Source organism: Urocitellus parryii, unplaced genomic scaffold (genome assembly GCF_045843805.1).
Source record: "Urocitellus parryii isolate mUroPar1 unplaced genomic scaffold, mUroPar1.hap1 Scaffold_59, whole genome shotgun sequence".
Lineage (NCBI taxonomy): Eukaryota > Metazoa > Chordata > Mammalia > Rodentia > Sciuridae > Urocitellus > Urocitellus parryii.
This window is the reverse complement of record NW_027554094.1, coordinates 1,248,587-1,320,675: the sequence shown is the minus strand read 5'-3', so window position 1 is coordinate 1,320,675 and position 72,089 is coordinate 1,248,587. Positions and strand designations below refer to the sequence as shown.

The window sequence follows — 72,089 nt, the reverse complement described above, 5'->3', positions numbered from 1 at the left end:
GCTGGGCTAGCAATATTCTAAATAGGATTGCTTCAGAAAATTAACATCTTGATTTTTATTATTATAAGTAAACAAGTTACTTACAATGAAATTTTAGTTACAAGTATAAATAGTATAATTTAAATAGTAATACCATCCAATTTATAAGAAAAGACATGTTTTTTAAAAATAGGAAAATTTTGATCACCTCCTTGGCTAATGATATGTGGGAGATCTAACATTCTCTTGACACCAGGCAGTGGTAGCCATCTGCAGCTCCAGGTCAGGCACTGGATCATGAGGCTAACCAACACTTGGGAGTGTCCTGTTGCCAGTATTGTTTGGTTCAGGTATTCAATAAATCACATGAGATATTCAGAAATTTATGATAAAATAGGCCCTTTGTTCATTGATTTTTCCCTAACTATAAACTAATGAAAGGTGTTCTGAGTAGGTCTAGGGTAAGCCAGGCTAAATTATGATGCTAGGAGTTCAAGTGTATAAAATGCATTTTTAGCTACTGTAGTTCCAGCTTATAATGATTTTATAAGGACATATCATCTAAGATTGAGGAACATCTGTATATCAGTGAAATTGTATTTTGATGTAACATAAAAGTACCCTGTTTCTCAGTTTTGAAATGATGTTTATTTTAGATAATACCATAAGTTAATTGTAACATAGAAATGAAAATATCATAAACCTCCTTCCTATCTATCATAAAGCCATGTGCTTATCTATGTATATATGTAACATTTAATTAGGCAAGCAGTAATATATTTGTAGTAAATAATTAATGTAATGAAAATGAGAACCTTGATTCTAAAATGAGAAAATTACATATTTGCTTACCTTATCTGATAATTTAAAAAATCTATATTGAAAAGTTATGAGATTAGAGTAGAAAATGCAACTTAAATTTCATCCCTTAGGATTTAAATATTAAAGGGGGAAGTATCCTGAAAACGCTGAGTAGGACTCTAGTTTGTAGATTTGGGTGTAGAGTGTCATAGAATCTTTCATAGACTTAAATCATTACCTTCTCTCTTTGAAGGGTTCATTTCTCGAAGTATTACAAGACTCCATATGAATGTGAATTCATCTTTTCTTCATATTTCCTAACATTCTTCGTATAGTCAACTTTTATTGTTTTGAGGAAAATCTTTGAGTGTCCAGTACTCTTTCGTTCAAAGTTTTCAAAACAATTACGGTAACTTCTGAGATTATTTCAATGATGTGAGAATAGAATAAGTCTCTATTAGTCTCTTAATTTCCCATATGCCAAATTAACAAATTCTAATATCATTCAGACCCAATGTTTTGAAAATTAGGTAAATCATGGAAGCAATAATCAGTTTTTCAAAAATTGCCTTGTCGATGTTGTTATGGTTGAGATATGGGGTGTTCCTCAAAAGTGCACATATGACTCAATGCAAGAATGTTCAGAAATGAAACAATGACGTTATAAGAGGTGTAACTCTAATTAATAGTGGATTAATACACTGATGTAGATTAAGGGTTGTAACTGTAGGCAGGTAGATGTGTTTGAAGGAAATAGGTCACTGGGGTCATAACTTTAGGGGTTTATGTTTTGATGAGCAGAGCTTACTGTGTTTCCTCTGTCATGAACCAAGCAGCTTTCCTCTGCTGCAGTCTTCTGCCATGATGTTCTGCCTCAGGCCCAGAGCAATGGAGTTGACTGACTATGGACTGAAATCTCTGAAACCATGAGCCAAAATAAACTTTTCCTCCTCTGAGTTGTGTTCTCTCTCTCTCTCTCTCTCTCTCTCTCTCTCTCTCTCTCTCTCTCTCTTTGTTTTTAATATTTATGTTTTATGTGGTGCTGAGGATTGATCCCAGGGTCTTACATGTGCTAGGTGAGTGCTCTACCACTGAGCCACAACCCCAGCCCCCTACGCCCTGCTCTGAGTTGTTCTTGTCAGATCTTTTGGTTACAGTGACACAAAGCTGACTAAAACAATGTATAATGGGAAGACACAGTATACACATTTAACGTGTACAATTTGAAAATTTGACATGTTTTCACCTATAGTAATTATCAACACAAATCAAAGTAATGAACATAGATAGTCACTATCCTCAAAAGTCTTCTGTTACCCTTTTTAGTCCTTCACCTCCCATCTCCAGTGAACCAGCAATCTGCCTTCTGTCACAAAAGATGAATTTTCATTTTCTAGAATTATATATATTAATTTTTCAATGACAAATTCCAACCTACTTTGTAAAAGTTATATATTCATTCCAAGGGATTCTTTTATACTTATTTGTGTCCTTTAGACACATTTAGACAAGGCTAGGATGTTAACAGGGCCAAGTGGGTTTCAGGATAATGTCATAGTTATCTATTGCTGCATGACAAATTATACCAAGACATGACAGCTTAAACAACAAATATTTATTGCCTCACAAAATTTCTGAGGGTCAGCAGAAATTTCTGAGACTTAGCTGAGTGGTTTTGGTCTAGACTATCTTGTAAGCTTACAGTTTGTCTACCAGCAAGGCCTGGAGATAACTGAATGATTGCCTAGGCTAGAAATTCTATTTCCAAGACGGCATATTGATGTGACCATTGGCCAGAGGCTCCAGTTCCTTGCCTGCTCTCTTGTCAGAAGGCCTCCAATTCTCATCTTTTCCCCTTTTTATAAGACCATTCAACACAGTATCAGGATTCCCCCAGAGTATATGCAGTGAAGGCTATGACCAAGATGAAAGCCATATTTTATTGGATTACCTAGTCTTGATTACTATCTTTTCCTCCATAGTCCATGTTTGAGACATAACAGCCCTGGTCCATGTAGAAGGGGACCACAAAAGAGTTTTACTAGGAGCTAGTGATATTTAGGGCAATCTTGAAGGCTGGCTACCATAATATGTTTGTCTGTATAGTCAATTCCCTTGTGTAATTAGCCTATACGATTCAAACCAGCAGTATCCATTTGCCATAATTTATGAGCTGATTACATAATAGTTTTAAAATTTATTGAATAACAGTTTTCAAAGCACATATTTTATGTAACATTTATCTACCAGCAATGGAAAACAACTGACAGCACTGAGATAATTAATACGTTTTGACTATTCTGCCCTCAAGGTAATTCTATGTAGCTGAATTTTCATAAACTTGTTAAGAGTTCAGCAGTCATTAAGTCTAGCAACTTCCCTGAATAACTGGCACAGGTTGATGCATATCTGTGAGCATGGCGCACTAAGTATCTGTTTTTAATGAAGGAATGTGAACCTAATTCATTCTTCACCTCAGACTTTTTCGAGGTAAATTTTTATTATGGGGAATGTCAATTTTTAAATTTTTATTTGTTCTTTTTAGTTATACATGACAGAAGAATGTACTTTGACATATCATACATACATGGAATATAACTTCTCACTCTTGTGGTTGAACATGATGTGGAGTTACACTGGTTATGTATTCATATATGAACATAGGAAAATTAGGTCTGATTCAACTACTGTCTTTCCTATTTCCACCCTCCCTCCATTCGCTTATTCCCCTTTGTCTAATACAAGGAACTTCTATTCTTCCTGGGAATGTCAATCTTAAGAAGCCATGTGTTTATTTCTGAAAGTGGTCCTTAAGTCAAAATGCTCTTAATAAATAAATAAATAAATAAATAAATAAATAAATAAATAAAAGAAAAAAATGCTCTTAATAGATCAATTTTAATTATTCATTAAATTATTCAGTGTGATGTGAGTTTCACATATTGGCAAGCATCCATATTCATAGTGGTAAATAAAAAATGGCTAGATTTCTACTGTCTGGGATTAAATACCTTAGAATGTGAGGAAGACATAAAGGGGTAATTAAACAGACTTTAGATACTATATAGTGTCACAGTTAAAATCAACTGGACAGTAATGGGAGGGATGCAGGTCAGAGAAGCGGTTCAGATAGAAGTGACCTGTGATCTGGGAGGAGATGCAAAGACTGGAACAAGAGCATTCTAGGCAGAGAAAACGGTAAGAGCAAAAGCCCAGAGGCTCTGTGCTGAAGCAGCAGAAAAGACAGTGCAACTGGAGTTTGGTGAATAAGACTGGAGTCCTAGCAAAAGATCAGGAGGTAGACAGAAAGAGTCTTGCCATAACATATTTTTAAAGATTAACGTTTTCTTTCTTTTTTCTCTGTTTAGAAAATACATAGAATATCTGTCTCTTTTTTGGCAAATTTCAGAATAGAGGACTACCTTAGTAGAAAGTCATTATTCAAAATAACTTTTAATTTGCTGATCTCTTCAGTTTGGGAGATCATACTGTAACAGGGGGCTTATTGATTTTACAAGATTCTACAAGAGGTCTATAAGCAAGCATTCAGGAATAGTATATCCACAGTTTTTATTTAATGGGACTGCATGAATTTATTAATTTTATGTGAATAGTAAAGTTGTTTTGTCTATATGTGTGTGTCATTCATTGGAATGACAAGTGCTGTGTTCTGTCTAAGCTCAGGGATGCCAATGGGAATGAAGATTGGGTCATTGAACTCTAGTCTTGCAGGTAGATGACTATCAAAATGGTCAAGCCAACTGGATTTTATTGCAGTTGAAAATGCAAGTTTTTGGGCCATGTGATTATTTTTTATTTAGCTATAATAAATTAGTTTAAATGCAGGAGATCCAAATTACCTTTTTCAAAAACTTAAAAGGTCTAAGTGAAGGAATTTATCTCTGTAATTTATTGATCTTATAAGTTTGGCCTGAAATGATCAAATTGAAGAATAAGTAAATTTGATACTATAGTGAATTATTTGTTTTGCATTATGTAAGCACTGGGGTTCTTTTAAGAATTGAGTAGAAAGAAATTTGTATTGTAGATAATACATCAGGCAAGTAGACACCATTTAATGGATTTGGTCTCTACCTGCTATATTTTATTCTTATGGCTGAAATATAAATATAGTAGCAGTGAAACTGACAAAAGAAAATCATCCCATGTGAGTCAAAAAGTAAGCATTAAGATTTTTTATGGGGGAAACAAAAAGCAGCCTTCTCATGAACCCCTATTTACTGCAACAGCAAAAAGCAGTATAATGGGCATTGTGGGAATGGATGAACTTCCCTGTATGCCAGGATCATGTTGGCAAGTCATTCAGCAAAAACTGGATGGTAAAGTCCCAGGAAGCCACGAGCTAAAGTATGAACAGGTTATAAAATCTGAATATAAATCTTGCTTTAAGAAGCCATTTCTTTCTTATATATTTGTTCTGAAATAACTAGTTCTTATTATGAATTCTTATTGCTGGGCTGTTTGTCCATGTGGGTTTTTAAAAAAATATTTACTTTTTAGTTATAGTTGAACACAACACCTTTATTTCACTTGTTTATTTTTGTATGTGGTGCTGAGGATCGAACCCAGGGTCTCACACATGCGAGGCAAGCACTCTACTGCTGAGCCACAACCCCAGCCCTGTCCATGTGTTTTAAAGAGAAAAATATCTTGCAATAAGAAACAACTGAGTATAGAATGTCACTGAGCTAGCATGAAGATTAGCACATTGTGTACATATTTTTATATAAATATAAACATTTATAATAGAACTTAAATTTAAGTTAATTTAGTTCAGACAAATGAAAATTCATTTGTTAAGGGAAAGGCAGAATATAAATATCATGTCAGGGCTACATCAATTTGACAATAAGTTTTTACATCTATATGTTCAAGTCTTCCTTATTTTGAGGGGCTATCATTTTGCCTATGAAGCCTTCTTGGGCTGTGTGTGCTTGAAGTAGGAAAAGCCTTCTCTTTTGTTGTTTCTTTAAAGAATGTTTAAACAACATAGAAACAACATGCTCACACAGTCTAACAGGTTAGAAGAGGGAAATGCAGATTTGGCGGCTCCCTTTCTCCTTCCCAACCCCACAGCAGCAGTGATGAATAAAGTTGGAGCATCACACATACCCTGTCCACCCGGACCCTGCTGACCTTAACCTAACTTTCCCATGTGTGTTTGCCTTTGTCTTAATCCAGTTCCTTCCAAGCTCTGAGGGTCCTTAAAAGTAAGATACAGATTTTTCTAGTGAACATAATTGCTTGATGTGTCCTCTACCCAACTCTCTGTGTAATATTTCTCTTGAAAATTTTAAAGTTTCCTTTTCTTCTAAGGACATATATATTTATTAATCCCTGAAATTTGTAAAGTGTGATGTAACTTTCAGGTTCACTCCTTATGTCCTGTTTATTTAGTGCTATTTAGTGCTGAAGACCTTTTGCTCACAAGGAGAAAATAATGGGTAATGCTTTCTATCTAGAACCAATGATTTTACTTATTGTGCTTGGACCAGTAGAAGATCCTGGAAATTCAACTTTGGGTCTTCAGTTGGCCATATCACTGCTTAAGTGGTTAATATAGTTTTGATTAGCTCCTACATCTCAAATTGCTCATAAAAAATTAGTTTTTAAAATTCAGTGAACCGGTTTCGGAAAAAAATGACTTGGAGGTAGAGAACAAGTTTTAAGGCTTGATGCCCTTAGTCAGTCTTGCGTCATTGCCCCAATCCTCCCTCTTCACAGCAAATGTGGTCACTGGATTTATTTTACTGAAATATTTTGCTTAAGAATAGAAAGTTTCACAGCTTAATGAAGGTTAGTATTTTCAACATGTTTGATTTTCAGTCATGCTTGAATACATTTAAATGCTGGAAACTGGTTGAAAGAAATAAGAATTGAGGGTGGTGTCACTGATTCTTGGAAATCATTTATGGTTAAAGATTAAAACAGACTATGCTGCTGTCTGTTTCTATGGAAGCATAAGGTTCAAGGGCCACAGGTGGAAAAAATTACTTAGCCCCTGCAAAAGTTTTTAAAAATTATTTTAAAAAATAGTTTCATTATCATACATTATTTGCAAAGTAAATGAAATAATAGAACTTCCTGGATGCTTGGTTTGAGTAGAACCATATTAGATAGCAGACACACTGGCAGATGAATGATGGCTTTGCATACCTGTAATGAAGATATGGTTCAGGCACAGGTCAGTCCCAAACCTTCAGGACAAGTATTTCTTGCTTCTAGTCTACTTAGGGAACAGATTATTCTACATATTTCTCTGGGATTATGTTCTGTACGCCATCTGACATTTAATAGGTAAACATCACCTCCCTCCCCTAAAGCAAAAAGTTGGCAAAGCCTGGCCAGGCTGTGGAGACTGAAAGAGATCTCAAAAAAACTAACTACAAGATGTCAAATGGTGGTAATCAGAATCTAAAGGTAAGCTCAGTTAAAAACTTAAAATTATTTCAGCTATTAATAGTAACATGTTGGTGATAGTGGAAACCAACTATTTTGGTGGTATAAACTCTTAATTGTTGAGATCAAGAAAATTATTCTTTTTTTAGATTTTGTTTTGTTTTGTTTTTGGTACCAGGGAATGAACCCAAAGGTGCTTAACCACTGAACCACATCCCCAGTGCAATTATTCCTCATATAACTACAACCAATTATACCTCATACAACTACATAAAAATAATATATTTAAAGTCACAGAATTTCTTCTGGAATCACACTTACATATCTTTTTTTTTTTAACCAGGGATTGAACCTAGAGATGCTTACCCACTGAGTTAAGCACATCCCCAGCCTTTTTATTTTTTTTTATTTTGGGCCTTTCTAAGTTGCTGAGGCTGGCTTTGAACTTGGAATCCTCCTGCCTTGGCCTCCTGAGTCGCTGGGATTATAGGAATGTACTGTCAAGCCTGACTATATTTACAGATATTAAAAGTATTTTTTCTAGATATAATTTTGCCATTTAGTCCATTTTTATACCCTCCTTTTAGGTCACCCAGCCAGTTTCAGGAATGAGTTACAATGGGGTCTGTTGGCCAAGTCACTTCTGCCCCTCCCTGTGTTTTGGATTTGTCTTTTTCTCACTTTTCTGATTTGTAATCTGTTTGTGACCTGGCACTGTAGCAGCTCACCAGCCAGCTTGTGCTAAGCTGGGGTGCCTAGGAGGCACTCCTTCCCCACCTCTGCCAAGGTGCTCAGCAGCAATCTTGGTCTGATGGTTTTTGTCAGAGCACCACACTAAGGCTTCTAGCCTGCCTCTGAGGTCAGGTGACCCAGATAAATGTGTCTGAGTTTTCCTCTACCTGTGATATATCTCCAACACTCAGCAGCTATCACTAAGTCACATTATATTTCTCTTCAAGATTTGAGGAAAGAAAAGATTATGATGTTTTGTCATTGGGAGGGTGATGGGCATTGAAAGAAACTTTCTTAATGTACCGTTAAGTCCTTTTGTTGGTAATATTGAAAATCTCCAAGAGGCTGTATTAATTTAGGGAGAAGAGCACAGGAATAATGTGGTAATATTCAGTTTAGTCATTGTTGAATAGCTGCCACATGAGACATCATTCTAGGCATCAGAGATAGAATTGTCATTCAAAAATTTGTCATTTGTCTTGATCTCTGGTCACTAGTTATCATTTTGTATGCTTGCTTATACTTTTAGGCTTAGTAACTAGATGCATATTTTAGGCGCTTGAGTGAATTCTATCATATTCTATACAAATTCTATTACATGGCCATTGAATTCTTATTTTTTTAACAGTACATTATAATTATCCAGCATAGTGGAATCCATTGTTACATTCTCATACATGCATATAACAATTTGGTCCATTTCATTCCCCAGTACTTCCTCTCCCTTCACCCTGGTCCCTCTCCACTACTCTGCTGGTCTCTCTTCTATTTTCATGAGACTGGTCCTCTTTTTTTCTTTATTTTTTCTCTAGCTCCCAAGTGTGAGAGAACATATGACCCATGGCTTTCTCAGTCTGGCTTCTTTCACTTAACATGATGTGCTCAGGTTCCATACATTTTCCTGCAAATGGCATAATTTTGTTCTTCATTATAGTTGAGTATAACTCCATTGTGTGTATGTATCACATTTTCTTGATCAGTTCATCCATTGATGACCACGTAGACTGGTTCCATAGTTTTGACTATTGTGAACTATGCTGCTACAAACATGGATATGCATGATCACTATAGTATGTTGACTTTAGTTCTTTTGGATAAATGCTGAGGATTGGTATAACTGAAATGGCTATATTATTTTTACAGTCTCACTAGTTTTATTTTCATGGGCAAGTGGTAGATGATGCTTTGAAGGGAGATGATTGTGACTGTCATCCTGAATTTTTACCACCACCAAGTGATTATTTTTCTTATATAAATTGTTGCTGAGTTGTCGTAGTATTACCTAAACTTTATGCCCTAAAATTTGTACAAGCCTCTTTTATATTTGCTCTTGTTCTCATTTTAATTTATAATGCTTCTGTATAAGTCAGCTTTCCATCAGTATAATGAAATATTTGGCAAACGCTAGCTATGATGTAAAGAGAATTATATTTTGGCTCATAGTTCTGGAGATGTGAAGATATGGTGCCTGTATTGGCTCAGTGCTGGTAAGGCAGTGGATTGCAATGGCAGGGAAAATGTGGTGGAGCAAACTGCTCCTATCCTGAGCCAGGAAGCAGAGAGAGAAGACAAGACCAGGCTCCCACATTCCTCTTCAAAGGCATTTCTCCAGCGATTTAACCAACTTCCTTCAAGATTCTACAGAACTTCTTAATATTGCCACCCTAGCGACTAAGCCTTTGCACGTGGACTTTTGGGAAACACTCAGCATAAACATAGCAGTTTTTATTGTTAAGAAAACATTGAGTATTTGAAATCAATACTCAGTCTTTTCATTACTTAATACATTTAATTTTGGAACTTCAATAAGAAGAATGGAAAGGAACACTTAAGCACATAGCATTTCTTAATCTGTCCTTAATCACTTTTAGGCCACCTTTGTTTCTTGTTTTTGAAAGTTTTCATTATTATCTCCCTTTCCTTAATCTCAGGAGCCTTTCTTTCTTTATTTTTTTTTAATATCCCTCTGAAAATTTTAATACCATACGTACTGCTTGTCTGTTTACATACAATATGTTCATCTGTGCTTTATATATAAAAAGAACTAGGCTTTTTCATCTCCCAACAACTTAATTTTTTCACTGTATTTGGGGTAATACTCAACTCCTGTTGAGAATGGATATCTGTTGTCAGGTGTGGTGGTGCACACCTGTAATCTCAGCATCTTGGAAGGCTGAGGAAGGAGGATTGCAAGTTCAAAGCCAGCCTAAGCAATTTAGCAAGGCAATCAACTTGGTGAGATGCTGTCTCTAAATTTAAAAAAAAAACTTTAAAAGGGTTGGGGATGTGGCTCACTGGTTAAGTACCCCTGAGTTCAGTCCCTGGCACCAAAAAAAAAAAAAAAAAGAATGGATACTTTAGTCCTTTGGAACTACTGTAGTAAAAATACTATAAACTGGGTAGCTTTAAACAACAAACATTCAATTCTCACATTTCTGTAGGCTGGGAAATCCAATATTGTGGTGCCAGCAGTTTTGATATCTGGTGAGGCCTCTTTTCCTGGTTAATGGATGACCTTTTTATGGATAATATGAATTGAACCCAGGGACTTACTATTGAGAGCGATCCCCAGCCTTTTTTATTTTTTATTTTGACAAAGGGTCTTGCTAAGTTGCTGAGGCTGACATTGAACTTGGGATCCTCCTGCTATAGTCTCCAGAGTTGCTAGGATTACAGGGTGTACTACTGTGCCCAACAGTAGATGGCTAACTTTTTGCTGTGGCCTCACATGATAGAAGGATGGGGGCATCTCCTGGGGCCTCTTCTTATAAGGGCACTAATTCCTGTAGGAGGTCTTTACCTTATGACCTAATCACCTCCCCAAAGTTCTACCTCCTAAAACCATTGGGGATTAGATTTCCAACATAACAAATCTTGGGGCAACCCATTCAGCCCATAAGAATGCTTTAGGCTAATTCCTGTTTAGTTTTAATTTTGAGGAAAATCTTTCTCACAGGGATTACATGCTTCTCTGTTTTTCAAAACAAGAGTTTAAGGAAATAGACTTTTTTTTAAATGATTCTAAAGGTTGTTATACCCAATAGTTGTTTATCTCAAGCTTTCATATAGAGTACCTTTCAGGGTTATTGAAGTGGATTGTTGGCCTCCAGTTAGTGAAACCTTGTTGCTCTCTATACTTTCTCTCGTTTGTTTTCTTTTGAATGGCTTTGTTTCTATCCATTTTTATATTTTACTACCTACATTCTGTCTTCTCTGGGGTCTAATTCCACATGTTGAACCCCTGAACATTTGCAGTTGGTTAGCAATTAGTGTGCTTACAGTGAGTGGGAACTTAGGTGTCTGTCTTACCTATTGTGATTCCAACACCATGTGAAAAATCTTTGAGGATTAAGCTTTTTTTTTTTTTTAGAAAGGTAGTTTTTAATTTGTTAATATTTCTTAGGCCATTATTATCAGACAACACATCTAAGTAACTTATTTAAATACTATCTACTCATCAGTATCCACGTTCAGTAAAAGAACTTGAAATCCCAGGATTAGGGTTAAATAGTTTTGCCCAACCTCACAAAGCAGAAATCACACTAAGACTCCTGTACCTTTCGTTTCTGAGGCTACTGAAGCCAGCTTGGGCTCCACCCTTCTTATTTCATTGACCTTGATCGGCTCTGTGCTGTCCCCACAAACCTAGCACATATTCTCTGTCCTTCCACTATGCTCACTCTTCCATGTAGCTTTGAATGTTTCACTCCCCTGCTACACAGAGGCTTGATTCCTGCCAGTGTGATAAAGGCTAGCCTGATGACTCATGGGTATCTGAAGCAAAGGGTTTGCGAACACTCACACCAGCCTGCCTTTGCAGTCATTTTCTAGCCTTCAATCTTGCTAGAGCTCTTAAGGTTGTACAGGTTTACTTAGTATTTATAAATGAACTCTACTCTTGGGTTCCAATCAGTCTGTCCAAATCATTCATCTTAAGGCCAAAGAAAGGCTGCATCCTCACCAACACTTTCCCCAACCACTCTGCCTTAGGTGGGTGATTTCTTCCTTCTGTAGTTAGGAGAGAAGTTACTGGCTGTGGAATTAATGTGTCAATAATGGCATAGTCTTTTCTTATCTTCATTACTAAAACGATGTGTCCTTTCTTTCCATCTGATTGTAAAATGCCTGAGAATAGGAGCCCTTGCCTATATCTCTCTGTATCTGCTGCAAATCTAAATAACTATTATCACCATTATAATTTATCTTTGTAATAATTTTACATCATACATAGAATACCATCATCAGTGCCTGCCTTCCTTTGTGGCTTACCTGTTTGTAATTATGCTCTCATATAGTATTGCTTCTTTGGCTTTCTTATTCCAATTTACATATGTTTTTATTGTTTCGCTCTCAGGCTTGTGGGTTTTTATGTGTGGATCTCAGGAACAAATGCTTTTGTATTCACAGGTCATCCTCCAAAACATAAAGGAAAACAAAAATCCCGAAACAATGAATCAGAGAAATTCAGGTATTTTTTTTTCCTCTAATTTTATAGGGACTTTTTATTGAAATTACATTGGATTTAGAGAGTAATTTTGGGAAATCAGTGTCTTAGTAATATTTCTATTTAGGAACTCACATGTGACTGTCCATTTACTCCATATTTTTCTTTATATAAACAGGACTGTTTTATTTTAAGATGATTTAAAACATGCTTTTCTCTTTAAGTTTTAGTTCACAGTTGACTTTACCAGTTGATTTGAAAAACATCTTGGAGAAACAGTTTTCTAAATCTTCCAGAGCTGCACACCAGGTAATTGAAAAAGCTTTTCCAGTAGAAATAGCAAAGCTCTGGTCATGAATTAATATATGCTTGCTAAGAAACCAGACTATCATTAATTTAAATACTAATTCAAAAATTGTTACCCAGAGATTTAACCAGTGGTTAGAACTGTAGAATTTCTTGCCAAAGATTTAATAGTAATACTAACTTTAAATATTTTTCAAAGATTTGGATAATTTAAAAAGATTTAAACATATGCAGTTTCATTATGCCTACTTTAACAATAAACTTGATAAATTCTTTTTATGTTATTTAGTGATGAAAATTTATATCATGGAATAGGATAATTGCTTCAAAATTTATGTGTCATTTAAAATTAAATTAATTATTTAAGTCTATATAACATCTTACAAAGGACTGAAACAGATTTCTAATTATTTGAATAAAAGCAGTTTTAGAATTTGTTAACAGTTGGAGATTTTTTAATTATATGTTTTTATATTTTTACTGACTCTAAAAACCCTGAAGGACTTAAAAAAAAGCCTGTGAAGGTAAAAAGATTATTTATGATAGTTGTTTGTGAACCCATTCAATACATTTTTATTGGGCCCCTCCCAGATGTTTCAGACAGAGGGAGTCTGCATTGACAGTGTCCAACCTGCTCTGATGAAACTTACAGTACAGATATCCTATGTTAAGTTATGTTAAGGGAAATAATTTCCAAGGCTATGTGGATCTGTTCCTAGAATAAGAAAGGAGATTAAAACAGCATATTTGGGATGGGGTGGAAGCTCAATGGAAGAGTGCTTGCCTAGCATGTGTGAGGCACTAGGTTCAATTCTCAGCACCACATATAAATAAATAAAATAAAGATCCATTGACAACTAAAAATATTTTAAAAAAATATTTTTAAAAAAGGCGAATAACTAGTGATTGACAGGACAGCACTTCATGGTCTGTAATCTCAAATTCATATCTTAAAATAAATGTGGCTCTCATGTGTGTTTTACTATAGTGGATAACCAGGTTAATATGAGAATTGTTCTTTTCCATCATATTTTGGGGGAAAGTTGCCCTATATTTTGGTTCATTGGCTAGAAACCATCAGGAATCTTTTGTTAATCTGTGACTAAACTCTACAGTTTACCTTTTGAGTCTGTATTGTTAGGAACAGTGAGGAGTATATTGTTTAGATTAGTATTTTCTGTTCTCTGAATGGTGTACACATGTATGGCAAGGATGACGAGACTTTATCTTAATGTCTTACCTCTGTCATCTTTGTGGAACTTTTGTAACTTAAGGCTATTGCCATGTAACTAAAATCTGAATTCACAGTATAATGTTTGTGTACATATGTTTTCAACTTGTAAAGTGTTTATCACTTTATTTGAGTATATTATGTCAATTTTGTTTTTATTTTTTATGTTTTTCCTTTTATTTAATATTGTACTCTGTCAATAATTTTTTTCTGGTTACATTTAAGTACATGTGAAGTAGGAGTAGTTAACGATTGAAATATGTATTTCTTGCATAAAATTAATGTTTGTTTCAGCACAGGATGACAGTTGTTAAAATCTGATTGTTTGGGTACATAGGTCCTGTGTCTAATTGTTGTAGTCCCAGACAATTTACTTATTTAGTGATGTTTGGTATTCTTCTTACATTGTTAAAACTCCAAAATATTATTGGTATAGACTGAAAAAGTAAGCAAAGCTTTGCACTGTATAGAATAAAATGAATCAAACTTTCCTCTCATGGGCAGTGGCAGAGGAATGAAGATAATGAGGCAGTACTGTGCTGAGAAAGGAATATGATGAATAAAGCATAGTTTGAGTATTTATTTAAATACTTATTATCATTTATAAAGTGTTATTGTGAACTTAACATCGTAAGTTTTAAACTAAAAAAGCTGTAGATTTGCACTAGTGAAATAAAATTTCTTTTTCTTTTTTTTTTCTTTTTGCAGGATTTTGCTAATATAATGAAAATGCTAAGAAGCTTAATTCAAGATGGTTACACAGCCTTATTGGAGCAGCGTTGCCGAAGTGCTGCGCAGGCCTTTACAGAGTTGCTAAATGGTTTAGATCCTCAAAAAATAAAGGTAAAATTGCCAAATCATAGCTTGTTTATCAATACCAGTGCACTTCAGATGAATTTAGAAAAAATCAAGGCTTTAACTCGAAGTTATATACCTTATACCTGGGCTGGGAGCAGGTGAATCTCCTCCAGGTTGTGGGGCAGGGCACAGGTGATGATCCCAATTCAGAGTTTGTGATTACATTCAATGTATGATCCATACTTATGTTCTCTTTTTGACCATTGTTTGGGTTATCAGAACCTTCTGGCCTTTCCTTTTATGAAAAGGAGTCTTTTAATAAAGCAAAAATTTGGACTAACTTTTAGGTTGCATTTTTTTTATCCAGCAAGAAGGAATTAACTAGATAAATGAGTAGCTTAAGCAAGATTGTGAAAGAGCAGATATCTTACTTAATCTGTTACTAACACATGCAAAAGCACATGATTTTAATTAAAAATTATTCTAATTTATTATGAACTATGCCTTAAACAACTGACACATCGATTCTGTGTGTTATTTTTTTAAAATTTTTTTTAGTTGTAGTTGGACACAATACCTTTATTTTATTTATTTATTTTATGCAGTGCTGAGGATGGAACCCAGGGCCTCGCTCATGCTAGGCGAGCACTCTACCGCTGAGCCACAACCCCAGCACTGATTTTGTGTTTTAAATACTTGATATGAATATAACAGTTTTGTATTTGCAAAATATATTTTCTAATTCTATTTGATCTTTAATTCAATCATACTGATGAATGATGTTATTACACTTGTTTAGTGATGCTATTACACTGTTGTGGCTAGAAGGTTAATGTGATGTAAACTGGCAGATTTATGTTTAGATTTTTAACTAAAGCCTTTTTATTGACAGCAATTGAACCTGGCCATGATTAACTATGTATTAGTAGTATATGGATTTGCCATTTCTCTGCTTGGAATAGGACAGCCTGAGGTAAGATTGTAACACAGAGAACTAACAAATAAAATAGGATATTGGTTTTGTAAGATATATAAAAACTGTTTTTTCCATTTTGGCTCATTTCCTTCTGTGTACTTTCTTGAAAGGCTGAAATAGCTAAATTTAAATAGTTTGTGCTTTTTTTTTCTTTTTTTTTAAAGAAAACTTTGTATTCCTATTAGAAAAAATAATGCTTGCAATACTGGGATTCTACATCTTACTTACATAAAAAATAAAGAATCTAATATATCATGGTAGGCAAATTGCAAAAACATAAATTTGAAGGAAAAGAGCAGATTGGAGAACACAAACATTGTGATAACACTCGTGTATCATTTCATATAGAACAATATTAAATATTGTTTGTGGATATCTCTGCATTTTGTAAAACTGAGAAAAAAATATCATGGACTACCCGTTTATCATATTTAAGATGACAACATTTATTGATAAAAGAGAGAATGGGCCTGAGGAAGTTAGAAAGGAGATCTCAACTTTGTGTTATGCTGTTTTATTAGAAAACTGAAGTGAACATGACCATGCTTAATAGCTCTTAGTTCTGGGTGATGAGTAGTTTGGTGTTTGGTTAATTCTTAAGTGGAGGATTCAGATAATAACATATTGTCTGCATGTAGGTGTGAGCTCTAGTGGTCCCCATTACTCATGCTCTTCTTTTACTTTCCTGGGATGCTTACTTACCTGTGCTATTCAGTGTTATAACCTTGTTTGAGGTTCTCTAGAATGATTTCAAGTATTATAACATATCCTTTCTGCCAACTTGGATGCTAAACTTACCTGATGAAATGAAAGTTCAACTCTAAATTGCTACCTAGTTATGATCAACCTTGACGTTCATGTTTTACTCACTTCTGAGAATCTACAGTGCCTGAGGTTCATTTTCCTTGTTCTTGATGTGACAGATGGAATGCCTTCTATTAATGCCTGTCTAATTCTGTTTTATAATATATCAATGGAAACAGGACTTCATGATTTTAATTCTATCTGCACAGAATAATAAATTTCATGCTTTCCCTTATTGGAATTGAAGAAATAGTTTGTTATACTCATGATTTACTGTAAAATAGTCAATTTTTTAAAAAAAACTATGAATATGGTAGAATTTATGCATTTAAAAGATTTTCATCAGCATAGACCCTTAAGGAAGTCATGAGTTGACCACAGTCCAGCCCTTGTTTCAGACATTCTTGGAATGCCTCTAAAGGGCTTTTTTTTTGAGGGGGGGCTATTTTTAAGATAGCTTTTGTCTAAGAGAGCAGTACTTAGTAGGATGTAGATTACAATGTGTGTGCATGTGTGTATTTGTATTTGTGTGTTTTTTTTATCATGAATTTACATCTTATAGTATTAGCCAGCATAGGCCATCACTTTGTGTGTACAAAGAAACGTTTATATAGTTGGCTGTCTTATATTTTTGGCAAGGTTGGATTTGTTGAATTCCTGGGTTTCCATATGTTCATCTGATTAGCTATAGGAAATTTGTATAACTTCTAAGAAAATGAAATGCAGACAGTGTAATTTTTCCATAAGAATTTTTTAATATGCAGTTTTTTTAATATTACACGAAAGGAATCAACTTTGAGGTGAAGTCTGTTTTAACATTTTTCTTCTTGCATAAGTGATTATTGTTCTCACCTTTATTAAAGGAATTATCTGAAGCTTAAAACCAGTTTAAAAGGATTATTGAACACTATCCCAATGAGGGACTTGATTGCTTGGCCTATTGTGGAATTGGAAAAGTATATTAAAAAAAAAAAACAGGTTAGTAGAAATGACATTAATTTCCAGGCTGATAAATAGTCTTAATGTAATGATGATCCTTTTTCTGGAATTATTTTGTTACCTTATGTGTGGCACACTATTATGATTGGATTTACTTTGAGGAGCTGACATCTTAGTATCAATATTAAGTATTAAAGCAAGATCAATCAGTGCAATTCTTGATGATTATTAATTTTGTAATTCATAAGAAAGTGAGTAATATTTAACATGAAGAATTTAATATCCATTTGTACATTTCATCTATAAATGGTGACTGAATTGATATAAATTAGTATTTTAAAATATGGTTTATACATTTTGATGTTAAGCACCTATTTCCAAAAAAATTGTATGAAAGTGTTTTTAATAAAAGGTACATGTTAACATGATGTTAAATACATCATAAGTTAAGCATAAAAACCTTTCTAAATTTCTATTATAGTAGAAATCTTTATTCCAGGTTCAAAATACAACTTTTCTCTAAATGTTGCATTGTTCTTAGTCTTGTCTCCCCAGATTGTCTGTATGACCCTTAGGGAACAGTATTGTGTCTTGGGCTTTAAAAAAAGAAATCTGTGTTTCCAACCACTTGCATTCAATATACATAGGTTACATTATAAAGAAATAATTGTTCACTGATTGAAATATCTCTTATAATTTTTAATTTTCCTCATATTTTCATCTAACATTTTAGGGAAAGTTTTATGAGATTCTTGGGAACCCAATCTTAGAGTGTGCCTGGAACCTCTTTGTAGATTTTTAAAGATTAAAGAAAATTCTTTTACTTCATGAAGTTACTTTTGAATCGGTCTGTAAGGATCAAGTAGTTACAAGGGAAATAGGATTTAGCAATCACCTTTATAGTAATAGCAAATGAAATTAATTTCAAAGTGTAGTGTAAATTGTTAGGACATACTTGTTTAATGCAACGGTGATATGCTGGTATTCACAAGGTCCAGGAAAGAAACATAAATGTGTAAAATCATGGAAATGTGGTAAACTGAAAAGTCTTTGCCATGTTGAAAGGCATTTACATTTTAATTCCTAAGTAATATGATGTGGGTAAAAGTCTAATAGCTGTTTTTTGGCATTGTAATGTACCATTTGTATCCTGCTATTGATAATTGTCTTATGGTGGATGGTAGTCTAGCTTTTCTACATATAAATATTTTTTTTCAATTTTTTGTCAGTGAGTTATTGGCTTTTTTTAAAACTTTATTTTTATTTGTTTATTTTTATATGGTGCTGAGGATCGAACCTAGTGCCTCACTTGTGCAAGGCAAGCACTCTACTACCACTGAGCTACAACCCCAGCCCTACATATGAATCTTTACATATGTATAGGCAAAAATAAGTTTTTAAATTAGAAAATAGTTTCAAGATTAGAGAAAGCAGGGAATCTCTTTTTTAGTCTAAAGAGAATAAAGCCCTCATTAACTTCATAATCCAATACTTCAGTATCTTTTTTTTGAATGGAACAAAGTTGCATTTTAAAAGGACTAGCACACACCTTACCATGATAAAGCCAAAGGCCAGGACACAGTTATATTTAGTTTATTTAACTGTAATAGCAAGCGGCAATAAACTTTAGTTTTATTTAAAGGAAATTTAGTGTTCATTGAATGCTTCCATCTGATGTTTTATTGAAGGTACTCCTACCAAGAAGCTCTAGGTCTTTCGAACTCTTGTAGTAAATGAAAATATCACATCACATCTTCAGTATCTTTTTTTTTCCTAATTCTGATTTTAGATTCCTAGAAGCTCTCAATCATTTTGAGAAAGCAAAAACTTTGATTTGTCGTCTTCCAGGAGTGTTAACTTGGCCCACCAGTAATGTGATTATTGAAGAGTCTCAGCCAGAGAAAATAAAGGTAACAGTTTGTTTTTGAGAATGTTCCCTGATAGCTATATTAAGTGATGCAGGTGTTGAAAGACAGACAGTAGTACTCTCCTCAAAGTCCCTGACATGCATTCTCCCTTGAAAGAGAAACAATGACTTTCAATGCACGTTTCCTAGGTACTAGTGACACACCTTCCATTCATCATTACATTTTCCTTACAGCAGCCTTGAGAATTGTGTAGTATGATCATTTCCATTTTACAATTTAGATAGGTGAAGTGATGAGCTCATGGTTAAGCATCATGGAAGTGGTAGAGCTGGAACTTGAGTTCAGGCATTCTGACATTATAGCATATGTTATTAAGCAGGATGCTGTACTGGTTGTACTTAGAGGAAGGTACAGTATTACTGTTTTATTATATTAATATCATTATTGAGATGGTACCTGAGTTTATGAATTGAATTATGAATTTAGTGTCATTTCTGGAGCCATATGGATGCTTTACCAATTCTAGAAAAAACTAATAAATTTTGTCCCATATACCAGAACTTGCTTTTGTATGAAGCTTTTAAAAGTACAGGGGCCAACTTTTACAACTTAATAGTAAAAAGACAAATAATCAAATTTACAAGTATATAATAGACATATCTGCAAAGAAAATATAGTGATAACCCATTAGTACAATATTGTTAACCATTAAGGAAATGCAAATAAAAACACAGTGAGATACTGGTTCACACTCTGAGGATATGCATTGATATTAAGTGTTGGCAAGGTTATGGAAATATTATAACATTCATACTTTGCTGGTTGTAATGTAAAATGGTGCAGCTGCTTTGGGACAACAAGACTGGCAATTCCTCAAATAGTTAAACATAGGGTTACCATGTGACACAGCATTTCCACTCCTAGATTTGTACAAAAAAAGGAAAACATGTTCTCCCCAAAACTTGTACATGAATGTTTATAGCAGCACAATTCATAATAGCCCCAAAGGGGGAACAACCCAAATATCCACTGATGAATAGATAAACAATAAGTACTGATATATGATACAACATGCATGAATCTTGCGAACACTGTACGAAATAAAAGAAGCCAGACACAAAGGTCACATGCTGTATGATTCTGTATATATGAAATATCCAGAATAGGCAAATCTGTATACAAAGACAGAAAATAGATTGTCTAGGTCTGGGCATTAGGGGAAAAAGATGAGGAACTGCTAATGGTATTGAGTTCCTTGTTGGATGATGAAAATGAGCTAAATTTAGATTGGTGATGGTTGTACAACATTTTGGATATATTAAAAGCCACTGAACTGTACTCTTATGTAAGTTTTATTATATTTGTATCAACAAAGCTGATACAGAAAAATAAAGCACAGAGATTATTAGATTTTCCTCTCATTATACCATATTGGGATGGAGATATACAAGTTATTGACAACAAAAAACCAGTACTGAAAGCATGGTGTTAGTCTCTTGGGGGCTTCTAATTCTCTAGAGTATTAACAAATACATGTGGCAGAGATAGATGAATGGGAGTGTTAGGATTTTAGGTCAAGTTACATTGAGAAAGAGATGAATCATAGGATTTTCAGGCTTGCCCTAAGGCTTATTTTATCTTAATTGTTTGATTTCTCTTAATTCTTTCCTTTTTTTTTTCCTGGTTTCTGGGCAGTGAACCCAGAGATATTTTACCACTGAGCCATTCCCAGCCCTTTTTGTGTATTATCTTGAGACAGGTTCTTGCTAAGTTGCTTAGGGCCTAAGATGATAAGACTAGCCTTGAACTTGTGATTCTCCTGCCCCAACCTCCTAAATCACTGGGATTACAGGCATGCGCCATTATACCCAGCTTCCCTCTTGATTCTTAAAGGAGATTTCTAAAAACTATAAATTACAAAACCAGTTTTGATGATAACAGAGGACAAGATTTTGATTCTGACTGAAATTCTAAAAACAAGAATTTTGTTCATTTCTCTTTGTTTACATATCTTTGTATCAGCTTCCTTTTAAAAGGAAAATCTTTAAAAGTTGTATACATATAATTTGTCCTGGGTAAAAACATTCATTTCTATGCTGAAAATGTTTTGATGGCAAGAGGAATCACAAGCATTTTTTATTGACAAATCAGTTTTGTGATACTATCAGATTTGCTTATTTTGCTTTAGATGCTGTTAGAGAAATTTGTTGAAGAATGCAGGTTCCCTCCAGTGCCAGATGCTATTTGTTGCTATCAGAAGTGTTGTGGATATTCCAAAATCCAGATATACATAACTGATCCAGACATTAAGGTAAAAAATGAAATGTAAAATGGAACAGTAACTTGCAAAGTCATGCCTTAAAAATGAATCCAGAATAAATTCTGTAATTGGAGGCACCCAAGTTGTCACCTTGCCTGCCCCTTACCCTGGATTTTTTTAGGTCATCTCACATGGGAAGCCAGGGCCACTGAAATAAATGTTTAGGGCTGGTGTGGTGACCATAGATGACAGGCTAGCTAATTTCATTTCCTCCTCTAGCCATGTTTCATGTAACTGCCTCTTCCTTAGGAACATAGGAAACAAAGTGAGATTGTTACCTATGATTTGTTGGATTTCTAATGCCTTGTAAAAATTGAGTCCAAGAATATAAAGGCCAGTGCAATCACTGAATTAAACCCAAAAAACTAACTTGTCCTTAATTAAGTGATTAAGTTTTTGGTTTATTCAAGAAGATAACTGTCCTACTCTTAGATTAGTAGATCAGATGAAATGTTTGTTAAGATATTTGATATTCTGTAAAGGATAATGCAGATGTCAGCTGTGGAAATGAAGATTTTTGCCAAGTTCTGTATCTATAGAACTCAGCATTTTGTAGTACAGAGTATTTTATCCCTCTTCAAGGAGATAGATTATCTAGTTATATCTGCCAAGTGAATGCAACAGTTCTTTTTATCTTAATATGTGTGCTATGAGGGAATGAGTAAGTGTATGTGCATAGACATCTTTAAAATGTGAATTAAAATGTTTTGAAATCCAGGGTTTTATACGAATCAGCTGTTGCCAGTATTGTAAAATAGAATTTCACATGAACTGCTGGAAGAAGTTAAAAACAACCACCTTTAATGATAAAATTGACAAGGTAAGCCGCAATAAAGATTGTCTGGATTTTTAAAATATGTATATTGAATGTTTAAAAAAACATTCAATATACATATTTAAAAAGTCTTCAAGTGAATATAAATCCCTTCTTGAGGATTCTAGACTTCATTAGAAAGTTTTAAGTTATGATTTTAACAATAAAGTGGAAAATGAGTTTTTAAATTTTATACAAGTATGAAGGGAGTAACTTTAGAGGCCTTTAAAAAATTATTTAACTTTTGTATTGTGATGTTATAATCAGAAATAAAAATTTAATTTTTTCTTGTTTTAAAATACAAATCTTAAATTATGCACTGACAATTTAGCTCATCATTGATTGAAAGCGTTGATGTAGAATTAAGGTTCCAACATTTTAGTTTTTTACCAAAATTGGTTAAGGTAATTTGTCCTAATAAATTAACTTAAATTTTATACTGCCATTTCTCAGGGGTTTATTCTTATTATCAATATAATGATTAGTTTTAATCCATTAGTTAGAATACTTTGGAAGAGGGCACAATTTTACAGTCTTACTTTCTTGTTACAATGTTTATTTCTGATCTATACAATCTGTGGACTTAAAAAAAAAAGCCTTTTTTAATACTATATAGCCCTATGCAAACCATTATCCCTAGTGGGAAAAAAAATGTGATTATATTAGGTGTCTTTTAGCAGTTGGAATTATTTAATTGTGGTAGAAACTAATTTTCACATAGATAGCTAGAGATATAACTGTAACCCTGGAGCCACTTCTACTGTCTGTTTACTTACATTGAGTGTTGTAAGCTATGTACTCTCCATTAGTTGTCTTAACCATTTTCAGAATTCTAAATACCTTCTATTAATTAGTCAGCTTTCACTATGATATGCTGAAGTAATATACAACCAAAATATTTTGTGGCTAACAATGAGAAGGTCTTTTCTTGGTTATATTACTTGTCCTGAAGTTTTGTAGTTGTTGGCCAGGGTTGAGCTGCAGCTGGGTCTATTCTCTGTGGCCATGTTCTTTATTTCCAAATCCAAGTTGTACTTTTTTGGAACATGTTTCTGTAACAGAGGGAAAAGAACAATAGCCAGTTCACACTGTGTTTCCTAGAGTGCTCATTTAGACCTGGTGTATGCTATGGCAGTTTGACTTCCTTTACCACAAAGCAAGTCACAGGGACAGGTCTGCCTCATACGTGTGGATACAGTCTTATAAGAAGGCTCTGAAATGGCAGCAATCAGGCACTTTCATTGCCTCCCTAAAGGAAATTTCATAGTATGTTTTGAATGTACTTTGTGGTTAAAATAGTACATGTGTTGGGGCTGGGATTGTGCCTCAGTGGTAGAGTACCCACCTAGCATGTGTAAGACACTGGGTTCGATCCTCAGCACCACACAAAAATAAATAAATAAATAAAATAAAGGTATTGTGTCCATCTACAGCTAAAAACGAAGTTTAAAAAAATGGTATACATGCATAGATTTATCCCTCCTACACATAACATTCTTCTTCTTTTAAATCAAATAGGATTTTCTACAAGGAGTTTGTCTTACCCCTGACTGTGAAGGTATCATTTCTAAGATTATCATCTTCAGCAGTGGTGGTCAAGTTAAATGTGAAGTAAGTATCTAATAAAGGAGAAATTTTATTAAGTTTGTAACCAAAATGTTTACACCTGTTAAAATGTTTTAAGGTTGAGGAAGTTGTGTGATTTGAATCTTGTCTTTTGTAAGAAAAAAAAGTTATATCATTTAAGAAAATAAATATTAGGACATGCATTGCAGTGAAGCATTTTCACATTCTTTTATTTCCTCCTAGGAAAAGCACACTTTTTATATTTTGGTTTTACTCTTTTTGATAACTTCCATTTTATTAATACCCCAAAAGGGGTAGTGGTGGAGGTGTGGGTTTTAGAGAAGGGGAAGAGTGCCTTGAGGGATTACCTTTAACTTCACCATCTGAATGTGGCAGGAGTGGGTAATTATAATATATATAATTTATTGGATCTTCTGCTTACCCTTAATTATTTAAAGTTTCTTCATAAAGCGGTGTCTACTCTCTTGTTCCTCTTTTCAGTAAATTATTTTGCTAAAGCTTTCTGGGCTTTTGTCTGGGTCAAAATATCATCACTGTTCTATCAAATTGAACATTGTGTGTGCTTCTGAAATATTTGTTATTTGTGGTTTTGTGCTTTATGTCATGGGAGTATGAGACAAATTTTGGATGTCTTTGTTTTATTTAAAGTTTGAACACAAGGTCATAAAAGAAAAGGTTCCTCCAAGACCTATTCTGAAACAGAAATGTTCTAGGTAAGATTTTTAACAATCAATCAGTAGTTTTTATATTGTCTCTTAGTCTATAACTCTGTTAAATCCAGATTTCTAAATTGTGCTATTTTTAAAAATTGGCTGTGCACACATATATAAATAAGTATTTTAAAAATTATTTTTATGGATATTTAAAACAGAACTAGCTTTAGAATGATTAAATACTGAAAATTAGAAAAAGTCACTATTTAGTGGTTGAACTTGTAAGTAAAATTATAACATTTCATGTTGTGAAATTACTTATCAACAGATTTGGCATTTAACAAAAATTATATAGTTAGCTTTTGGCTTTTAATTTCAAAAGCATTTTTGCTTTTTTATGTTTCTCCACCAAACGTTTTGAACCAATGACTATTTCTTACCTTGAAATACTTAGTGTATTGTCAAAATTATTCACCTCTGTCTCTTTCTGTTCAGATCAAATAATTCCAATCCTTTTTTCTTTTTGGTCCTGCTTCTTGTTTTTCATCCTAAAAAGTGATTTTTTTTTCTTATAATTTGTGACCAAGAAAACCAAAAGAAAAGATGTATAGAATTATTTGTTGAAAAAGAATCAGTGTAACCAAATCAACCAAATTCTCATATTGTTATTGGGGTGAAAATAATATTTTATCATGGGATCTTGCTTGCAGAGTACGTGCACTATTCTTATTTACCCTACACAGCAATTTATATACATTATATATGTGGAAATAATTTATATATGTTATATACATGGAAGTAATTTATATACATTATGTACATGGAAATAACATCTATACAAATTATACATAGCTTTCTTAATTAAAAGTCACAGCCTATTGCTTGGAGAATGTTTTCTATAGTAGGCAACAGAAAGTAGTTCATTGAGCAATTAACAAAGGTAAATTATCACTAATTGTAAATGTTTATCAGCCTAGTGAAGCTAAGACTGAAAGAAGACAAAAAATTGAAAAGAAAGATCCAAAAACAAGAAGCAAAAAAATTAGCACAAGAAAGAATGGAAGAGGACTTAAGAGAAAGTAATCCACCCAAAAAACGAAGAACAGAAAGATATGCAGAAGTCCAAACATGATAAGAATAGTATGCATTTGCTTAACTGTACAAATACAGAATTATAAGGCTTATATTATTATTTAATTGAAGTATAGATTTCAGTTAGTATTTTCATACTATCACTAAAATATAGAATTAAGTTAGCATCTTTGTCTTCTATTATTCTTAGATAGTGAAGGGATTGGTGTGAAGAATATCATTTTAGAAGCAGTACACAGTGATTCACATGCTGTCCTGCTAACTCTAGGCAAACTGTGTCTGTTTCCTCTTCTTCAAACTGAATTGGAACATAATATCTGACCTGCATATTGTATGTTTGACAGTGCATTGTACAGTCTGCTATGTGAATTTAAGTTCCAAAATTTTGAACTGTAAATTAACTACTAGTTGTCTGGAATAGTTCAAATAAAGAGGCAGTTCATAAAAGGTATCATAGAGATTGCCTTGCCCAGCTTGTATTTTCATTCTCTAATAACATGGGGATGTCTCATAGGTGATTTTACTATTCCTGTATACATCTTAACCAGTATATTTATTTTTAGTTTTAAGTTGAAGTAAGTTTTCTCAGTTTTCTACATTGTGCCTGGATTTCCAAAATGAAATAGTTACCACTTGCTGACTTTTTTTTATCTAATATACCAGTACTGTTTTACAGATTGATCATAATTATCTTTGCTACTGAAAAATGTATTTTAACTTTGTGAATGTATTTTAACTTTGCATGTTTAAGAACTAAAAATATTTTGGAGTTGATGAGATTGGGTTGGGATTGTTGAGGGAAAAAAACTATTTTAGAGGAAATAAAATTTTAGATGCTATTACATGAATGGTGTGAAATGAAGAGAATATAGAAGTATTGTTAAATATTTATATTCCTAATTTAAAGTTTCTTGAGTTGTCTATGTAAAATAAAGCAATCAATCTTAATTGTATCTTATGATTTAATATGTTACGTTATTTCTTTATAAGTTATGCCATTGCAAATTAGTATAATTTATCACTTTAACCTTTGTTATTTATTCCTAGAAACTGTAGACAGTAGTCAGAATTGTCAGTTCATTGATGACAGAATGCTGCAGTGCATAAAGCAGTATGCTGACAAGATTAAATCGGGTATACTGAACCCTTCCAATTCTCAAAGAATTGCTCTCTTGGAAAGTTCTGAGCACAGAAGACTATACAACGTGTTTTTCTAGCAGAAATTTCCTCAATGAAGCAGTGGACTATGTCATTCATCACTTGATTCAAGAAAAGAATAAAGACAAGGGTATTTCTTCATGTTTTGAGTGAGCTTAAAGAAGTGGAACCCAAATTAGCTACCTGGATCCAGAAACTTAATAGCTTTGGTATGTCCCTTTATATTCTAGTCTGGTAGGAAGGATAAATGTAGGTCTCTGATTTCTTTTTATCTTCCTATCTTATCGTTTATGATATTTTAAATGTGGAATACACGTGTATGGTGAAAAATACTACCATCCACACATCATTTTTAGGTTATTCTATAGAAGGGAACGGTATGTTTTTTAAAAAGATCTAAACAAAATAAAAATCAGTCAGTAGGGAAATCTAGACTTGTATTATACTAAACATTTGTGAGTACTAGACACTACCCTGTGTAACCAACACACCCTCGAACCTAGGAGCTATTGAGTACCTTCTGGGATTGTGCACCTCAATAGCCTTGTTGAGAAAGATTAAGATTCTGTGAAGAAAAATTAGGACAAGCAGATGGGACTCATTGTTTAGGAGCACGTCAGGCAAATCTATGTTGAAGGATGAGAAGAAATGTACTGCCGCGTCCCCTCACCAGCAAAGGAAACACGACACAGGATTCTTCCTTCAGCAGTTTATTCAGGCCTTTGTTTAGACATGTCTTTTAGCTTGTTTCTCTCTCGAACACTCCTCCCGTGTGCCCCAGCCTTAATAAAGCAGATAAAGCCCCAATGCACAACTGCCACGTGGACTTTTCTCATAGGGTGCCAAGTCACAGCGTGCTAACTCATTCTGATAAGGAGTTGTTTGTCACAGACTACAGGGGAAACCAGCGCCATCTTGTAATGGAGGCCACAGTTCACAGAAACGGCTCACCACAATGTACCCTGGGGTTCAAGTAGCAGACATGTAAACAAAGCTATTTTGTCAGTTCTACCTTTGGTTAAACAATCCCTGCTAAAGGAAACCACATAAGCAGTAATAAATACCTAGAGCAAAGGACCCATCAGGTTGTGTAAAGCCAAATCATAGAATAAGGAGAAATAACAAAGAATTTTAATTTTAAACCATTAAGTTTATTACACAGTGAACTAAAACACACAGTGCATCTGTTTCTACCTGATGGATCATCTCCTTTTATCCTGAAGAGGTTCTTTTAGCATTGTTAATAGTAAAAATCTATTGGTATTGAATTTTCTTACTTTTTATTTATTTGAAAATGTCTATTCTGCTTTCGGTTTTGAAGAGTATTTATCCTGGATTAGCAGTTTTTGTCTTCTAGCACCTTAAACCTTTCCATTAACTTTAACCTCTCATTTCTGATAAGAAGTCAGCTATCATTTTAGTCATTTTTACCAATGCATAACACACCACTTTTTTCTAATTGCCTTCAAGACCTTTTTCCTCCTAATTGATTATTTACAGTTGACTCCGATGCATCTAGATGTGATGAACTGATTTGTGTTTATTTAATTACAATTATCATGCTGATGACTCTACATATTAATTCTCCACCTATAGTCCCCTAGGTGCTAATTTTAAAAACATGAGTTTTCATTAAAAATAAGAAAAGAAACCCCTCCATATGCATTTCAATAATTCAAATTGTATCATAATTTGACTATTAAGACAAGGGAAAATCAATGCAACTAATTCAGATTTAAATTCAAGATTACACAGTGCAAAATAGGAAATAGTCTTGGAAAGGGAAGTAGAAAAATGTAAGATCCCTCTTAGAGGTCAGAAAAAATAAATTCAAAAATGTGATTTTTTTTAAAGGTAGTGTTAACTTGAAGTGGAAAACAAAAAGCAAAAAACCTTTGAAGCAAAGTCAGTTGTGTTTACAAGGGCCTTTGAGTTTCTTTGATGTTTTAGTGATTGTGGTTTTTAAAATGTTGATTTGTGGAGGATGGGCACAGGGGATTGAATCTAGGTGCTTAACCACTGATCCACATCACCAGCCCTTTTTTACATTTTTTTTTATTTTGAGATAGGAAATCCATAAATTACTTAAGGCCTTGCTAAATTGCTGAGGGTGACTCTGAACTCAAGATCCTCCTGCCTCAGCCTCCAGAGCCACTGGGATCACAGTGTGCATCATGAAGCCTGGCCTTAAATGTTGATTTTATAATCCTTTCTTTTTAGCTGATAAGAGAAATTACAAAATACAGAATACTTGCAAACTACAAAATATAGGATACTTACAACTAAAGGTGCTTTGTTCAATGATCAGAGTTTAACTAACGTTTCAACCAGTGACTCTCAAACTGGGAGAGTGATACTAGTCTTATCAAGAGAAGTTTAGAAATGCCTGGGGGCATTTTGTTGTTGTTTCACCATGACTGAGGAAACTACTAACATATTTTGGCCAGGCCCATAGATAGTATATAACCTTCAGCTAGTAGGAACAGTCCAAACCAAAGTACCAATCGAGTTCTATCAAGAAACCCTGGTGCAAAGAAGTAATCTACCAAGGAAAACACAGTTGCAGTTAAGTAAGAGAACAGAGCAGGTGCCGGGTGCAGTGCTGCATGCCTGTAATCCCAGTGGCTCTGGAGGCTGAGGCAGGAGGATCGTGAGTTCAAAGCCAGCCTCAGCAAAAGTAAGGCCCTAAACAATTCAGTGAGACCTTATCTCTAAATAAAATACAAAATAGGGCTGGAGATGTGATTCAGTGGTCTAGAGCCCTTGAGTTCAATCCCTGTTACCAAAGAAAAATAGACCACCCAAGTGATTTGTTTGTACCAGTAGGTCTACCTAAAACGAAAAGGGATTTTATGCAGTCAAATTGTTTTATTATCCATTTAAATATAATTCTTTATTTCTTTATGTTTGTCAAGAAGTAAATATATTTAAGATAACAACGAAAAATAATAAAAGAATGACAAGTGTAGGAACCTAATGATGACTTACACTTTTTGATTACAGACTTGAGATTCATCTGAAATGACAATGCAATCCCTAGCTATTGCAACAGAAATCTTAACCTCTGAGTGAAAAAAAAAAAAGAGGGATGTTGAGATACCTTCAATCATCTTTTCTCACTTCTGCGTAAGTACCAACAGAGGTTGGCCAAAAATATTTTAAAACCTAAAACATACTATTAAAGTTGGCTTTTCTTTAAAATAAGTGCAAGTATATGATATGGCCTAGTGTTAATTTACAATCCCTACTTTCTTATGCTGCGACTGTCTTTAAATGTGCCCAGTTTGAACTGAGATGTGCCATAAGTCAGATATCAAAGACTTATTATGAAGAATGTAAAATAACAGTTATGTTTTTATTTTGATTACAAGTTAAAAGGATGACATTTTGAATATATTGAATTATGTAAAATGTATTATTAAATGAAGCTCATCTGTCCTATTTTTTAAAATATAACTTCTAGAAAATTTAATTTACATGTAGAGTTTATATTTCTATTGGTGGTTCTAAGGGCTTCTAGAAAATTTAATTTACATGTAGAGTTAATATTATATTTCTATTGGTGGTTCTAAGGGATCAGTGAGAAATAAGAGAAAGATCATGTTCAGATTCTCTATTTCATCATTTGCATTTGATGTCATTCACTGATCCTCTTATGTATTCCAAACCATTTCAAATTTCATGTGGATTTGGGTAAGACTGAGCTTTCATACTAATCACAGAGAACTTACTTTCCCATATATGTTTGTTCAGTGTCCCCCACTGAGTATAGTCTTCATAATAGTGTTTATGGTCCTGTTTCTAATTTTACACTGCATGCATCAGTTAAAATGCTGAAGATTCAGGAGGGTTTGCTTTGCTTCAGTGTATGCTCTGGAAGACTATATGTTATCCCGAAGAACATATTTTCTCCTCCAGTCTCCCTGTCTCCTCCAAGAGGTGCATGTGATCTTCCAAGCACACTTTGGGAGGATGTTATCAGCCTTACTTTGTTTCAGTGAGAAGAGAACAGTTTCCAGAGTAGGCACTATCTAAAAATGTCTCCTTAGTGATGAAGGCATTTATTGCCAAGACTTTTGTTGCTTTGTCAATTGTCTATATTGGCTGTAACCGCCAGGGTTTTGCTGTTTAATTATTTAAACCACATAAATGGGCAATCTTTCATATATTATTTCATTTTCTTCTTAAAAAATGAATTATAAAATTTTAACTTTGACCCATATTTGTATAGATGAAATATCTGAGACTCAGAAAAGTTAATGATTTCCCTATAGTCACACAATTAGACTTCTGACTCTTACTACAATCTTTTTGGCTATATTCCTTACTTCTGCTGCTGTTCTGGTAAGGAAGTAATTTATATTTCTGAAAACTAAATGGATAAAGCTCAACAGAGCACTGTGGAAATTGAGATGTGCAGGCCACAAGTCCCCAATATCTGTTCTGCATTTATTTCAACACACCAAATATTTGACCTCCGTGAAAAGAATGCCAAGGTAAATTAGGCAGAACCAGAAACAGGAACTCATATACATGCCATATATTAGTGGCAATTTCAGATGTTTGAGTTTCTTTCTTTGTACAGTTGAAAGTGGAATAATATTTGTCAGGGCTAGACAAACAGTAGATGCTGGCAGAAGACCTTGCCTTGTATATGACTCACTTCCATTAGTACAGTACACTTCAACATGACTTTTTAATTGTGGGGAGTGCCTCAGCCCTACTGGTCATGCCCAGCCTAAACCTCCAACTTCCCTGGATTTAAGGACAAGATACTTGTTTAAATTCCACTTAAGTTATATGATCCCTTTACTTAAAGTCTAATATTATATGCATTTTTATTGTATTAAGTCTAAATCTTTATGCTTGATTTTCAAGGAATTTCATAATCTGACCTAAGCACACAAATATGTCATCCTTTATAGAATCCTTTCCTCTTAGCAAAATGAGGTGTCCTTACTTTCTTTAAACATACTTCTTTCTGCTGAGTCTTTCTTATGCTGTTTAATTCACTTGCCTTTTATTCTCTTTTTAGAATCTGAATCCTATGTACTTATCCAGGTCTAGCTCAAATCCCAAGACTCATCTTTTACTTTTAACTCTTTAGTGTTTACAATTTGTACCAAAATACATTTTAGCATTTATTTTGTGGCAGGGTAGGGCCCTTGCCACCCTCCCACTACACTAACTTTTACCAAGGAGGAAACTGGTATTACCAAGAAAGACCTGTTTATTTTTTAGGAGTTCCCATTCTCGAGATTATAATGAGGATCTAGAGTCACCTCCACCCTTGGAGATAGATCCAAGATTGGGGTCCTTCGGCACAGGTGTAAAGGTTGATCCATTGCCTAAACCTCTTACACTGGCACAGAAGATGATGTACACACACACACACACACACACACACACACACACACATACACATACACACACATACACACACACACATACACGCCAAAACTCAGAAAGGAAGGAAGGAAGGAAGGGAGGGAGGGAAGGAGGGAGGGCAGGGAAAGAAGGAAGGAGACCCTTTGAAATCCATTGAGAAATGATACTGTTCTGGTCAACCTGACAGAAAATGGATATTTGTTGTCATTTTCTGACTTACCATATTGTGACCAAGCATAGTGCTTTTATTTTTATTATTTTTTTACTAAGACCTTTACTAGGATTCACCTGGTTTATAACTTTTTCATTTAAATATAACTGAATCTGCTGGAAGGTGGTGGCAGAGTCTGTAATCCCAGATATTCAGGAGGCTGAGGCTGGAGGATCGAAAGTTTGAGGTAAACTTGTGGAACTGAGCCAGACTCTGTTTCAAAATAAAAACTAATCTGGGCATGGTGGCACACACCTGTAATCCCAGCAGCTCAGAATGGTGAAACAGGAGAATTGGGATTTCAAAGCCAACCTTAGCAACTTAACGAGGCCCTGAGTAACTCATTGGTACCTATCTCTAAATAAAATACAAAAGAGGGCTGGGGATGTGGCTCAGTGGTTGAGTTCCCAAGAGTTCCATCTCTGATAGCAAAAAAAAAATTAATAATAAATGAATAAATAAAATAAAAAGGGCTGGGGATGTAGCTCAGCAGTGGAGCACCCCTGGATATTTGTACTAGGGAATACAAAAAAAAAGAATTTTCAATACATATTACTTTTTGTCTAGTTTATTTCATTCAGAATCTCTCTGTTTTTGCTATTATCAATAGTTCTTTATTCTTGCTAAGTATGTTTCCAAAATTTATTATCTATTTTCCTATTGATATACATTGGGGATTTTTTTAAGTAAACCAGGTTATATTTATACAGTGGACAATTATTAAGCAATGAAAATAAGAAGTACATTCACATTCAACAACTTGGATAAATCTTATAAAAATACATATGGAGCTAAAAAAGCCGAATACCAAAGAACACATGTGTATGATTACACTATATAAAGTAACAAAACAGGCAAAACTAATCCTTGTTATTAGAAGTTAAAATAGTGCCTAACTCTGGGGGAGCGGAGGGAATAATTAGGGGAGCAATGAGAAAGGGCTCATGAAGGTGCATTTGATGTCCAATTTCTTGACCTGGGTTAGGGTTCAGTGGATATGTTTACTTTGTGATAATTCATTGTGCTATACGTGATTTTCTTTTGTCTGTTATATTTAATAAAAGAGAAGCTCTATTAACAGTAAAAAAAAATCAATCTCTACATTCATGTAATAGTTAGTAATCCAATGCCTACTATATGGTTAATATGAGTATAAGGGTTCTGATGCATGTAAGACAGACATGTTCCCACAGTCCAACACTGGGTATTTTTTGACTATTACAAATAAAACCACCATGAATAGTTGTGCACAAGTCCCAGTGTGGATGTATGCCTTGTTCTCATAGCTTATTTCCTCTCAGTACTATTTATATATGGGGGCTTAATAGTTAATATATGTGTTTAATAGTGTAGTATATTTATAATATTATTGGAACCATGAGTTTATCCAACAAATCATTTGTTAACTCTCTCATACATTCTAGGCATTTCCCTAGTCACCGATGTAACAGTAGTGAACAAAACAACTAATTTCCTGCTCCTGTTGGAAATTGTGTTTGAGGTTGGGTCAGAGCAGTCAAGTAGATAAACAAATGTAAGGCAAGTGGTAAGAGAAGTCTAAAGTGGTAAGGCAAGTCTGAAGAGAAAGAAAGGCAGGGTAATGGGCTTGATAGTCATGGCAAGAGGCTCTATTTTGTGTAGGGTGGCCAGGGAAGGCCTTTATCACATGAAATGCCACTGTTAGAGAGACATGATAAAGTGAAGGGGTAGTTAGCTAGTCAGATGATTTGGGGAGTTAAGGTTGAGGCAAAGTTGCAAGTGTAAATGCTCTGAAGCAGGGGTGGGATTGGTGTATTTAAATGGAACTAACAGACAAGAGAAGAATGTTAGGAAATGGGGAGAAAAGGATGAGGGGAGTCACATTGAATAAGAACAGTCCATACTAAGGCAGGGCAGTCCATAATAAAGTCATGGCTTTTTTTCCTTTTTTTTTTTCCTGATAACAGAGATTGAACCCCCAGGGGCACTTAAACAATGAGCAACACCCACAGTCCTTTTTAAAATATTTTATTTAGAGATAGGGTCTAACTGAGTTGCTTAGGGACTCACTACATTTCTGAGGCTGGCTTTGAACTCAGGATCCTCCTGACAGCCTCCTGAGCTGCTGGGATTACAGATGAGTATGACCAGGACTGGCTAAAGTCATTGCCTTTTATTTGGAAATGGGAAGCTATAGGAAGATTTTGAGCAGAGAGACACGATCAAATTTATATTTAAGAATATCACTCTAGTTGCCATCAGGACAATAGATATTGGGGAAAATGAGGGCAGAAGCAAGGACAGAAGAAGGCTATGGGAATCATTAAGGTGACTTATGATGTGGGTTTGGCCTGTATATTGGCTTAGCAGATGCAGAGGAGTGGTCAGATTCTGGGCATGTTTCAAATGCTTATTTGGAAAGAAGGAAGTCAGAAAAATAAATAAATAAAATGCTATATAATTTATATCAAATTCTAGAAAATGCAAAACAATCTATAACGACAGGAGATGTTTGGAGACAGCCCAGAAAAGGAGAGGGGAGGGATTACAAAGAAGGATGAAATACTCTTTTGATTTTGGTGTTAGTCTCATAGGTATATTCATGTCAAAACTTATCAAATTGTACACCTTAAATGTGCAATTTATTGTAGGTCAACTATATCTCAATAAAAATGTAAAAATAAAGACATAATATTGTCTAATGGAATGGAGTTGGAATGTGAGAGAAAAGAGATCAAAGATGGTTTGTAAGTTTTGGGCTTTGAGCACCTGGATAATGGGAATAAATTGTCATTCTTATTTCTGAGATAGGGAAGACTGAAAGGAGCAGATTTTGAGAGAAAAATGAGTTCAGTTTTCAACATGTTGTTAGAGATGCCTACTAGATACATTTTATAACATAATAAATACATGGTAGAAAAGAAATGAAGAATGACTCAGATAGACAGTTTCTCTCTATGATCCACTGGTTCTCCAGAAAGCGCAGAAGTACACTGGACCAACCGGGACCTCTCATGGCCCCTGTAGACAAATGTTTATGCACACCTTTTTTCCATCGTTTTCTTTATTTAACATTATGAACATGGTGGACTAGATTTTTTTCTCTAAATTTTAAAGATTCAGTTAATTTGGGGAAACAACTGATGGGTTCATTGTTGGAGGTTGATGAATAACCTTAGCAGAGACTATAGTAACGAGCCCTTGGTCACAGACAAACGAGAATGGCTCCACCCAGGATGGGAGCATTACAGACACTCTTCCTTGGGCTGGCTAGCTTGTGCCTTCCCCCTGTTAACTGTACATATCAGTAATTCAGCTATATTATGATTTAAATCAGATTTTGCTCCTCTTGTCAGAAAGTACAACAATTGCTTGTTAGTTGATAGGTTGTGATGAAAAGGAGTCTACTCCTTTGGCTTGAAACTTAGCTCCATTACTCACTGGATGTGTGACTGCCTCAATTTACTCTAAAATAAGGATTGGAATAGGACCTACTACTACTGTAAGGTACTATTGTTATGAAGATTAAATTAATTGATATGTATAAAACCTTCAGAATAACAACTGGACATAAAGAAAGCGTTCAAGAAATGTTAGCTACTAGCTTTCTTCTCTGACAATCAGTTTTGTCAGTTGGTTCCCACTACGTTGTGGACTTTTTTGGACCAGGACCAGATATCTTGTCTTTTGATTTTCATCCACTCCCACACCATGCTAGGACTTTGTCCAGCGTCTGGCATGAATGGTAGCACAAAATGAAAGTTAAAAATATGCTGTTGAATTAAATGATTTCTTCCCTTATGGATAAAGATAAGAATCTTAAGATCTTAGCCCAAAGACTAATGTCCATCTCTCTGCCCCCATCTGTCCCTGCCTTAAAAAATAAAGCAGGCCACTGTCTCCAGTTTACACCCTCACTCACAGTTCCATTCACCTTCCCCTTTCCTAATCAGAGGGATCTTGGGGTGGGGCTTCAAGGAACCTCTAGGAGTTTGAAGGGGAGGGAGCCTGGAACCATAGATTAGCTGTGACAAGTCAGGGGTGGGATTTGGTAGTTCAGAAAAGGAGGTACCAGACCAGGAATGAGGGATGGGAGTGATGGTGGAGTGGGCTAGTTCAGGGTGGACCAGAAATGAGACATTGAGGAAAGCCAGAAAGGGCCAGTTGGCGGAGGGGGGGGGATGGGTGGGTGATGACTAGAATCATGCGGAGGGTCGCTTGTGAGGGCACAGAAGCAAAGGCAGATGATTGGACGAGAAGGAGAGTCCTAGTTGCCAAGGCAGCGACTAGAGGAGAAGGTCTTCAGTTGAGGAGAAGGTCTCCACTAGAGAAGGACGGAGCTCCAGCTCCATGCAGTTCTCCAGTAGAGTCTGTGGATCGACCCCCAGATATCCCTGCTGACGGGTCACCCGGGAAAGGCTTAAGCCTTCCCGGGCACCACCCCTCCGTGCTTTGCTACCCACCCGCCCCCTGACGCCGGCCTCCGGCGCCGCCCGCTGCAGCCTACTCCACCGGGTCACCGGCTCCCCGAGGTGACCACAACATGGTTGTGGCGCCACTGCTGCTCTTCTGTCTGTTCGTGCTGTGGCCGGCCTGGCGAGTGCCGGGCCAACGGGACCTGATCACCGGCCAGCGCTTGTCGAAGCACAAACTCTGTGCAGATGAGGAATGCAGCAGTGAGTGCGCAGGCGGGCGGGCCCGCCCCGCCCGGGTCTCCGCGGGGGCTCTGATCCCCCGGTCCCCAGCCCCGTGGGCTGGGCTAGGGGGTCCCAGGATGACGGGTGGGGCGCAGGAGTGATAGAGCCTCGGGAGATGAGAAACAATTTTTCAAAAAAATCCCCAATAATGGCATCAACAGCATTCTACTTTTGTGTTGCTCACTCTCATTTTATCAGTAAATTAGATGATGACTAATTGTTTTATTTTATCCATCCAGTATGGTGCTATAAAGCCGTAATTACTGTATTTTGTGTTTTTAAAGGTTCTGGTCTGTAAGCATAGCTATAAGCATTATCCTGCACCAGTGCAGGGCTTGGCAGCACTGATCTGAACCCCCCCACCATTTGCACACACAGAGTGTAGGAGAACTCATAGTAGGGGGGGGATTCAGTTAATGTGAGAAGGAATAACATATCAGTTCTCCCATTTTCCAGAAGACATTGCATCCATATATGAACACTACTGACTTCTGAACTGTCTTTAACTCCATAAGGTTCTGAAAATGAATCACGCACCATTAAGATTTGTTATTTTCATGCTCCAAAACTTTCAAGATTAGGGATAACTTGGCTTACAAAATTAAGAATGAATTATTTCCCTGGACTTTTAGGTTCCACCACAAAATGATGTCAATGACCTTTAATAGGTAAAATCTTCCCAAATGTCATTTAATGTGTCTCAGGTGCTGAGATGCTGAGCCAATGGGGCAGACTTCACCAGCAGTCAAATTCATAGACCAATAGTGAATGGAGGGTCTGGGGTTGTAGCTCAGTGGTAGAGCGCTTGTCTAACATATGAGGCACTGGGTTTGATTCTCAGCACTGCATACAAATAAATAAAATAAAGGTCCATCAAAAACTAAATAAAAATTAGGCAAAAGCTTAAAAATATAGTAGTGAATAGAATCTCAGGGTTGAGAAAGACCTTAGAGGCAACTGGTCCAACTTCTTAATAACTGCATGTTGGACTCCTGCTGTTTTATCAAACATACCCCAGGCTCATGTAACTCATACTGAAATTCCACCCCTACAAGCTCTCAGGTCTAACTGGAATTCTACCTCATTCACAGAGCCTCAATGCAGGTCTGTACCCAATTCCCTTTAGTCTCTCTTGGTATTACTGTGTTCTTTTTAAATAGCTGTCATCTGTCCATTCAATAAATAATTGTTGAGTATCTCTGCCAGGTGCCAGATACTGTGTTAAGCCTTGGCTCATTCCACCTGCAAATCTGCAAACCAAGATTCCCTCTCTTTCAGCTTTCCTAAAATTTTAAACACAAGTTTCACCAGCACTAAATCCATATTTTTTGAATGTGACCCTGTCTATATATCTCTGGTTTAAAAATTTTCCTTGAGTAAATATTGTTCTGGTAGCAGTTGTATGGCCATGGAAGTAGTGGAGAGTAGACTGGAGATTGTTCATTTTATAATTGAAGGGTCTGACAGCTCTAATTAGGATTTTGAAGTTTTCTTCTCTGTGTTAATTGTCTTTAGGAGAGCCACATATTCCAGGCACTGTGACTCATATATTTAGTGAAATACTCAATGAATATTGAAACTGAAGAGAGACAATTCTTATTCTATAGCATAAAATAAAATAGCCATTTCCCCTTTCAATTTTAGAGCTACTTATAACAGAAGGTACTCCTGTTGATGCTGCTGATACAGAAAACCAACTAGAGATAAATGTGGAAGAGCCAGAAGATGCCACCCTTTTGGACAGCATACTTTTCTTGTTACATTCATTCTTGCTTTATTTGTCTAAGATGGTAAGTTTGACATAGTTTCTTCAATTAGAATGTTGATTATTTATTAGTTTTTAAGTGGCTTCTGGTCATGAAGTGAAGAACTTAAAATGTCTTTATGAAAATGACTCCTGACCCTTTGAGTAGATAGCTCCTGGAACAAAAGCCATAGGGGTGTGGCTTTAATGGCTACTTGGTTTAGCACATGAGGAAGATTTGCTGTCTACCAAGGCTGGACATTTGCACACCTGTAAAAACTTGGTTCTTCCCCTCAGAACCTTTCATTCTGGCAGGGAGATAACAGCATTCACTTGAAACACAGTAAGATAATGGCAGAAAGAGAGGTATTTATTTGATGGTAGAACATTATTGTCCATAAATGCATTTATTATGGTTGGAAGGGTGATCAATAAGGTCAGAAAGTAGTTGAGATGTGTTTGAAGCACAGGCAAAGGGCAAACAGGAGTCTGACATGTGGTTTGTTGTTGATTAGAGAGGCTGGGGTGGAGGACGGTGGGGGAAGCTGGCAGTCAGAAGAAATGTGTTCAGAGAAATGGAAACATGAAGAAAAGGATATTCTCGGAGGGCAGGAGAATGTGAATAGTTGGTGTTGTAAAGTGTGAAGTTGGAGGGGGATGGGCCTGTTGGAGAGGCCAGCAAATCTTAAAGGAAGTCATGAGCCAAAGTAGCATTAGATCATTAATAGTGGGGATCCTTAGAAAGTTTTAAGAATGAAAGGAATTAGGTTAGATCTGTTTCTTAGAAAGAGTCACTTAAGGCTGATCTTTCTAAAGAAAATCATGATCCAAACAAGACATTTAATCTGTCTAGAAGCTTATCTAAGCATTTTAGGACTTACCTCCCCCCCATTGGTATTTGTTGATATTGGACTTTTAGAATTTAATTATAGGAATGAGAAAGCTTTTAGAGGTTGGAGAATTTAATTATAGGAATTATAGGAATGAGAAAGCTTTTAGAGGTTGGAGAATTTAATTATAGGAATTATAGGAATGAGAAAGCTTTTAGAGGTTGGAGGGCCATTGTGACAGTAATCCTCCTCAACTGAAGTTGTTTCCTGTAGGTTGTGTTATTTCAAGGCTTGTGTAATAAATATGATGTTGTTGTTTTCCTTGTAAAATGTATAGATTTTGAAGCCAGGTAGATCTGGTTTCAAATCCCAAGGTTATCATTTAGAAGTTTGGGCAAATAACTAAACTTTTGAAAAAAGTTCTCCTCATCTGAAAAATGTAGATAATGCTTACTCCAATCATAAGAATTTAATGATTTGACAAGGTAAAATGTCTGGTGAGGTGTCTGGCACTTTGAAGGGTTTTACCCCCACACACCCCCTAATTCTCATGTAGGCAGTCAGAAGGTGGTATAAAGACAATGAATACCTGGGGAGGAAAGACCACCAGGGTGGAAAAGATGTGGTGAGGAGAAACAAATCATTTTTCAGTTGGCTCCATGTTTGTTCATGATGGTGGCAGCCACCTGGGTAAGGGGTATGTACAAGCCAGGCAGTTAGAATAATGATATTTCCAGTGATTAAAGCAGTCTTCCACAGTCATAATTTGATTATCAGAATGAATCAGCATCACTTGGAAAGTTAACAGCCTCACGATATGGGAAGGATTTCTTTATTCACATTTTTAGGTATGCACAGAGCCCTCCTCTAGGTCTAGGTCAGGGGACACGAATGTGGTACAGGTATGGTCAGTGATTGTACGGTGATAGGTAAGACATAGACGTGAGTGGCAAAGAAGAGGCACAATGTTAGGAGACTGATTTGAAAGGAGATTTCAAAAAGGCATTTTGATGGCCCAGTATGTACAGGACATTGTGCGAGGACTAAAAGAGTCTTAACAGGTGTAAGGCATGATTGTGATTTTTGAAAGCCTTAAGAAAAGGACTTAACAAATATATGCAAAAATTATGAACAAGTCAATGTAAAATCTTAAACAAGTAGTATGATATCTGATAGGACTGGAGAGTAATAAGCTCTGATGTGTTTGGGAGATGTGCACCAATCAGATTCATTGATCAACGGAATCTTAGTATTATAAGAAACCTTGGAAGGCTGCTAGTCTAGTTTCTCACTCATTGCTGTAATTTTCTTTACTGTGGCCCTGACGAGTAGTTATGAGGCTGTACACCAGTATTTCCTAGCATGAGTCACTCTCTTACAAGGCTATATGTTCTTCTGTTGTCTAGTTCATCCTTGTATTGACTCCAAATTTTCCTCCACATGATTTCCTCTATAAAATTGAATTCTTTTCTACATAGAAATCCTTTAAATATTTGAAGTTATATCTTAATTTAAAAATTATTTTTAGTATTTTTATCATGGAAACTTTCAAATAAGAGCAGAGAGAATAGTAGGGGACTATAGGTAACCATAACATACTGTATATTTTAGAATACTAGAAGAAAAGATGGTAAAAGTTTTACCATAGAGAAATGATGTTTGAGGAGGTAGATATATTTAACTGATTTACATGTTACATAGTGTATACATGCATCAAAATGTCATGTTACCTACTTCAATAATTATAATATTTGTTTCTATGTACTAGTTAAAAAAATAAATTTAATTAGAAAAGCTTTAAAGAAAAGCATAGAGAATAGTATAATGAACCCATGGGCCATCACCCAACTTAACAGTAATTCCTTGATAGCCAACATCAGTGAGTTTTTTTAATTTGTTCTAATTGGTTATACATGACAGCAGAATGCATTTCAATTCATTGAATATAAATGGAACAAAACTTTTCCTAGTTGTACACAACACATGTGTAGTCCTACATGTACCTCGGGTAATGAGGTTCATCTCATTCTACCATCTTTCCTATCCCTATGCCCCCTCACCTGTCCTGCCTCCCCTTTGCCCAAAGTTCCTCCATTCTTTCCATGCCCCTTACCACACACCTCACCCCCATTATGGGTCAGCATCCACTTTCAGAGAGAACATACAGCTTTTGGTTTTTGGGATTGGCTTACTTCCCTTAACCTGATATTCCCATTCACCCGCAGATGCCATAATTTTTTCTCTTTTAATGCTATAAGTAATATTCCATTTCATATATGTACCACAGTTTCTTTATCCATTCATCTGCTGAAGGGTTGGTTCCACAAAACTATGGAATGCTTCACAAATGTGGGTGTCATCCTTGCTCAGGGACCATGCTAATTTTTTTTTTATTGTTCCAATTTTAGTATATGTGCTGCCAAAGTAAGCACACTCTGAGTTTTAACAAATGTAGATACCCATGTAAAAACTACCATAATCAAGATATAGAACAGTTTTTTCACTAGAAAAGGGGTTTCCTTGGGATCCTTCCCAGTGAGTTCCTTCACCACCTGTTCCAGGCAACCACTGATAACTTTTTTTTTTAAACTATAGATTCATTTTTCCTACAGTACTGTTTCATATATATGCCACTATAAGTGGACTCATACCTAGGAGTGCAATTGCCTCCTACGTTTAATGTATGTTTAATGTATGTTTTTATCTTATGTGATACTGTCAAGCCATGCTGAAAAATGACCACAATCATTTTATACTTCCACCAGCAATTTAGGAGACTTCCACTTGACTTCATCTTCACTAGCACTTGGGCCATTCTAGTGGGTATGTCTTTGTGAGTTTATTTCCTGATAATTAATGATATCGAGTGAACTTTTTTTTTCTTTTGAGATAGGGTCTCACTAACTTGCTTAGGCCTTTGATAAGTTGCCAGCCTCAAACTTGGGATCCTCCTGCCTCAACCTTCTGAGTTGCTGGGATTACAGACATATGCCATGCTGCCTGGATCAAATACTTCTTCATGAGCTTGTTGACCATACTGTTTTTGTATGTCAACTCTCTCTGGCTAGCTGGAATCAAGACTTCTCCCAGCTCAGTGCCAACTGTGGGATTGGTTAGCTTATAGTTGTTCTTGGCCCTCACAGGTACTGCTTAGAATGTAGCCCCAAACTGAAGACCACCTCCATGCAGATTTCTGGAACTCTTTTTCTTTGTGGCTCCCATCTTTCTGGTAGTTTTCTCTACATATTTTTGGCTGCTTAATCTCCTGGAACTATGGTCTCTCTCTCCTCAGTGAGACTGTTGTGCCCCATTTGGGTTCCCCTTCCCAAACTGAGGTCTAGAGGGTGCCTCCAGGTAGAATGCTCACCTTTGTTCTCCTGCTCTTAGGGGTGACAGTTGCATGTCCCTTATGGCTTTCTATCTGAAAATAGCTCTTTAAAAATATATTTTGACTGGGCATGATGGCATATGCCTTAATCCTAGTGGCTCGGGACAGGAGGATCACGAGTTCAAAGCCAAAAGTGAGGTGCTAAGTAACTCAGTGAGACCCTGTCTCTAAATAAAATACAAAATGGGGCTGAGACTGGGGATGTGGCTCAGTGATCAAGTGCTCCTGAGTTCAATCCCTGGTACCCCCCCCCAAAAAAAATATATATATATATGTATGTATTCCGACTTTCTGGTTGCTTTCAGTGGGAGAACAAGTTTCATATAAGTTACTGTCTATTGATTTCTCCTTTTGTTGTAACTTTTTGCAGTAATTGAAAAAAAATATGTTTGTGGGACTTCTAGGATATATTGTAGTTTGGGTGAATAAATGACATCCCCCTGGTACAACAATTTAACCTGTTTTCTCTATTGCTTTTTTTTTTTTTTTGGTGGTGCTGGGGATTGAACCTCGGGCTCCATGCATTCTAGGCAAGTGCTGAGCTAACAACCTCAGCCTCTCTCTGTTGCTTTATATTTCTTGGAAATTCTGTTTCTTATGAAAACTTAATAGGAAATATTGCATTGACATCTGCATGTCCTCTCCTTTGATGTTGACTACTAGTCAACAGTGACCTTGGTGAGATTTGCTAATATATTACAGGTTGCAAAATAGCAATGGTCTGAGTTGCTGGGATTTTTCTTTCTTCATTTAAAGGCTGGAATGCCTATACAAATAAAAATTTGATTGATTATTCTTTCTTTTTTTTTTTTTGGTACTGGGGATTAAACTCAGGGGCACTTGGCTAGTGAGCCATATCCCCAGCCCTATTTTGTATTTTATTTATATACAGGGTCTCACTGAGTTGCTTAGCAATTTGCTTTTGCTGAGGCTGACTTTGAACTTGCTATCTTCCCTCCTCAGCCTCCCCATCTACTGGGATTACAAGTGTGTGCCACGGCGCCTGTCTACGATTGATTATTCTTTACACAGATATTCGGTTTGTATAGTTAAGGCAGGAGATAAACATTTGACTCCTTTTCTTCATTTAAACACTTTTCAGAATAGTAAGGTATTATTCTAGCATTATCAAATGATACCCAAAGGGGCTTTTGAAATCTTTTTAATTTTTATTTAAGAGTCAATATGATGTCATACATTTAAATATATTTGGTGTGTTTAATCCAGTTAGGAATAGTAATTGTTCTCACCTGATGCTCAATTTCTCCCCCTTTTGCCTTGTAGAAGCCTCCTTATCTTGGCTCCTGGGACCCTTTGCCACCACCTAGTGGTCATTATTACCTATTTCCCTTGCTTTTGAACTATGAGATGTTCCGAGTTCATCTTAAACATTCCCTGTCCAGACCTTGAAGGAACTATTTCTCTAAAAGAACTTTGGTTCCTTTCAATAGGAAATGATATTTAGAGGCTACATTCCAAGTACTAGGATTGCTTATTGCTCAAATTGACTGTCATTTGTAGGCCTTTTTAGTGAACAAAGCTCAGAAATATGTGGGGATTTTTCATCATGTCATTTAGATAATTCCCATGAAAATTCAGGATGCTAGAGAGATTTTACTTCACTTCATCTATCTTAGATTTGTGTTTTCTTTCTCTGATGTTGGAGTTCCAGTTTTCAATGACATCAATATAATTGTTTACAGTCTTGTGCCACTTAATGACATTTTGGTCATTAGTGCATAATAATGGAGCTAAAAAATTCTTGTCACCTAGTATTTTTAATATCTTTTTTGTGTTTTGATATGTTTAGATATATAAACATTTCGAATGTTACAATTGTCTACATAATTCAGTATAATATCTTATAGGTTTTTATCCCCAAAGCGATGATATACCATATATGAATACCTACGTGTGGAAATGGCTATATTTTCTACCTGTGGAAATGGCTATATTTTCTAGGTTTGTATAAGTATACTCAATGATGTTTACACACTGAAATTGCCTAAGATGTGTTTCTCAGAATTTATTCCCATCATTAAGCAACACACGACTATATTTATGTTATTTAAAATACTTTCAGGAATGTATTACTGAAATGAAATGAAATTCTCTTGTCTTTAAGCTATATCCCACTAAGGTATGTTTGAAATAATTCATTTCTGTGGTTTGTCACCAACATGATATCACAGGTTGTTTCATTTTTGCTTTCAATATTTAGGTGTTACGTTTTAAAGATTTTTTTTTGTTTATTTTACACTTATTTAAATATTTAGAAGAGCTAAAGTTAATTTGTAAAAATAAGTTGTTTCTGTTTTCTGGTACTGGTGATTGAACCCAGGGCTCCTATCCACTGAGCCACATACCTTGCCTCTTTATTTTTTATTTAGAGATAGTTCTCACTAAGTTGCGTAGGGACTTGCTAAGTTGCTGAGGCTAGCTTTGAACTTGTGATTCTCCTGCCTGATTTTGAAAGAACTCTAGCTTTTGTCCCAGTTCTGTCTACCCTGATGTTACTCTCTTTTATAGTTAACTTTTAAAATTTATTTCATTATGTATTCTGCTATTAAAAAATAAGCAAATGAGAAAAAGGGATATGTAGCTCAGTGGTAGAGCACTTGCCTACCATACATGAGGCCATGTGTTCAATCCCCAGCACCATAAAAAGAAAAGCAAATGATTTTTACATCTAGCTATGATAGCTTTATATAGGTACTGGCTTCACTTTCCCAACTGAAACAACTAAATAAATATGAAAAAAAAAACCCCAAACAGATAAAATTTGAAGATCCAGTAACATTGAAGATCAAGCAACAAGAATGATTCTGGAAACATAAGGAACAAATGCTGTGAGCTCTTTAGTTGCCCCAGCTTTTACTATGCTAAGAGATTCCCAAGCCATGACAAAGAAGGGGAAGTCAGGCAGAACCAGAGGATACCATGAATTGAGAGATGGTGCTGAGATTCCAGGAAAACCAAAGTGACTAGAATTCACAGGGTGGAGTACCAAAAGAAGGTTGCTACATTGAGAGACAATTCTGGAAATCTGTGAAAGGCTCTCTGAGTGTTCAGCAGGGTATTGATCTGCACATAAGTGTGATGAAACTGCTTAGCAAGTCAGAGAAACAATCTTAAGTGATTAGAAGGAACAGGTCCTAACACAGGGACCAGAATAGCACCTGGAAAAAACTATCTAAGGAAGTTGGGTAGAATAATCAGAAGGGTGTTACCTTGGACTGACTATTACAATTTATGTCATACCTAACAAATATTCAGACCCAAGAGAATCAAATTGTTTCCAGTAATTTAATTGTATACGAAATATTAAGAATAGTAATTCATAATGTATGGCATCGAATCAAAGCTTACCAGGCATGCAAAGAAGCAAGAAAAATACAATCCACAATGATGAGGAGAAGAATCATCCAATCAAAGCCAACTGAGAACTGGTAGAGATGTTAGAATGAGGTAATGGCATTTTTTTTAAAAGTTATTACTACTATATTTCATGTGTTAAAAAGGTAAAAAGAGATATATAGAAGATATATTTTAAGAAAATCAGACTTCTAGAGTTGAAAATATATGATAAACACAGTGAATGGGATTAATGCCAGAATAAGCATTGGGATGAAATTGTTAGTGAACTTGAGGACATAGCAGGAGAAGTACCCCAAATGAAACACAGGGAAAATGTCTACTGTTAAAGAAAAGTGAACCAGAGCATCAGTGAGCTGTGGGACAGTTTCAAGTTGAGTGATGAGAGGTATTCAGAAAAATATTTTAAGAAATGATGGCCAAAATTTTTCAAAAATTTGTGAAAACTGTACATCTGTACCTGTACATCTGCAGATCCAAGATATTAAATGGAACTAGAGTACAAAAAGCATGAATAAAGCTATATCAAGGTATATCATATCATAAATAAATTGCTCAAAACCAGTGATAAAGAGCAATCTTAGCAGTTAGAGAAGACATTTATGTAGAGAAGAACTAAGGATAACATCAGATTTCTTGTGAGAAATTAGGCATAAGAGAATATAGTGGAGTGATACCTTTAATATATTTGAACAGTAATAATGTTGGCTGATAATATCATGCCCAGTGAAATATCATTCTAAAATGAAGACTTGTACTGACATATAAGCTGAAAGAATTCACCCTACACTTGCACCAAGACAGCAGATGGAAATAATGGAATAAAGGAGTAAAGAACACTGAAAATGGTGACTGTGTGCATAAATATTTAAAATAATTTTTCTTATTTGAACATTTTAAAAAGTCATTGACTGTTTAAAGACAAATATCGGTGTAGTATGGGACTTAGAAAACATGTAAAGTAAAATACATGACAACAGTATAAATCTCAGAAGGGTAGTAACTATTGTAACGTTCTTATTGAATATGTGAAGTAATATAGTAACATCTGAAGGTAGATTGTGACAAATTAAAGATGTATATTCTAAACCCTGAAGCACTAAGATTAGAAAACAGAGTTACAGCTTAATAAGCCAATAGAGGAATCACTAAAAATACCGATAGTGGTATTTCTGCAAAAGAAGACAGAAAGAAAAGAAAAAGAACAAAGAACAGAAGGAACAAATAGAAGATTATATTAAGCTTACACCTATGCACAGCAGTAATCCTATTAAGTGGAAAGTATCTAAATACATAAAGAAGCAAGACCCAAATAGATGTCTAAGGAAATAACACTATAAATAGAAAGACACAAAGAAGTCAAAATTAAAATGATTGAAAAAGGCATCTCATGTTAAACACTAGTCAAAGGAAATCTGGAGTAGCTACATTACACCAAAAGAGGTTGTAGGGCAAAATATATCAGGACTAAAGAAAGTTATTTCCTAATGATAAACAAATCAGTCAAGATTATATAATAAACCTAAATGCTTGTACTTTTAATATTAGACCTTCAAAATACAGGAAGTATAAAAATTGATAGAATTATGAGGAAGATGATGAATCCTATAGATTACATTAAGAGATTTCAATATCCTCTCCTCAGCAATTGGCAGAAAACGAAAAATAAAAGTAAGGTTGTAGAAAGTGTGAATGACATAATCAATGCATCCATTTGAAATTAATTGACATTTATAGAAAACCCCTAAGGAGCTTAGTGCACATGGAACATTTACCAAGATAAACTATATTCTGGATCTTAAAAAAATTATGAGTAAATATAAAAGTATTCAAAGTCAGGCAAAGCCTATTCTCTGAACACAATAAAATGAGAAATCAATAATTGAAAAATCTGGAAAATTCTGAAATATTTGAAAACTTAAGTGCCAGGCTGCAATATATATATATATATAAATGAACAACACAGTATATTTATTTTTAATGTGGTGCTGGGGATCGAACCCAGTGCCTCACACTTGTGAGGCAAGCACTTTACCACTGAGCTACAACCTTAGCCCCCACTGCTAAATAATTTTTGAGTCAAATAAATCAGAGAAGAAATTCATATTTTGAGTTGAATAAAACTGAAAACAACATATCCATTTGTGCAATGTCACTAAAGTGTTATTGGAAAGTTTATGGCACTACCAGGCCCAAGATAGCTTTATTAAAAAAAGAAGTCCCCAGTCATTGACTTTAGTTCCTACTATGAGAAACTAGAAAAGGAAAAATAAGTTAATCTCCAAGTAAGCAAGAAAAAAAGATATAATAAAGACCATAAGTCAGTAAAATTTTTAAAAAGGAAAATAAGAGAAAATCAATGAAACCCAAAGGTAGTTCTTTAAGATGAATAAAATTGATCAACATCTAGTGAGGGTAATAAAAGAGGAGACACAGATTACCAATACCCGCAATCAGAGAAGGAATATACTACAGATTTCTCAGATTCTAGACTGATAATGGGGATATTATGAACAGTTTGTTAATTAACTTGACAATTTAGATGAAATGAAAAAATTCTATTGAAGCCACAAATTGCAAAAGTTCACTCAAGAAAAACAGACAATTTCATAAACCTTGTTGACTATTAAAGAAATTGAAGGTATAGGTAAAAACCTTTCTACAAAGAAAAAAATATAAGACCCAGATAGCTTTATTGGTGATCCAATTAAACCTGTAAGGAAGAAATGATACTAATTCCTAATAGTATTAGTAATACTAAACCCTTGTAGAATATTAAAGCAAGGAAATATTTCTCCTATGAAGCCAGTGTTATCACTACACCAAACCAAGACAAAGATACAACAAGAAAAGAAAACCACATACCTCTCATGGGATCTTCAATGAATCTGTACAGAAATTCTAAACAAAAATTTAAGTCAAATACAACAATATGTAAAAGGAAAATACATCATAGACAAAAACTAGACTGATGATGGGGATTTATGTCAAGAATCCAAAATTTATTTGAAAATCAATGAAATTTACCACATTGATGTACCTAAAAGCACAATCTTTGTGTTTAGCTCAAGAGATACAAAACAAGCATTTAAAAAATATAGCAGAGGGAGGGAAATGTTGGGGAGTAATATTGGCCAAATTATATTGTTATTTTGTGTGCATCTACAAGTAGGTGACAATAAATCCCATCGATATGTAAAAAAAAAATCAGCCCTGATTATTATTTAAATTTAGATGATGATTGACTTTTATTTTATTCACTTATTTATATGCGGTGCGAGAACCTATTGCCTCACACATGCTAGGCAAGTGCTGTACCATTGAGAATCAAACCCAGCCCCTCAGCATTGATTATTGATGTAGAAAAACAAACAACAAACTAGGAATAGAAGGGAGCTTAAAACATCCTCTGAAAAAATGCAGCTAACCTTATACTTCATGGTTGATAATTGAATACTTTTCCCCAAGATCAGAAACCAAACAGAGATGTCCACTCTCATTACATCTATTCAGCATTGTACTGGGGTGCAGTAAGAAAATAGCTAGTATACTAAGGCAAGAAAAAGAAATAAAATGCACTCAGATTGGAAAGGAAGAAATAAAATTCTCTTTATTTTTAGATAACATGAATATATATAGATACAATCTGGTATGATTTAGAAAACTATTGTAAGGTTGACAGATAAAATTTACATCTAAAAGCAATTATATTTTCTATATATTAACAGTGAATAATTAGAAATTGAAATTTTAAAGATTTCCATGTACAATAGAATAAAAATATGAAGTATTTAAACATAAACGTGGCAAAAACTAAAATGTATATATTAAAACTATAAAATATTGCTGATAGAAATTAAAGAGAACCTAAATGGAGAGATATACCTAATTTATGAGTCAGAAGACTAAGGTGTCCATTCATCCCAGTTTAATCACCAGAGTCAACATTATTCCAATCAAAATCCCTGCAGAGTTTTGTAGAAAATGACAAGCTGATTGCAACATACCTAGAATACGTGGCTTCAAGACTTAATCTAGGACTGGGGATGTAGCTTAGTGGTAGAGCACTTGCCTAGCATATGCAAGGTCAATCCCTAGTACCATACGAAGAGGAAAAAAAGAAAAAAATATTGTAAAGCTACAGTAATCAGGATTGCAGACAAAACATTGGAACAGAGCCAAGAATTCAGAGATTAGATACACAATATATATGGCAACAGTCATTGACAAAGATGGAAAGACAAGTAGAGAATGGAAAATTTTTTCAGCAAATGCTACTGAAATTACTGCATATTTATATGCAAAATATTGATCCATGCCTTCATTAGACACCTGAATTAATTCACAGACTTAAATATTAAACTTAAAACTACAAAACCTCTAGGAAAAAAAAAAGAGAAAAATTTTTGTTGAACTTAGGTTCTGCAAAGATTTCTTAAATTTGAAAACAAAAGCATTAAAAAGGATTTGACAATGTGGGATTCATCAAACTAAAACCTCTGTAGTTCAAAATACACTTTGAAGTGAATGAAATGGACAAAACACAAGCTGGGAGGAAATTACTGTAAAGCATTTATCAATTCTTGCATCAAGAATATATGAAGAACTCTTAGAACTCATTAGAAAAAAATATAGTCCTGTAAAATAACACTTCATCAAAGAAGATAAACAGATAGTAAATACATTTAAAATGCTTGACATAATTATCAGGGAAATGCAATTTTGAAGCATAAGAGTTACCACTACACACTTAGTGGTTGGAGAAGAGATGGAGTAACTGGATGGGTACACAGCTGCTGGGGATATAAAGTGGTAGAATCACCTTCATAAAAAGGTAAACATACACCAGTCATATCCAACCATTCTTTTCCAAAGAAAAGATAAGTTATATAGCAATAGGAAGAATTTTATATCAGTGTTCTTGGCTATTTTATTTGTAAAAGCCCCAAACTGGAAAAAAATCCAAATGTCTATCAATAGATGATAGACAAATTGTGGTACCTACATATAATGAAATGCTACTCAGCAATAAAAATAATGATAGATAAACTGATGTACATGAATCTCAAATTATGCTGAATAAGAGAAGCCATAGAAAATACAATATATTATCCCATACACATAAAACTTGAGGAATACAAAGCAATCTATTAAGATAGACATTTTGCTGGAGGAATGGGAAAGTGGGGGGCAAGAAGGAAGGGTGACAAAGGGCAGAATTACCTAGAGAATGAGAATATTTTTGGAAGTAAAGGATGTGTATATTATCTTGATTATAATGGTGATTTCATAATTTCATGTTAAAATTTATCAAATTGCACACTTTAAATACATGTAATTTATTGCATGTCAATTTTACCTCAAAGCTATAAGAAATAATATATTCATCTTTTTTTCACTTTCTAAGATACAAATAGTATTCTATAAATATTTTTCTCTACTTCATTTTTAAAAAAATGTATTCTGGAAACCAGCTCTTAGCAGTATTTAAAATTATTTTTTTTCTTCTTTGGTTTATTCAACAACTTTCATTGATGACGGTTGTTTCAGCCTTTTGTGACCATCTTGTATTATTATAATTAATGCTTGAATAACATAGTTTTGTAAATACAAGTTTTAAACATTTGTTGTTGTATTCCCAGTATCTTTAGAAGTTAGGGCTGGGGGACTATAGCTCAGCAGTAGAGCACTTGCCCTAGATACCCTTCCCCAGCACTGAAAAAGTTAAAAAAAAAGTGGGATTGTTGAGTTAATAGGTAAATATATAAGCAGTTTTGGGAGATGTTGCCAAATCTCATTCATAAGGGTTGTATCATTTTGTATACTTATCAGCAGTGTCTGAGAATTTGTATTCCCCCACATTCTCTGACCTACTGAGTTTGTTGTCAAACGTTTGGATCTTGCCAATGCAGCTGAGAAATGGTATCTTGGTGTGGTTTAATTTGTATTTTGTTCAATGTGAGCTAAGCAGAGCATGTTTCCATATGTTATAGCTATTTGCTATCTGTTTATTTCTTCAGCCCATTTTTGTGTAGGTTTGCTGGCCATTTTATTTATAATGTTCTTTATATTTCAGGAACATGATTCTTTGGACAATAATATGTTGCAAATATTTTTTCTCAGGTTGTCATTGTCAAACTGCGTGTGTGTGTGTGTGTGTGTGTGTGTGTGTGTAGCAGGTTTAGATACAGCCAGGAAAGATTTTTTCAATGAGGCAGGTTTTGCCCACTCATAATACATAGAAAATTTCACCCAATATTTTCTAGTACTTGTTTATTTTCTATTTTTACATTCATGTATCTTATCCATTTGTAGTTTATCTTTTGAATAAGTAGAGAAAAATCCAATTTTATAATTTTCCATGTGGTAACGCTATTTTCCCCAAGTCTATTTTCCCCAAACTTTTATTGTACCCCAAATGTCCAGTTGGTTCTGTTTCTGGATTCTCTATTCTGTCCCATAATCTCTATGTATTCCTGTGCTTGGACGAGGGTACATGAATTAATTATATAGTCTGCCCTCCCTGTACCCTTCATTGCTCTTCTTTTTCAGTGTTTTCCTGCTTATTCTTGTTGTTTTGAATTGACTATATTCAACTTGACGACAGATTTTTAAAGATCCACAGATGTTCATTCCCTCCCCAAGTTAAACGTCCCCAGTTTCTTCAATTTTTAGCATGTGCTTTTCGGGGGCTATTCATGATTCTGTTCTTTTCACAAGTCATGCAACCTTAAAATGTGGCATCCAGAAATGAAGCTACTGGCGTGGGGTGATAATGACATGATTCCTTAGGGTAAGGCTTTTTAAAAAGAGTGTCATCCACAGTTGGAGAAAGTAACAGGACTGGAGTGAGCAGGGAAGGAAAGCCCAGTACGAGCAGTAGTCCTTTAGCAGGGAGCAGGAGAAGCATCTCCTCTTCCGTCTGCACTTTTGGGGCAGGTACGTTGACAAAAGGGTTTTGCTCTGGGAGGGGCTGGGAGGCCTGACTTTTCTCCTTTTTCCTAGTCTCTGCCTATAATCCCCTTCTGCTAGTTCCCTGGCTTCCTCCAGGACCTTCTAAATCGCCGGTCTTCTCCCAGTTCCGGGGACAGGTGAGCCTCTTTCCTTCTGGAGTCCTTTCATTTGGACTCTTCCGCTCAGCTCTCCTCACGCTGTCCCCCGCCAGGCTCCGCAGTTGGTTCTTTCCGCTCCCGCCCCCGCCCCTTGGCATCTTCAGTCTGCTCACTGCAGTCCGCCTAGGGGCTTCCTCTGATGACCCGTTTTATGTGCGTTCAGCGGAAAGCGCCTGCGGTGGAGGAAGGCAAAGTTCACTCCCAGTACCTGCCCCCTGCGCTGGTTCCTCCCAAAGTAGGAAACAGTGAAAGAGAGGATCCTGTGCTGTCCTGCAGGGAAGCGTAGCCTCCGCTCAGCTGTCCCTACACTCTGGACTCAGTACCTGCCACTGTGCTTCTCCTGGGGACCCGGAGCTCCTGGGACCCCTGTCGGTGCTCTACGCAGCCCTCAAAGCCAAGCTACTGGAGATGATGGTCCCATTCCCAGGGAGGGACCCCAGCTCTGGCAGGCGGGTGGCTGAGTTCTGGTGGAGTGGGTGCACTGACTGTCGCGGTGACGGAGAAATGGAGTGTGTCAGGCCCAAGGCCGGCAGGACGTGACTGTATTGTTAAGCGAGGCCAGTGAGAGTGGACTTGAGCTTTCCCCACTTGCACTTTTTTTTTTTGACGGAATAGAGGTGACAACCTCATGGTATGTTCCAAAATGCAGCCAACAATCCAAACAGCTAATGTTACTACAGGTCTTTTCCCTACGGAGACTGCTGGGGAATTGGGCCCAAATGACAGTTATCTCGCATTACATATAGAGGGCGATGAAAACAGAGTAGGCAGGTGTTTACTGCACTGCCTTTGAGCAACCATTTAAAATTAGGCTTTGAATTTTATAGTAGGATGTTAAATTCAGAGAAGTTTATCTAAGCCAGTTTTCAAGAGTTGTCTGAAATTACATGTCACTTATCTGTTTATATAAGAGTGGAATGGAAGTAAGATTTAAAATCTTATACATATATCATCATTGTTTTTATTTGTTGCCATAAAATTAATTAGTTCTTTCATATATTTAAGTTTTTGTCTTAAATGAATTTTTTAAATTATAAAAATCAGGTTAACTAAGAGAAAAGAATGATCCAGAGGGATTCTAGCCAGGTGTTAGACAATGTGATGATATAGGGCCTGTTACAAACTGGAAATGTATGCTCAATTTAAAGTATTTAGATTCCGGCTGGGGTTGTGGTTCAGTGGTAGAGCGCTTACCTAGCATACATGAGGCACTGGGTTTGATCCTCAGCACCATATAAAAACAAAACAATGTGTCCACCCTAAAACTAAAGATACATAAATAAATATTTTTTTAAAAGTATTTAGATTCATTATACTTGAAAACACTGCAAGAGAACAAAAAATATGAGATTGCCAGTATCCTCTCTCTTGAAGAAGCTATTGGAAAATATTGAGGAGGTGGATTTCTGATGAGGAGGTTGATTTAGAATTGCCATGATTCTTTGTGACTGTTTTGTTATAAATTTAAGGTTTCCCATTTCTTCTAATTTGTCTGTTTCAGCTGTTTACTACATTGCCTGATGATACTCAACCTGGGCCTGATTTTTATGGACTACCATGGAAGCCTGTAGTTTTCACTGTTTTCTTTGGGATTGTATCCTTTCTCATTTTCTTTTGGAGAACTGTTGTTGTTGTGAGTAAATTGACTTACTTATACCTTAGCACATAAGCACAAGGATTATTTTATATAGTCACTGCCCCCCCCCTTTTTCTTTTTCAGTTGCTAAAACACAAATTAGTGGTTTAAGTCAAACTAACCTTATAAAATAATTTAGTGTGGGTGCAGTTGGTAGAACTGGTAATTCTTACAGCCATCCTGACCAGTAGTTTCATATGTATCAGAAGTCTTAAAAGTGGGATAAAAGATGGGATAGGTTAGATAAATATCCTTTTATGTAGCATATATGTCTAGTAATCTATCTTAAAGAAATAACTATGCTTTGAAGATTTTGGTAATGTTTTTCAATGGAACAGTGTATTAGATTGAAGACTTAGCACAACATAATTCATTTAGGGGTTATTGTATGTTTGATTAATGGAATAGTAGGCAGATTTATTTATTTCAAAGCTTTGAGGTACAGAAAATTCTCACAATTAAATGTGAAGTGGGAAAAAAAGCAGAAACTAAGATTTAAATGTTGATAAACTGTATGTTAATATAAACAGATATAAACAGGGGGGAATGCTGCAAAGAAATACAGTAAAATGAGAAAAAGGAGAGGAGATAATTTTTCCAGTCTTTTATATAAATTTTTCCTAGATTTTATGATTTGATCATATGTTCAGAAAATACCTTTTTATTTGGAAGTATAGATTATGTGTTGTCCAAAAATCCATTAAATGTTTTGTTCATTAAGTTTTTTTTCCTGAGCAGAATTAGTCTATCTCTGTGTATGTGTGTACATATATGTATAAGTATGTGTGTGTGTGTATATATATATATATATGCACTTTACATACTTATGTTTGTACTGTAGGTCATTCTGTTTCATAGTTATTTAGCATAATTGGAAGAAAATTATTTTAGGTAAATGGACTTTGCATATGAAAATCCTAACAGTTAAAGAGGCCAAAAGCATTGGATACAAATCTTTTCAAATCTGAGTGTTCTTTTTCTGATTTCTTAATTATTTCAGACATATCATTGTTAAGATAAGTTTCCTCTCCTTGTACAATTGAGTGTAAAATCTCTTAAAAAGTATTCCCTTCTTAAATAGAAGAATCATTTGCTTGGATTCCTGTGAGGGATTTTCTAATCTCATTGAACTTTTTCTCAGCTAAAAGGAAAAAGGAAATAGAAGGATAAAGAGAAGGGAAAAACATGAAAACATTTTATATTTCTCTCTCTTGTTTCTTTCATTTCAAGAACCCCGGTACCTGTTTCTCTTTTCACTAGGTTATGTGGGATCTGGTTCCTAGCTTGTTGCTCCTCAGTTTCAGCATTTGACTTTGGAACTTTAGTCCCTACCTTAGATGACTGCTTTTATGCTACTTCCCATTTTCCTCTGTTGTCATTTTGAGTAAAAGGTCAGCAAGGCTATGACATTAAAGAAATGTTCATTTCTTTCTGTGTTGGAGTTTTCTGAATGCAATTTCCTATTACGAAGATCCCATGTATGATCCATGGACACATCTGAGTATCCCATCACCATTTATAACATTTGAAAGGACAAGTAATATGCTAAGTTACAAAGAAATTTAGTGATGTTTTAAAAAAAAATTCTGCTTAGGTTTTATTATCAGGCAGTTTATTGCTGTCTTTTGGAAATGATTGTTTTTGTCCTTTCCAGAATATGTTAATTGTCATTTCTCTTGTTGCTTGTGCATTTTCTTCTAGCAGTCTTCCCTTTCAGATTTCTTGCTATATATTTAGTGGTTTGCAGAAATAAGATGATGTAGCCTCTTAGTTTGTAAATTCAGCCAATATCCAAATTTAAATTGGAGTTCTAAGATGTTTTCTGGTGAGTGAAAGTGGCATATCTTAGTACAAAGATTATGTCTTTAATATTGTTTCCTCAGATTCCTTTTGAATAGTCATTGTTTCTAGACTTTATCCTGGTTATTTAGAATTGTCAAGTAAATGATTTTGAGTACACACACACACACACACATACACACACACATTTTTACTGTGAAATACTGTGAAATAAGGTACATATCTTAGTGTTTTTATGTCAGAGGCTATTTATGAAATATCACGACCAATTAAATTTAAAAGGCTTGTTAACCTGTACTTATTTTTAATCCTATAAATTATTATCCTGAACCAGAATGTTATTAAATTCTCACTTGGTTATGATTCTGACTGTTGTTTTAGGAATGCTGTTTGAGCAGATGTTTGACATCAAATTTAATCTTTTTTTTTCTCTCTTCTAGGTAAAAGATAGAGTATATCAAGGTAAATTTTTAGGTTTCTTAAACTTGTAATAATCCTTTGTATTGGTGTTTGATGTGTGTTTTATGTATGTTAGAAGTAGATACAGTGACTTTTAATGTCTATTATCTTTTTTTACCTCCTGAAAATTTTACTATTCCTAGGTTGCTAGCATGGATAATAGAGTAGATGATGATGGTTCCAACTCTGAGATAGGAGATAAAGAGGAGGAACAAATTGTGGATAGGGAGATGATGATAAGTTTTAATTTGGGGCAGATTAACTTTGAATATTGATGTAATGCAGATGTATTACATTTGAAGAGTATTTCTATGCTAATGATTTAATCATGCATTAAGTAATTGAGTAGATAATTTAAAGAATGGTAATGTGAATCAGTATGTTTTCATTTCTGTTTTTCTTTGCAAAGAATGAAATGATTCCATTTTCTGAAAAGAAAGTGTTTTGAGAAGGGAGGAATATCAAGCTACAACACTTTACTGTATTTCCCATCTGTCAAATAAGCTTAAATTGAAATATCATTTTGGATGGGAGGGGTACCTGGGATTGAATTCTGGGGCACTCTACTGAGCCACATCCCCAACCCCCTATATTTAGAGACCAAGTCTCACTTAGTTGCTTAGTGTCTCGCTCTTGCTGAGGCTGGATTTGAACTTGGGATCCTTCTAGCTCAGCCTCCTGAGCCACTGGGATTACAGGTGTGCACCACTGCGCCCAGCAAAATATCATTGTTCTTATATTTTTCTTAAATTTTAATAATTTTTATACTCATTGCTAATAAGCATAGATTGCTTTTTAAAAGCATAATAGTTATGCTAAGAAGTATTTCCTCATAGTACCATATAACATGTCTTTGCTTTTAGTAGATTGAGTAATTGAATTTCATTTAGTGATTGTAATAATCTTGTGTATTTTTCCCCCTTTTAGTCAATGAACAGCAAATTTCCAAAAAGGTGAACAATTTCATGAAAGAAAATGAAGAACTAATGCAGAAATTGCCAAATTATGAACAGAAGGTATAATTATTTTTTTGTTTCTTTCTCCCTTGGTTCTAGCTTGAATCATTTCTACCTGTTTTAATTTAAAAATCGTATTTTAAAATTTTTGTTTCATTATTTCCTACAAATCATCCAAATTCTAAGCAGTCATATGTATTAAGTATAGCTTTCTTCTGGAAAGGGTCACTTGTCTGGAAGTAACTTGTATAGTAGCACTATAATTTGTGTATCTTAATTCTGAATGCTTTATTTACATAGATGAAGGAATCAAAGAAACAGGTCCAAGAGACCATGAAACAAAATATGATTCTTTCTGATGAAGTAACTAGATATAAGGTAAAAATCCCTTCTTTGGGGGGAATTACATTCTAAACTCAAAAGTAAATGTAATGAGTGAGTAATCTTGACACCTTTTTTCTTCCAGGATAAAATGAAGCTTCTTGAAAAAGCTAAAGAACTTCTGGATGAGAGAGCTAAAAGTCTTCATGTTATGTTAGAATCTGAGCGAGAACAGAAAGCTAAGAATCAGGACTTGGTAAGAGTTTTGCTGCTAAGTGTTACTGCAATTTGGCTTTTGAAATATTTTGTAAAATTGGTTAAGTTGAACTTAGTCCAGCTGTTAACTAAAGTAAGATTAGGAGTCAAGGAAGTTGAACCCACTTCTGCCCATTTTGTGGAACTTTTAAGTACTGATACAACAAATTATTTTTATGGGCCTAGGAAATATTTTTATTCTCAACCTTGGATAATTTTCATATTGCTTTGCTCTGCCCTTGGAAACATGCAGAACAACTAAAAAACTATTGTCCAGTTGAACAGTATTTGTTTACTTTTTACTTGAAAGAGTAATGAATTAATCAATTTTCTGTACTTAAAAAATTTTACTTACATATTTCATTTTCAATTTCTATAAGTTTCTGTAATTACATAAAAGTTGCAAAAGATAGTAGAGAGTGTGTTCTGAAATATCTTATCCCCAAGTAAGCTTTAAAACATTTTATTTACTTATTGCATTATGGTTTTCTATACTTTGACCTTTTTTTCTGGTTATCTCATAAACAGTAAGGTTGTGGATGCCATGAAATATTTATGACTTCATTTTCCCTCATCTCTTTCAGTTCTTGATTTTTTGCTTAGTCCAAAGCTGGATCCCCTGCATTTACCTGAAATGTAATGGGATGGCTTGACAAATATTTTGTTGTGTTTATCTTTTTATATATATATATCAGTATTTCTACTGAAATCCTAATGCATATTTTGTGTTCTGTTTTCACCTGGCAGATAATGGAAAATAAGAAATCTATAGAGAAGCTTAAAGATGTCATTTCAGTGAATACTTCTGAACTTTCAGAGGTAAAGCTGCCAACTCTTGCTAACGGATATTAATACTACATCTTAGTTTTGTTGCGGACCAAAAATTTGAGGTGTGCTAAAATGTGCAAAAAATGAGAACTATATGATGTCTGGTTTGGGAAAGTGTAACTTTGTTTTTTCTTTGGAATTAATTCACTAACTGTAGTGTTTTGCATTAGCTTCAAATTATCCTTAATGAAGCTAAGCTTCGTGAAGAGAAGGTGAAGTTGGAATGCTGTAAGCTTCAGAAAGAAAATGCCATGCTTAAGAAGGAGAAAGAGCAGGTAAAGAAAATTTGATGTCATACATAATGTAAACTAGAGAAGTGAATATCATTATCTTGTATCTTTCTTGGATCTGTTTCTGAGGTAAGGAATATTCATGTAGGACCTTTTCTAGATATGCAAAGTTTAAACAATGCTCCCCAAATTGAGTGCATATATATGTTCTCCATCTGTTTTGGATTTTTGGGTTATTGCTTTTCTTATCAAATGTCAATCAGTTATTAACTTGCATAGCCTCAAAGAAACTTTTTAAACCAGAAAATTAAGTATTTTATGATCCTGTTTTGAGTAGTTACTGATTCACTGGCCAAGGGAAGATTACATGATAAGGAATCTAAATTTAGGAGACACTCATATGTGCCCAGCCATTCCTGCTGGAGGTAAATTATTTGAATTGACAGCAATTTTCTGGGGAATGCAATAAAACAGGGTCAACTTCCTGATAGCTCGGATGTTCTTACTGCAGCTGTGAGAGTTGGGGCCACTCTGCCCTCTTCCTTAACCAAGGTCTCAAACCCCTCGATTGAGGCAGTTCACCAAGGAGTATGGCTCTCTATTTCTTTGTCTAAGTCTTGTAGTCCTAATGTATCCAGTGCAGAAACCCCTACCTAACCCATAGGAATTCATGTGTTTTGACTTTTCAGTTGCAGCAGGAAGTCAAAGACTGGAGTACATCACATGATGAGCTCAGTGAACAAATCAAATCATTTGAGAAGTCCCAGAAAGATTTACAAGTAGCTCTTAGTCACAAAGATGATACTATTAAAATAAGTTTATACTCCAAATACATGTTTCATCTCATGAATTCTCCTGAAATCTTCTGAATTAAAGTCGAGAGTCTTCCAACCTTTTGCTTCTTTTCTAGGCTTTGACTAATTACATCACACTGTTGAATCGGTTACAATGTGAATCTAAATTTGAGGATCAAAATAGAAAAGATGAGTCAGATGAATTAACCAATAGAGAGAGAGCAGGTAAGATCAGACTCAGGGAGGTTGAATCCTTTTTTGCTTCCCTGTCTTTAATTAAGTATACAGATGCCACTTTTCAGCTGGCTGAATTTCTTCTTAAGCTTCAGGGTTGTAGACACATATCACTGGATCTATAGATATGTCTGTTGCATTGGCAGAGGTCGGTTGCTGGGGTGTAATGTAGCAATAGGCATGTGAAGAACACTGACTTTTTCTATCCCATTGAAAACTAGTAAGTACACTGCAGCTACAATAGTCACATCCTATACCTCTAAGTATTGAACATTGTACAGTAAGAGAAATTTATTTCTTAACTTATGCAGATAATACTTGATTTTGATACTCATCATCTCTATGGCTCTGTGGTTTTAAGGTCCACAGTCAGTCTTAAGAGTCCAGAGGCAGTTGGAACCATAAACTAAGGCTGTGAGAACAGAGGCTAGAGACTATCAGAAAGCTAGAGAGGGAGTGTAACAGTGTTTACTGATGAGGAAAATATTTCCAGATGTTTTCTCCCAAGTTGGATATTGCTTACATAGCAAGTATTTCAAACCACACCTGGTAGTAGATTCAGGGAGAAAATATAGGATTGAATCTTTCTAAACGAGACACTTACTTGCCCAGGTGAAGATAGATCTGAGAGAGAAGAAAAGCTTTTATCTTACAAGAATAGCATAGATAACATTTTAGTTGTGCAAACTAGAAATTCACCTTTTCTTTTGTTTTTAAGACAGACACAGTACTTTTATTTATTTTTATGCTGCGGATCAAACTCAGTGCCTCACACCTGCTAGGTGAGCACTCTACCACTGAGCCACAACCCCAACCTGAAATTCACCTCTCTCTCTCTTTTTTTTTAAATCTAAGCTTGCAATTCTCTGAAAAGTCATTAGTCTAATCAGTTTAATCATTTAATTGATTTTTTTTCTTCCAGTGTTTGAACACAATCATTATTTAGTTTGGGGAAGTTAGGAGAATATAGAGTTAAAAGTAAGGAAAGAAAAAGCTAAAGTCTTTTGTTTTTTAGGTGATTGGAATGAGAAGATCAAAGATCAAATTAAGCAGATGATGGATGTCTCTCGGGTATAGTTCTTTGTAAGAGTCCCATAGTGCCTGTGAATTCTTCCTGTGCCTCACTTTTAAGAATACCTCTCTTTTCTGCAATTTTTAGACACAAACTACAATATCAGTAGTTGAAGACGATCTAAAACTTTTAAAACTTAAGCTAAGAGCCTCGATGTCCACAAAATGTAATTTAGAAGGTGGGTTCTTCTTGAGAAGAAATTGCCATGTTGGAAAGTCTTAAAATTTTAATGGAAAGATAAAGAATGGCTTCTTGCTTTTATGCTTCTTACTTTTCTTGGCACTACTCCCTCAAACAAGTTCTTAAGTACTTGTACACATATAGAGATAAGCTGTTTTATCCTTTACAGACCAAATAAAGAAATTAGAAAGTGACTGCAATTCACTACGGTCTTCTAAAGTTGGACTGGAAGAGGAATGCAAAACTCTTAGGCAGAAAGTGGAGATTTTAAATGAACTCTACCAGCAAAATGAGATGGCATTACAAAAGTAAGATTTTCATTGTTTGTTATTGTTATCACTGTGTGAACTAATAGATAATTTTATCTTAAGATTATTTACAATTTCTTCTAGTTGTAATAAGTAGAGATTTGTCTTTTTTCCAAATCTGCTGCTAAAATCATTCATTGAGTTTAGGATTTTTTAAAATTCAGGATTTAAAATATTATTTTAGTTGTAGATGGACACAATATTTTATTTTATTTTTATAGGATTTTTTAAGAGAGAGAGAAAGAGAGAATTTTAATATTTATTTTTTAGTTTTTGGCGGACACAACATCTTTGTTTGTATGTGGTGCTGAGAATTGAACCCGGGCCGCACGCATGCCAGGCGACCGTGCTACCGCTTGAGCCACATCCCCAGCCCGACACAATATTTTATGTATTTTATGTGGTATTGAGGACTGATCCCAGTGCCCCACACATGTGGGGCATGTGCTTCACCACTGAGCCACAACCCCAGTCCTATTTCAGTACTACAGCTCAAACCCAGGACCTTGAGCCATGTGCTCTGCTATTGAGCTACCTCCCCAGACTCCTTGCTCTTTCTCATAAGGGACTAGGGTCTTACTGCTTTCCAAGCTATCTTTAATCTCATCATTCTGCCTCTGCCTCCTGAGTATCTTCGACTGTAGGTAGGTCACCACACCCAACTATTTCTTTGTTTTATAGTTTCTAATCCTTTGACAAAATTCATAATCCTTTTTTTTTCCTCTTTTGTGGTGCTGGGGTTTGAACCCAAAGCCTTGTGCATGTGAGGCAGCACTCTACCAACTAAACTATATTCCCAGCCCTGAAATTCATAATCTTGACTTTACTTTTTTGATTATATAAAGCACAGTGATTTTAAAACAAGTGCGGATAACCCCATTAGGTGGTTTCCTTTTCTGTGGGATTTTTTCTCACAGAATTTTGTCTTATGGAGTGCCTGGTCAGTTTTGATTAGCCAACATTGTTGTGATAATTATAGATGAAATTTGAGGACTAAGATAAATTTATCTTCTTATAGAAAAGTTTTGAGGTTACTTGAGTAAGATTGTCACTTTAAACTTAGTCAGCAATTAAGATAATTCAAAAGTGTCTTGTCTTTTCAATGTTTCAGTATTGTTCCTTTTGGATTTTTTGTCTGTTCATCACTTAAGTGTGCAGTACTTTCTAATCTAATCTCAAAGGCTAGGGCTTTTATTAAGGGTCCCTTTATTTGTAGCCCCAAACACTTCTTTTTTTCCTCTAAGCCCAGGAATTTGATGAAGGCTTAGTTCAGACTCATTACATCTTTGTGTTATCTTCAATATGTGGGTGAACGTAGGAGAAAAGTACCTTAAAGTGCCAGCCTTACTTGTAATTCTGAGATTCCTTTTTCTAATGGATCTTGGCCACATCCATATATCTCCACTGCCTTTTTAGCTTGGATCCCTTCAAACACATTTTATATTTTTATAAAGATGTTTTGATTGTTCTTAGTGCTCCTCAGACTAACTCTTTGATAATTGGAAACAAAATTCTCTCTGTCCTTCAAGATTCAGTTTTCCCCATATTCCTTCCTAAGCCAGTGGGGAAAATTATTATATTCCTTTAGGCATCATTTATACCTGAAACAGTGAACTCTTTTATTCTTTAGCATCTTACAAGGTAACTAGTATATTATAGCCACTCATAAAATACTTGCTGAAGAATTAAATGAGAAGCTATATATGAATATATAATCCCCTTTTTCTATTTGATATCAATAATCCTTTTTTAATATAGTTCTTCTGATTTATGGAAAATTAAGTTTCAAGTTAATTATCTTTTGAATTGGAACTGTGGCTAAAGAGGGTAGTACAAGAATAGCAGAAAATAGTATTTTTTAAATCATTAAATGTGGCTACCTTTGTCTCAGTAGATGAACATCTTGAGTTTCATGATCAGAGTTAAAACTTGTCAGTAGATAATACTCTGATCGTGGGTCAGTTTGGCTTCTTTTTCTAGTTGACAGACATTATCAAAACTCAGATTGGTCTTTTTGCTTAATTACAATTCTTTTGAAATAGATATCTAAAGTGTGAAAAATGTTCTGTGGTTAATTGCATAGCTAAAACACATATTCTAGAAGATTTTTTCTTTGACTGACTATATCTTTATTATGGTACCAGTCTTGGATTGAGAAGAGTTCCCCCATGACAAAGATATACTTAGTGTCCTACCCATGGCAGAAACGAGAAAATAATTATCCCCTGCTTTATCCTAATATGTTTAATTATGTTAGGTTGATCAGTCCTGATCTTCCACATTGAAGTAAAGTGAGTTTTTATTATCTTACACACAGGAGACTTGCCCTTGGGGCACATGTTGTTTTCACATTTATTTTATTTACTGGTAAGTAGAGAATTAAGAGGAGAAGTTAGAAAATGTAAGTGATTTGCCAGAGTTTGATTTACGAAATTGCAGGTTTGAATTTCTATTTTATGTGCCTAAGCATTTTATAGAATTGTGGGAAGTGATATTCACAAAGAAAAACTTTTGATTTGATAACTGGCTTTATTTTAGGAAACTGAGCCAAGAAGAATACGAGAGACTAGAAAAAGAGCAGCAGCTGTCAGCTGCAGATGAAAAGGTGGTTTCTGCTGTACAGGAAGTTAAAAATTACAAGTGAGTTCAGTTTCTAAAGGAGGGTGTCAGTGTCTAATGAACTAGTGTTAGCTTTCTTTTTAATCTTTTTTTACATTGTGTAGATAGAAGAAAATAGCTTGGAAGTATAAATAACGAGAGGATATGAATACATTCAATTCACACAGGAGAAAAAATAAATTTCAACTTAACAAATGAAAAATGTTAACAAAGATTTACTTATACCTAATGGGCAAGACCATAGGGAACTTGGTCAATGCAAACAGTTCTGGGGGTTTTGTATGTTGTAGTAATTCTTTAAGAAATCAGTTTGCTGTGTGATGTATCAAGACCCACAAAAGTGTGGCATTTGATAGACCTTGGAAATCTTCTATGGATATAATTTGAAAAAAACAAAAAAAGTTTTAAGGAGGAAGATATTTCTAGCAGAATTACTTGAGAACACACTCATGAACAGTTAAGGAAACTATAATTTATCATTCAGAATCTCTAGCAATTAAATGATAAAGAAGTTATTAGTATTAGGTTTTTATTTAATTAATTAATTAATTTATTTATTTATTTATTTTTGGTGCTTTACTACTAAGCTACATCCTTAGACCTTTTTTTTACTTTGAGCCAGGGTCTCAGTTGCATAGGTTCCCACGTAATTGCTGAGACTGACCTCGAACTTGTGATCCTCCTGCCTCAGCTTCCCAATCATTGGGATTACTGGCATGTGGCATTGCACCTGGCCTGTAGTATTAGTTTTGATCACACTGGATTCATATAACCATAGAAATGTTTTTCTTATGTATGATAAAGTCTTTAAAAGTATAGCTGATGGAATAAAGGGAAAATGGTCAGAATGTTTCAAATGTTATTCAATTGTTGTAATTCTTAGGCGGAGAATTGAAGAGATGGAAAAAGAACTACAGAAAACTGAGCGCTCATTTAAAAACCAGGTAGTAATTAATACTGTCCTGTAGTTGCAGAATTCTTTGATATCTAATACAATTATAGGCTATTATAATGAGTCCCTAAAAACATATTTTTTTAATGTGTTGTCTTTTTCAGATTGCTATGCATGAGAAGAAAGCTCATGATAATTGGGTAAGATTTTTTCCCCCTTTTCTTTATTTTGTGCATAGCCTACCGCAACTGAATTTGAATATTTTCTCTTTAATAGCTCAAAGCTCGTTCTGCAGAAAGAGCTATAGCTGAAGAGAAAAGGGAAGCTGCTGATTTGAGACAGAAGTATGTGATTTTGGTATCTTACTATATGTTTTATAGTGTTTTAAGGTTATCCTAGATATTATCTATGAAGGAATAGATTGCTGTTTCATAATTCAGCCCATTCTTTCTCAATATTCAAGACTATTGGAAATGACCCAAAAGATGGCAGTGCGGCAAGATGAACCCGTGATTGTAAAACCTATGCCGGGAAGACCAAATTTACAAAATCCTCCTCGGAGAGGTAGGGGGCACTTTGTAAAAGGAGCTATTTTATTTCTTGGTGCATAATGTATGTAAATTACTTTTTATTTCTGTGTGTAATGGTTATGAAATAATCTGAATGATTTGCTAAAGCGGGAGGTGAGGGTTGGTGTCAGGGAGAAGGCTGCCTTAAAGTAGTAGCACGGCATTGTTGTCTTTAGGTCCACTGAGCCATAATGGCTCTTTTGGTCCATCCCCCTTGAGTGGTGGAGAATGTTCCCCTCCACTGACAGCAGAGCCAGCTGGGAGACCTCCTTCTGCTACTCTTAATCGAAAAGATATGCCTAGAAACGGATTTGGTTAGCATTCACATGTTGCTTCAAGGTTTTGGTTTTTTTTTTCCCTTTTGAATATTTTAATGAAAACATATAATTTGGGCCTGTACAATATATAGAAGATAATTTCTTACTTTATCTTAGTGAATGTTTTCTGTAAAATCTGTTCTAGAATAGAAAACATTTTTTTTTTCCTGGAGGTCTCTGTATTGTTTTTTTCTTTTAAATTTTACTCTGTGAAGTGTAAACCTTTATCTTTAAATTAAATCTCTATGGTGTTCCTTTCCCAAATATTATAAAAGTAGCCTTAAACTTTATGTAGCATACTTTATTTCCTACATGAAAATACTGAGTCTTATTTCCAATTCTAAATAGGACTGTAGTCTTGGTAAGATTGGAAGTCAGGTTATACAGACTAAAGAAAAGCCAGCCTACACATACTTCAAGTCTATAGCTTAAAGTTTAGGACCAATACTTATTAATCTGCTGTTCTATCAACCCAAGGCAGTTCTTTATTTTACTTAAGTCTCTTCATAAATTGTGATTTACGTATTGGGCAGCCCATTTTTTTTAAAAAAAATATTTTTAATTGTAGATGGACATGATATCTTTATTTATTTTTTAAATGTGTGCTGAGAATCAAACCCAGTGCCTCACACATGCTAGGCAAACACTCTACAACTGAGGTATGACCCCAACCTCTGGGCAACCCATTTTTCATTTTGCTTTCTAGGTATTGTTGAATCCTGACCTGTCCACCAGTGGTTTATTTCTTCTGAAAAATACATACAAGGGCTCTGATCTTTCTTTCCCAAGGGTCAATGGATGGACCTTTACCTCGTACTGGTCTTCTGAGGCATCTGGGAAACCTGTTGCCTCTGGTAAAGGGACCAAGTAATTTCAAAGAATCTGTAATTGTGGATGGATGATTTTTATTCTTTTCATGTTAGAATAAGTCTGAATCCATTCTTTGATCTCTAACAGACCCAGGATGTGTTCCACCTCACATGAACAGCAGCTCCAGAAGTTCTTCTCCAGCTAAGGTTACGAATGAGGGCAAGGTAAGTTCTGTAGTTACTGTGAATCATGTGGTCATGCAGGAACATGTAGCTTTCCTACAGTACTTGCTCTTTGCTTTATCCTTCTTTGTGTTCTATTTGTACAATCCCATTTGTTTTTTAAAAAGCAAACTGTTCCCCAAGAACCTGAGACCCCCTCAGTCTCCACCATTACTTCTTTGACTGAGCATCCAGTTGGATGCTTAGAGGTTGAGAACTGAATTGGGTTTTATTCTGTGCATTTCTGGGAAGGATATTCAGAGCATGACACTGATCTTGTTTGCTGTAAACTGCATGCAATATTGAGCTTACTTTTCTCCTTAACTTGGGAATGTTGCTTAAGTGTGTACAACTGTAATGAACTACAGAATGTGAAAAGTTATCACTCTAACTTTATATGGTGTTTTGTGTTGAATGTTCTAAGGCAAAGTAAATTCATTATAAATTATATAATTCATATATTTTTTTATTTTTTTGGAAGAATGTTATTTAAGAATTCCTCCATTTGTGCAAACCCTATTTTGAGTGATTTGAATTAGATTGGTATCAGATTTTCTGAAATTGAAATACTGTTTCAATGAAACAATGATCATCTAAAATGACCTCTTGAGCCAGTCCCAAGAAATGGTCTCATTTGTTCACATAAGTGTATTCTCTTGTAACTGTGTTGCTATTATATCTGGTAGGTCTTCTGCAGCTCTATAACAAAATAAATTTTAATTATTTAGTTTCAAACCCACTACTCATAGGAAATGATAAATCAATATCTCAAATGGTGTACAGTAAATGAATGTAAATATTAAAGCTTTGTCTTCCTAATTTGTGTATATAGCACTGTGATGGAAAATACTTCTCAAGTTCCAGTGTATATATATTCCAGGAATATACATCTCTAGAGAAATCTAAGGGCAGCTTAGATAAGACCCTAAACCCCTTTGGTAGTAGAAGATTTAAAAGAGAGAAAAGACCCATTGTTAGAGAGGAGTAGAGGTGGGAAAGGCATGGCTTGGAGGCAAACCTGGGATTGAGTTCCTTTAATATGCAGTGTGGCCTTCAACAAATTATGATATTCCATTTGCTTTTGCTCTTATTTAAAACAAGACAGTCTACTTAAAGATCTCAGAGGTTGAATAATATATGAAAGACTTACTGAAGATACTCTGAATAGTAGCTATTATTACCTGGGTAGAGAATGGATTTTTCATTTTATTCTGTTCATTTTTAATATGGAAGTAATGAGCTATTGTGATGAAAGGGAAGTGATGGGGAGGGGGACTCCCTTTGAAATAGATTGTAGTGAATTCAGCATGACATACTGGTCAGAAATCACCTCTGTTAATAACCTCTGCCAGTCTTCTTGCCTTTCCCTTTCCTGTGCAGATATAATCAGTAACAAACTGCTCCCTCTTGTGGCATCCTTCCAACTTCTGTAAGCTGTCAGTGGGAATACACAGGAGGGGTGGGTAGAGTTTTGTTGCACTGATGGTGTTCTCTGGACAGGTGCCTGTTTTGGGTTTTAGCTTTTATCGCTGTTGGTACTTTGTCTTAATACATAGGAACTTTAAAACTTTTAACTGCTTTCAAATCTTAAATTGCAGGTTCATATGGCTATGAAAGGGCCTCCTCCTTTCTCAGGGGTACCCTTCGTGGGCCCCCCGATGGGATGGCCTCCACCACCTCCCATTCGGTATGGACCACCACTTCAGCTCGGTGGGCCTTTTGGGCCTCGGCCAATTCCTCCACCATTTGGTATGATGAACTGAACAGTAGTGATTGACTTATAAATCACCTTCATCTTTCATTTCTATTGCTTGCTAAAACAGTTGGTTGCTATCTCAGGTCTTTACAATGAAAGGATAAAGCTGAGTACATTTTAACTTTTCCTCCAGTTTTCTGGGACATATGGGACACTACATAATCTTATACTGAGATAGGCAATAGCTATCTCTCATAGACAAGGATAAGGGGCTATATACAGAAAAGCCAGAAATATTACTTCTGCAGATGTTTGTTGAAAATCTGTTGATATGCACTGCAATAGATGGAAAGGTGGATGACACAAATGCCATAACTTAAAATTTTGTCACAGATATGAAAATCCTATAATATAAAGTTTGTAATCACCCATAATGGAAGCATAAGCAGTAGGTTATAGAATATAGAAAAGGTAAAATCAAACCCTCCTTACCTTGAGAAAAGTCACAGGGAAGTGTTAAAGAGGAGGATTTAACAGTGACCTAATAAATGTTGCTGATTTAATTAGGTGGCTGTGGAAGGCCTTTTCCAGGAGGGCATGCACCTTGATTCTGATGGCATGTGTAAAGTCCATGCTGAAATACTTCATGAATTTTTAATGGATACAGTAATAAATAGTGGAATTTCCTTTTATCAAAATTTCTTTGACGTAGTAAAGTTCTTATTTCATAATCTATCATCTTATCATGGTAATATAGTACTTCCAAATATAAATGGAGCTCTTGTGAGATAGAAATAATTCTGCAATTATATAGTAGGGAAGGAAAAAAGACAAGCCTGGAGATAGGTAGAGCCATGTTTAAATCCTTAATATGTTGCTTCATGGCTGGTTGGTCAAAGGCTATAACCTAAACTTGTTCCATCTCAGTTTGCCTCGTCTGGCAAGTCAGGATGTTCACCAGTTGATGTTCTAGGCTTGGGAGAAATTAAAGACTATACTTGAAATCACCCTAGTTCAGAAATTTCTGGGTATTTACATAACTTCCTTTTTATTTTCCAGGTCCTGGTATGCGTCCACCAATAGGCTTCAGAGAATATGCACCAGGTGTTCCACCTGGAAAACGGGATTTGCCTTTTGACCCTCGTGATTTTTTTCCAGGACCCGCACCAGCACCATTTAGACCTTTAGGTTCATTTGGCCCAAGAGAGTACTTCATTCCTGGTGCCCCATTACCACCTCCAACTCATGGTCCCCAAGACTATGGGCCACCACCTGCTGCAAAAGACGTAATGCCTTCAGGCTTTAAAGATGAACCTCCACCTACACCTAATTCTCAGAGCAGTGAGGGCTGTTCACAGGCCTTAAAACAGGGCCCATAAAATTAACCTCTGACACTTAGTCAGAAAATGGACTATGGACTATTCATCAAGTTAAAGGATTATTGGCTTCAAAATATAAAAGTTTATTTTAAATGGTTTATGTTTTTAGAATGAAGCTGCCTTGGTGCAGTATACATTTTGAGCCAAAATATTTTCCCCCTAAATATCCCCCACTTAAGCTAGAATATCCTTCCAATTTTAAAATGTGCAATAAGGAATACCTTTGTTTTAGTTAATGTAGCATATACAATTGCTAAATGATTTAGAATGTCATAATTATGGACATTTCCTGTGGAAATGCTTTAAGAACATGTATTTCCATTATCCTATTTTTAGTGTATTCCAGTTGATAACAGAGAAATGGTGTTTTATAAGCTTGATTTTTTTCTCTTTCAATATCTGGTCACAGAGACTGTTACGCTAAAAATGTTTACTCAAAGATCATAAACTTCATTTTCCTTCTTGCTGAAGTTCTTTGTTGTAATAGTTCATAAAAAATGTTTATTAATATTTCCCAAGTGTCTGTTGATTCATTGGATTGTCATGAGGCTTTGTGCCATTGGGGAAGCATGTAAACTCACTCTCAGAACTGAAGATGGTGACTTGGAAGCATATTCCCTGTTGCTCACTGTTAAGGAGGCTGGACCTTGGTCAACTGTGGACTTCTACAAAGGATTTCTTTTACTTGTGAGAAGTCTTGTGGCTCTATTTTTGTAGCACATTCATGTACTTTTTTCTAAGCACTGTCCATGTGAGAATGGTTTTCTGAGAATGAGTTTACATTGGTAGCAAGAGTTGTTTGACCTGAAGTTCTACTGCTTTTGCCATTATTGCATTATAAGAGTAAAATATAAGGTGGTATGTTGT

The 72,089-nt window shown here is 35.1% G+C and overlaps 2 long non-coding RNA genes, 1 other non-coding gene and 1 pseudogene across 3 annotated transcripts; 3 read left to right on the top strand and 1 right to left on the bottom strand.

The window, feature by feature from the left end:
* The first annotated feature begins 12,608 nt into the window (after positions 1 to 12,608).
* On the top strand, positions 12,609 to 15,647 carry LOC144252759 (uncharacterized). The gene is made up of 3 exons (XR_013343057.1): positions 12,609 to 12,685; positions 14,622 to 14,756; positions 15,604 to 15,647. It is a non-coding gene; the product is annotated as an uncharacterized LOC144252759 (long non-coding RNA).
* Positions 15,648 to 23,956: 8,309 nt separating this feature from the next.
* Positions 23,957 to 26,910, top strand: LOC144252780 (uncharacterized). The gene is made up of 3 exons (XR_013343058.1): positions 23,957 to 24,043; positions 24,668 to 24,732; positions 26,812 to 26,910. It is a non-coding gene; the product is annotated as an uncharacterized LOC144252780 (long non-coding RNA).
* A 10,133-nt stretch (positions 26,911 to 37,043) lies between these two features.
* On the top strand, positions 37,044 to 71,222 carry LOC144252789 (transport and Golgi organization protein 1 homolog; annotated as a pseudogene).
* On the bottom strand, positions 42,097 to 42,203 carry LOC144252805 (U6 spliceosomal RNA). The gene has a single exon (XR_013343061.1). It is a non-coding gene; the product is annotated as a U6 spliceosomal RNA (small nuclear RNA).
* Positions 71,223 to 72,089: the final 867 nt, after the last annotated feature.